The sequence below is a fragment of the Schistocerca piceifrons genome, chromosome 3 (assembly GCF_021461385.2).
Source record: "Schistocerca piceifrons isolate TAMUIC-IGC-003096 chromosome 3, iqSchPice1.1, whole genome shotgun sequence".
NCBI lineage: Eukaryota > Metazoa > Arthropoda > Insecta > Orthoptera > Acrididae > Schistocerca > Schistocerca piceifrons.
This window is the reverse complement of record NC_060140.1, coordinates 930,618,865-930,690,953: the sequence shown is the minus strand read 5'-3', so window position 1 is coordinate 930,690,953 and position 72,089 is coordinate 930,618,865.

Genomic DNA, 72,089 nt, shown 5'->3' with positions numbered 1-72,089 from the left:
GATTTGTATCGCGTTTTTGTCTGTCTTTTCCTTAGAAACAAATCAAATGTTTGCTTTATGAAGTCTAAATAGTGCACAATACGAAAGTAGAGTTTGTGTAAAGTTTAATAAGCAGTTAAAATACTTATTTCGTCTAACAATAGAAAGTCTCTATCAGTTGTCTGCCGCCATCTTAAGAATTATTTCAGCGGCAAGTTCAAATTACGCAATTCTGCAGACATAAATGCCGAACGTAATACAAATGTGTAAAAATAAATGTGCACCGGTGGTTCCGAACTCATTTTAATGAAAATGATTCGAATCAGATTGGTTCTTTAAAAACAGTGCTCATAGCACGATCGTTATAACAAACTTTTCTAGCTGATGTATAGAGCCGAAATTAATTACGCACGAGTTGCGAAGAATATTGTTTCAGGTAACATACGTCAGTGTTGTGCGCGGCTGATATTCGGTGGTTTTAATGATCATTTTGCTGAAGATAACTGTTTCCATCATAATCCATAGTTGTATAGAATCCGTTGTATGAACTGTGATTTAGTGACACTTACACAACTTACAGACAACACGAGGTTAACTTGGAGTTCTTTAGCAACTTGATCAAATCTTCAGCCGGGAGAAAAATTATTTAGTAATTACTCAATGTAATAAAATAAGATTATCATTTCCATTTACAAATTAGTTAAATACCAAACCATTGAACAAGACAGCGAACGCCACACAGTGATGCATTTCACATATCATTAAGGACATTACTCACTGTATTAGACCAACTTTTCATTTGTTAAAAACATTTGGTTAACAGAACATCCGCAGCTGAGCGTTTTGACATCTGATAATAAATCGATTCAATGTTTAAGTTTCATAGGTGGTTGTTAAAAATACTCGCAACATGTAGATTAGGTCATAACACAGTACTCGTATCTTTCTTCCTAATCTATCTGCTTCCTAGATTCCAAAATTCGTCCACTTCTTGAAGACACTCTTGTCGTAGTTTTAACATTTCGCCCACCAGCACTTAGCACAGTAGGTACCGAATAGCGATTCCGGCCTCGTCAGCTGTAACAGGCCATTTGCTGCCGGCCCCTACGCCAGAAGCAGGTGACGCTGGCCCTAATGATGCAGACGTGTGTCAGGTTGCCGGTGCCTCACTTTCTCCGCCGTAACGAGTCCCGAGCCGCGCGTCCCACGTCGCAGGCGGCTCTTTGAAAGCAGACACGGAAGTGACGGGGCGCCTCCCCGGGCTCCACGAAGCGCCGTGCGTACGCGGCACAGTAGGGCCCCATAGGCTCAAGACACACGCACCGCGTCACGAGATTTTATCAAGTCACCCACATACCTGTCGATAGCCGATAGAAAAACCCCAGGCATGTAACTACCTGAAGAGCTACCGGTAAGAGTTTAAAATCGCCATTAGATGGCGGAAGCTGCGTACAGAGGACTTTATACAAAGAAGAGAACCCCTTGGAGAGAGATTACAAGGTGAAAGTTTATTTTAAATTTTCTCAACAACGATGCCCTGTAGATAGCATTAGGAAACTACTGCGAAAGCAAAGAGAGCTTCACTCCAAGTTTAAACGCAGCCAAAACCTCTCAGACAAACAGAAGCTAAACGATGTCAAAGTTAGCGTAAGAAGGGCTGTGCGTGAAGCGTTCAGTGAATTCGAAAGCAAAATTCTATGTACCGACTTGACAGAAAATCCTAGGAAGTTCTGGTCTTACGTTAAATCAGTAAGTGGCTCGAAACAGCATATCCAGACACTCCGGGATGATGATGGCATTGAAACAGAGGATGACACGCGTAAAGCTGAAATACTAAACACCTTTTTCCAAAGCTGTTTCACAGAGGAAGACCGCACTGCAGTTCCTTCTCTAAATCCTCGCACAAACGAAAAAATGGCTGACATCGAAATAAGTGTCCAAGGAATAGAAAAGCAACTGAAATCACTCAACAGAGGAAAGTCCACTGGACCTAACGGGATACCAATGCCGTTCTAGACAGAATACGCGAAAGAACTTGCCCCCCTTCTAACAGCCGTGTACCGCAAGTCTCTAGAGGAACGGAATGTTCCAAATGATTGGAAAAGAGCACAGGTAGTCCCAATTTTCTAGAAAGGTCGTCGAGCAGATGCGCAAAACTATAGACCTATATCTCTGACGTCAATCTGTTGTACAACTTTAGAACATGTTTTTTGCTCGCGTATCATGTCATTTCTGGAAACCCAGAATCTACTCTGTAGGAATCACCATGGATTCCGAAAACAGCGATCGTGTGAGACGCAACTCGCTTTATTTGTTCATGAGACCCAGAAAATATTAGATAGAGGCTCCCAGGTAGATGCCATTTTCCTTGGCTTCCGGTGGGCGTTCGATACAGTCCCGCACTGTCGCCTGATAAACAAAGAAAGAGCCTATGGAATATCAGACCAGCTGCGTGGCTGGATTGAAGAGTTATTAGCAAACAGAACACAGCATGTTGTTCTCAATGGAGAGACGTCTACAGACGTTAGAGTAACCTCTGGCGTGCCACAAGGGAGTGTTATGGACCATTACTTTCGCAATATATATATATAAATGACTTAGTAGATAGTGTCGGAAGTTCCATGCGGCTTTTCGCGGATGATGCTGTAGTATACAGAGAAGTTGCAGCATTAGAAAATTGTAGCGAAATGCAGGAACATCTGCAGTGGATAGGCATTTGGTGCAGGGAGTGGCAACTGACCCATAACATAGACAAATGTAATGTATTGTGAATACATAGAAAGAAGGATCCCTTATTGTATGATTATATGATAGCGGAACAAACACTGGTAGCAGTTACTTCTGTAAAATATCTGGGAGTATGCGTACGGAACGATCTGAAGTGGAATGATCATATAAAATTAATTGTTGGTAAGGCGTGTGCCAGGTTGAGATTCATTGGGAGAGTCCTTAGAAAATGTAGTCCATTAACACAGGAGGTGGCTTACAAAACACTCGTTCGATCTATACTTGAGTATTGCTCATCAGTGTGGGATCCGTACCAGGTCGGGTTGACGGAGGAGATAGAGAAAATCCAAAGAAGAGCGGCGCGTTTTGCCACAGGGTTATTTGGTAAGCGTGATAGCGTTACTGAGATGTTTAGCAAACTCAAGTGGCAGACTCTGCAAGAGAGGCGCCTGGATCGCGGTGTAGATTGCTCGCCAGGTTTCGAGAGGGTGCGTTTCTGGATGAGGTATCGAATATATTGCTTCCCCCTACTTATACCTCCGGAGGAAATCTCGAATGTAAAATTAGATAGATCTGAGCACGCACGGAGGGTTTCCGGCAGTCGTTCTTCCCGCGTACCATACGCGACTGGAACAGGAAAGAGAGGTAATGGCAGTGGGACGTAAAGTGCCCTCCGCCACACACCGTTGGGTGGCTTGCGGAGTATAAATGTAGATGTAGATGTAAATAAAAATAAAGGGAAGAGAATTTCAGCTCTTCAAGGTAATGAATTCAAATTGGAAGGTAAGTTTTGTGACGAACTTACAGTGGTACCCGTGATGTAACCACCTCTTCCATTTTGTTCCTTCACTCTTGTCTCTTAAAACTGGAACATCATGAATGTTGTGTGAAACAGTCGTCAAACTGACATAAAGTACACAACATGCATGAATGTACAAATGGTCAGCTTTTCAACATGACCACACCAAACAGGAGCGAGTAACGACGTCTACATTCCACATACAAAACAGTAACTCCACTTTTATCCATTAGAAGTGGTTCGTCTGTGCGGTGTGGTAGAGTGAGCGTGAAATTCATGTGTTGAGATACGCTTGTAGGAAAGACAGCGGATGAAGTAGTGTTGAATGCGGTTATGCCCATATAAGGAATTGTAAAATGTGTAGGAATGCAGGGTCGTGACGACGTTAAGGGCGAGACTTTATGACAGGTATCCATTGTCAACACCACTGCTGTGAACATAAACCAGTGGTGATCTCAGGAGCAGCGGTTTAGCGGTTTGTGGTATTGAGACAGAAATGACGCGCGAGAATGCTCGCGTCGGTCAGGGTTTACATATGGCAGACCAATTTTGCTGGCCCGTTTAAATAGGCGTATCTTTCCATTTTTTGTGTTAAGAAATTCATCAATGAAATTGGCTTCAAAAGCCCTAGAAATAACGCAATATCTTTACCACTCTCCATCCTATTAGAGGTAAGAAATACTCTTCATTAGTCATGTATAATTTAACTGCAATGTAAAAATAAGTTTTCTTCAGTAATTGAAAAAGATATTGAGCTTTTCCGCATAACAATGTATTCTCTAACTATTTTACAAAAAGTGTTTTTTGATGATGACGTATTTCTCAAACTAAGGAAAAATTAGGAAAAGAAAAAAAAGCTTTGCGGTTCGACAACGATGTCGTGATACTACTAGAGACAGCAAAGAACTTGGAAGAGTAGTTGAACGGAATGGATAGTGTCTGAAAATAGATTATAATATGAGCATCAACAACAACAGAACAAGAGTAACAGTAAGTTAGTTTAACGTTCCATGGATCATTTTTCACGATAAATCTTAATGATCTCAGATGAGTCGTTTTCCCTTAACATCGCAAATTAATTTGTCAGTATGGTTAAAATTCTCAAAGTTTCTTAATGTGTTTTCTCTTTTTTTTCAAAAAACAAAAAAAAGAAGGAGGAGGAGGTATACTGATGAAAGTTAGTAATTCGGAGTGTCCATCTTTTACATATTATAAATACCGGAATTCTTCACGGAACAGAAGGAGTTTCAAGGAGAAACTTCCTCAGTTTGTTTACGAATTTCGTTTCTCTGTCTAAAAATGGTTCAAATGGCTGTGAGCAGTATGGGACTTAACATCTACGGTCATCAGTCCCCTAGAACTTAGAACTACTTAAATCTAACTAACCTAAGGACATCATACAACACCCACTCATCACGAGGCAGAGAAAATCCCTGACCCCGGCGGGAATCGAACCCGGGAACCCGGGTGCGGGAAGCGAGAACGCTACCGCACGACCACGAGCTGCAGACGTTTCTCTGTCTGTCATACATTCTGTATCACTGAGAAAGTGATCAAAAATTTTTGTTGCAACATTTTTCACGCCTTATTGTAGTAAAGACAACCTTAATGTCTAGTAATTAATGTAATTTTTTCTTCTGAGATTGTAATTATGTACATCATTGGTCCTTTTGAACTGTAGTGGATTATTTATAACAAACGTCATGAGGGAATAAATATACTGTGGAGCAGTAATCACAATGCCCATCTCCTGAGACAAATGTCTACAAGATGATCGTGGGTGAGCACAACATACACTACTTGCCATTAAAATTGCTACACCAAGAAGAAATGCAGATGATAAGCGGGTATTCATTGGACAAATACATTATACTAGAACTGACATGTGGTTACATTTTCATGAAATTTGGGTGCATAGATCCTGAGAAATCAGTACCCAGAACTACCACCTCTGGCCGTAATAACGGCCTTGATACGCCTGGGCATTGAGTCAAACAGAGCTTGGATGGCGTGTACAGGTACAGCTGCCCATGCAGCTTCAACACGATACCACAGTTCATCAAGAGTACTGACTGGCGTATTGTGACGAGGCAGTTGTTCGGCCACCATTGACCAGAAGTTTCAATTGGTGAGAGATCTGGAGAATGTGCTGGCCAGGGCAGCAGTCGAACATTTTCTGTATCCAGAAAGGCCCGTACAGGACCTGCAACATGCGGCCGTGAATTATCCTGCTGAAATGTAGGGTTTCGTAGGGATCGAATGGAGGGTAGAGCCACGGGTCATAAGACACCTGAAATGTAACGTCCACTGTTCAAAGTGCCGTCAATGCGAACAAGAGGTGACCGAGACGTGTAACCAATGGCACCCCATACCATCACGCCGGGTGATACGCCAGTATGGCGATGACGAATACACGTTTCCAATGTGCGTGCACCGCGTTGTTGCCAAACACGGATGCGACCATCATGATGCTGTAAACAGAACCTGGATTCATCCAAGAAAATGACGTTTTGCCATTCGTACACCCAGGTTCGTTGCTGAGTGCACCATCGCAGGCGCTCCTGTCTGTCATGCAGCGTCAATGGTAACCGCACCCATGGTCTCCGAGCTGATAGTCCATGCTGCTGCGAACGTCGTCGAATTGTTCGTGCAGATGGTTGTTGTCTTGCAAACGTCCCCATGTGTTGACTCAGGGATCGGGACGTGGCTGCACGATCCGTTACAGCCATGCTGATAAGATGCCTGTCATCTCGACTGCTAGTGATACGATGCCGTTGGGATACAGCATGGCGTTCCGTATTACCCACCTGAATCGACCGATTCCATATTCTGCTAACAGTCATTGGATCTCGTCCAACGCGAGCAGCAATCTCGCGATATGACAAACCGCAATTGCAATAGGCTACAATCCGACCTTATATCAAAGTCGGAAACGTGATGGTACGCATTTCTCCTCCTTACACGAGACATCACAACGACGGTTCACCAGGAAACGCCGGTCAACTGCTGTTTGTGTATGAGAAATCGGTTGGAAACTTTCCTGATGTCAGCACGTTGTAGGTGTCGCCACCGGCGCCAACCGTGTGTGAATGCTCTGAAAAGCTAATCATTTGCATATTACAACATCTTGTTCCTGTCGGTTAAATTTCGCGTCTGTAGCACGTCATCTTCGTGGTGTAGCAGTTTTAATGGCCAGCAGTGTAGGTTTAGAAAAATAAAAATAAAATATCCGCATTTGACAAGATTCAAACTTTCATGCTTCTGCATGTTAGGTTTGTATTTCACGTGACACTATTGAATGCAAAAATTTGCAGGCTATGTCAACTTATTGATTTGCCTCTCCCCAAGATTTTCATTGATTCAAAATGCAACTGTGGGTTTTAGGAGCTCGAAAATGTTCTTTTTTCAGTTTAAATTCCCATCAGTATGGACAGTTAAGACTTTTGAGGTTTCCACCGTATTCATTATTTCCTCGTCTTGTAATTGGTGTAGTACCCCGACATATGCAGCACTGAATATGTTGCGTCTTTTTCAAGCTTTGAGTGAGACCATTCGCAGAAAACGAGTCACTGTGATTTTTAAAAACATTGTTTACCATTCCTTCTGTTTCCGTATGTATTGATTACAATACTTGTGTCAGCTGCAAAAGGAACTAATTCTGCTTGTTGTATATTAGACAGTAGATTGCTTACTTATATGAGGAACAATAATGGACCTAAGACTGTGTCTTGCAGAACCTCCTACGTAATTTTTCCCGGTCTGAATTTTGTCCCCGGACTATGTTAGCTAGCTATTCCATCAGTCCCATAAAACTTCAATTTGTCTATGAGAGTACTGTGATCCACGCAATCAAATGCCACAGATAGAATCAGACGGCGCTGTGAGTTTATATTAAATCAGGTGCACAAAGAATTAGATTAGGAAACGAGATGCTATAAATAGTAAATGTGTTTTGTTGTTTCGGCAGAAAAATAAATGGTATAGCTGAATTTGGGAAGATACAAAATGCAATAGACTGTCAGTGTGTGTCGCCTGGCCACCAAGAGCTGTCGTAAAACGATTTGATTCACGGATCCAGTTATATGGCTCCTTCCGCGTATAGCGATTTTACGTCTACCACGAGTGGGGCCCGAAGATAGCAACAATGTAATGTCGAAGCTGGTAGCACATAGAAGTTCATAAAATAAAATAAGTTTCTACAATACATACGGCTGTTGGTAAATCATTGCATCAAGAAGTTCATGTCAGCCGTCGTCCCACGATCCATAATGGATCAACGAAGATTAAGATAAATATTCGTCTTGTTGCTACTTCCTCCAATGATTTTAGAAATGCTAATGCAATGTTATCTTCTCTTCTGTTTTATTCGATAATAAGTCTTCCAAAGCTCTTATACACTCCTGGAAATTGAAATAAGAACGCCGTGAATTCATTGTCCCAGGAAGGGGAAACTTTATTGACACATTCCTGGGGTCAGATACATCACATGATCACACTGACAGAACCACAGGCACATAGACACAGGCAACAGAGCATGCACAATGTCGGCACTAGTACAGTGTATATCCACCTTTCGCAGCAATGCAGGCTGCTATTCTCCCATGGAGACGATCGTAGAGATGCTGGATGTAGTCCTGTGGAACGGCTTGCCATGCCATTTCCACCTGGCGCCTCAGTTGGACCAGCGTTCGTGCTGGACGTGCAGACCGCGTGAGACGACGCTTCATCCAGTCCCAAACATGCTCAATGGGGGACAGATCCGGAGATCTTGCTGGCCAGGGTAGTTGACTTACACCTTCTAGAGCACGTTGGGTGGCACGGGATTCATGCGGACGTGCATTGTCCTGTTGGAACAGCAAGTTCCCTTGCCGGTCTAGGAATGGTAGAACGATGGGTTCGATGACGGTTTGGATGTACCGTGCACTATTCAGTGTCCCCTCGACGATCACCAGTGGTGTACGGCCAGTGTAGGAGATCGCTCCCCACACCATGATGCCGGGTGTTGGCCCTGTGTGCCTCGGTCGTATGCAGTCCTGATTGTGGCGCTCACCTGCACGGCGCCAAACACGCATACGATCATCATTGGCACCAAGGCAGAAGCGACTCTCATCGCTGAAGACGACACGTCTCCATTCGTCCCTCCATTCACGCCTGTCGCGACACCACTGGAGGCGGGCTGCACGATGTTGGGGCGTGAGCGGAAGACGGCCTAACGGTGTGCGGGACCGTAGCCCAGCTTCATGGAGACGGTTGCGAATGGTCCTCGCCGATACCCCAGGAGCAACAGTGTCCCTAATTTGCTGGGAAGTGGCGGTGCAGTCCCCTACGGCACTGCGTAGGATCCTACGGTCTTGGCGTGCATCCGTGCGTCGCTGCGGTCCGGTCCCAGGTCGACGGGCACGTGCACCTTCCGCTGACACTGACGGCGGCGGTGCACAAATGCTGCGCAGCTAGCGCCATTCGACGGCCAACACCGCGGTTCCTGGTGTGTCCGCTGTGCCGTGCGTGTGATCATTGCTTGTACAGCCCTCTCGCAGTGTCCGGAGCAAGTATGGTGGGTCTGACACACCGGTGTCAATGTGTTCTTTTTTCCATTTCCAGGAGTGTTTATTCTGATTTTAATGCTGGATGCCCTATCTCTTCTGTATTAACTCTTGTTTCTTCTTGTGTCAAGTCATCACAAAATTAATCCCCCTCACAGAGGCCTTCAGTATTCTCTTTCCACCTATCTGCTCTAACCTCTGAATTTAATAGTGAGATTCCCGTAGCACTCTTAATGTTACCACCCTTGCTTTTAGTTTCACAGAAGATTATTTTGAGTTTCCTATACGCTAAGTCAGCCCTGCCCTTCCGACAATCATTTCTTTTCGGTCTTCCCACGTTATTCATGAAAGCATTTCACCTTAGCTTTTATGCACTTCATATTTATTTCATTCCTAACTGAGAACTGTATTTCTGAATTTCCCTGCAAATTTTTGTACTTCCTTCTTTCATCTACATCTACATCTACATCTATACTCCGCGAGCCACCTTACGGTGTGTGGCGGAGGGTACTTATTGTACCACTATCTGATCCCCCCTTCCCTGTTCCATTCACGAATTGTGCGTGGGAAGAACGACTGCTTGTAAGTCTCCGTATTTGCTCTAATTTCTCGGATCTTTTCGTTGTGATCATTACGCGAGATATATGTGGGCGGTAGTAATATGTTGCCCATCTCTTCCCGGAATGTGCTCTCTCGTAATTTCGATAATAAACCTCTCCGTATTGCGTAACGCCTTTCTTGAAGTGTCCGCCACTGGAGCTTGTTCAGCATCTCCGTAACGCTCTCGCGCTGACTAAATGTCCCCATGACGAATCGCGCTGCTTTTCGCTGGATCATGTCTATCTCTTCTATTAATCCAACCTGGTAAGGGTCCCATACTGATGAGCAGTACTCAAGAATCGGACGAACAAGCGTTTTGTAAGCTACTTCTTTCGTCGATGAGTCACATTTTCTTAGAATTCTTCCTATGAATCTCAACCTGGCGCCTGCTTCTCCCACTATTTGTTTTATGTGATCATTCCACTTCAGATCGCTCCGGATAGTAACTCCTAAGTATTTTACGGTCGTTACCGCTTCCAATGATTTACCACCTATGGCAAAATCGTACTGGAATGGATTTCTGCCCCTATGTATGCGCATTATATTACATTTATCTACGTTTAGGGAAAGCTGCCAGCTGTCGCACCATGCATTAATCCTCTGCAGGTCCTCCTGGAGTACGTACGAGTCTTCTGATGTTGCTACTTTCTTGTAGACAACCGTGTCATCTGCAAATAGCCTCACGGAGCTACCGATGTTGTCAACTAAGTCATTTATGTATATTGTAAACAATAAAGGTCCTATCACGCTTCCCTGCGGTACTCCCGAAATTACCTCTACATCTGCAGATTTTGAACCGTTAAGAATGACATGTTGTGTTCTTTCTTCTAGGAAATCCTGAATCCAATCACAAACCTGGTCCGATATTCCGTAAGCTCGTATTTTTTTCACTAAACGTAAGTGCGGAACCGTATCAAATGCCTTCCTGAAGTCCAGGAATACGGCATCAATCTGCTCGCCAGTGTCTACGGCACTGTGAATTTCTTGGGCAAATAGGGCGAGCTGAGTTTCACATGATCTCTGTTTGCGGAATCCATGTTGGTTATGATGAAGGAGATTTGTATTATCTAAGAACGTCATAATACGAGAACACAAAACATGTTCCATTATTCTACAACAGATTGACGTAAGCGAAATAGGCCTATAATTATTCGCATCTGATTTATGACCCTTCTTGAAAATGGGAACGACCTGCGCTTTCTTCCAGTCGCTAGGTACTTTACGTTCTTCCAGCGATCTACGATAAATTGCTGATAGAAAGGGGGCAAGTTCTTTAGCATAATCACTGTAGAATCTTAAGGGTATCTCGTCTGGTCCGGATGCTTTTCCGCTACTAAGTGATAGCAGTTGTTTTTCAATTCCGATATCGTTTATTTCAATATTTTCCATTTTGGCGTCCGTGCGACGGCTGAAGTCAGGGACCGTGTTACGATTTTCCGCAGTGAAACAGTTTCGGAACACTGAATTCAGTATTTCTGCCTTTCTTCGGTCGTCCTCTGTTTCGGTGCCATCGTGGTCAACGAGTGACTGAATAGGGGATTTAGATCCGCTTACCGATTTTACATATGACCAAAACTTTTTAGGGTTCTTGTTTAGATTGTTTGCCAATGTTTTATGTTCGAATTCGTTGAATGCTTCTCTCATTGCTCTCTTTACGCTCTTTTTCGCTTCGTTCAGCTTTTCCTTATCAGCTATGATTCGACTACTCTTAAACCTATGATGAAGCTTTCTTTGTTTCCGTAGTACCTTTCGTACATGATTGTTATACCACGGTGGATCTTTCCCCTCGCTTTGGACCTTAGTCGGTACGAACTTATCTAAGGCGTACTGGACGATGTTTCTGAATTTTTTCCATTTTTGTTCCACATCCTCTTCCTCAGAAATGAACGTTTGATGGTGGTCACTCAGATATTCTGCGATTTGTGCCCTATCACTCTTGTTAAGCAAATATATTTTCCTTCCTTTCTTGGCATTTCTTATTACACTTGTAGTCATTGATGCAACCACTGACTTATGATCACTGATACCCTCTTCTACATTCACGGAGTCGAAAAGTTCCGGTCTATTTGTTGCTATGAGGTCTAAAACGTTAGCTTCACGAGTTGGTTCTCTAACTATCTGCTCGAAGTAATTCTCGGACAAGGCAGTCAGGATAATGTCACAAGAGTCTCTGTCCCTGGCTCCAGTTCTGATTGTGTGACTATCCCATTCTATACCTGGTAGATTGAAGCCTCCCCCTATTACAATAGTATGATCACGAAACTTCTTCACGACGTTCTGCAGGTTCTCTCTGAGGCGCTCAACTACTACGGTTGCTGATGCAGGTGGTCTATAGAAGCATCCGACTATCATATCTGACCCACCTTTGATACTTAACTTAACCCAGATTATTTCACATTCGCATTCGCTAATAACTTCACTGGATATTATTGAATTCTTTACTGCTATAAATACTCCTCCACCATTGGCGTTTATCCTATCCTTGCGGTATATATTCCATTCTGTGTCTAGGATTTCGTTACTGTTCACTTCCGGTTTTAACCAACTTTCCGTTCCTAATACTATATGCGCACTATTTCCTTCAATAAGAGATACTAATTCAGGAACCTTGCCCTGGATACTCCTGCAGTTTACCAATATTACGTTAACTTTTCCTGTTTTTGGTCTCTGAGGACGGACGTTCTTTATCAACGATGATAATGTCCTCTCTGGTAAGCCGTCAGGTATTTTATCGTTTCGCCCAAGGGGGGGGTCCCTCTAACCTAAAAAACCCCCGTGTGCACGCCACACGTACTCTGCTACCCTAGTAGCTGCTTCCGGTGTGTAGTGCACGCCTGACCTGTCTAGGGAGGCCCCACAGTTCTCCACCCAATAACGGAGGTCGATGAATTTGCAACCATTATACTCGCAGAGTCGTCTGAGCCTCTGGTTTAGACCCTCCACACGGCTCCAAACCAGAGGACCGCGATCGACTCTGGGCACTATGCTGCAGATATTAAGCTCAGCTTGCACTCCGCGTGCGATGCTGGTTGATTAGATTAGATTAGATTAGATTAGATTAATACTAGTTCCATGGATCATGAATACGATATTTCGTAATGATGTGGAACGAGTCGAATTTTCCAATACATGACATAATTAGGTTAATTTAACAAAATACTTAAGTTAATATAACAACTTTTTTTTGTGTTTTTTTATTTTTTTTTTTATTTTTTTTTATTTTTTTAATATTTTTTTTCTTAATTTATATCTAAAAATTCCTCTATGGAGTAGAAGGAGTTGTCATTCAGAAATTCTTTTAATTTCTTCTTAAATACTTGTTGGTTATCTGTCAGACTTTTGATACTATTTGGTAAGTGACCAAAGACTTTAGTGCCAGTATAATTCACCCCTTTCTGTGCCAAAGTTAGATTTAATCTTGAATAGTGAAGATCGTCCTTTCTCCTAGTATTGTAGTTATGCACACTGCTATTACTTTTGAATTGGGTTTGGTTGTTAATAACAAATTTCATAAGAGAGTATATATACTGAGAGGCTACTGTGAATATCCCTAGATCCTTAAATAAAAGTCTGCAGGATGATCTTGGGTGGACTCCAGCTATTATTCTGATTACACGCTTCTGTGCAATAAATACTTTATTCCTCAGTGATGAATTACCCCAAAATATGATGCCATATGAAAGCAATGAGTGAAAATAGGCGTAGTAAGCTAATTTACTAAGATGTTTATCACCAAAATTTGCAATGACCCTTATTGCATAAGTAGCTTAACTCAAACGTTTCAGCAGATCATCAATGTGTTTCTTCCAATTTAATCTCTCATCAATGGACATACCTAAAAATTTGGAATATTCTACCTTAGCTATATGCTTCTGATTAAGGTCTATATTTATTAATGGCGTCATACCATTCACTGTACGGAACTGTATGTACTGTGTCTTATCAAAATTCAGTGAGAGTCCGTTTACAAGGAACCACTTAGTAATTTTCTGAAAGACAGTATTGACAATTTCATCAGTTAATTCTTGTTTCTCAGGTGTGATTACTATACTTGTATCATCAGCAAAGAGAACTAACTTTGCCTCTTCATGAATATAGAATGGCAAGTCATTAATATATAATAAGAACAACAAAGGACCCAAGACTGACCCTTGTGGAACCCCATTCTTGATAGTTCCCCAGTTTGAGGAATGTGCTGATCTTTGCATGTTACGAGAACTACTTATTTCAACTTTCTGCACTCTTCCAGTTAGGTACGAATTAAACCATTTGTGCACTGTCCCACTCATGCCACGATACTTGAGCTTGTCTAGCAGAATTTCATGATTTACACAATCAAAAGCCTTTGAGAGATCACAAAAAATCCCAATGGGAGGTGTTCGGTTATTCAGATCATTCAAAATTTGACTGGTGAAAGCATATATGGCGTTTTCTGTTGAAAAACCTTTCTGGAAACCAAACTGACATTTTGTTAGTACTTCATTTTTACAGATATGTGAAGCTACTCTTGAATACATTACTTTCTCAAAAATTTTGGATAAAGCTGTTAGAAGGGAGATTGGACGGTAATTGTTGACATCAGATCTATCCCCCTTTTTATGCAAAGGTATAACAATAGCATATTTCAGTCTATCAGGGAAAATGCCCTGTTCCAGAGAGCTATTACACAGGTAGCTGAGAATCTTACTTATCTGTTGAGAACAAGCCTTTAGTATTTTGCTGGAAATTCCATCAATTCCATGTGAGTTTTTGTTTTTAAGCAAGTTTATTATTTTCCTAATTTCAGAGGGAGAAGTGGGTGAGATTTCAATTGTATCAAATTGCATAGGTATGGCCTCTTCCATTAACAGCCTAGCATCTTCTAATGAACACCTGGATCCTACTATATCCACAACATTTAGAAAATGATTATTAAAAATATTTTCAACTTCTGACTTTTTGTTTGTAAAGTTTTCATTCAATTTGATGGTAATACTGTCTTCCTCTGCTCTTGGTTGACATGTTTCTCTTTTAATAATATTCCAAATTGTTTTAATTTTATTATCAGAGTTGCTGATTTCAGACATGATACACATACTCCTGGATTTTTTAATAACTTTTCTTAATATAACACAGTAGTTTTTATAATTTTTGATAGTTTCTGGGTCACTACTCTTTCTTGCTGTCAGATACATTTCCCTTTTCCAGTTACAAGATATTTTTATACCCTTAGTAAGCCATGGTTTGTTACAAGGTTTCTTGCGAGTATATTTAACTATTTTCTTGGGGAAGCAGTTTTCAAATGCATTTACAAAAATGTCATGAAATAAATTATATTTTAAATTGGCATCAGGTTCACGGTACACCTCATCCCAGTCTAACTGCTGTAGGCTTCCCCTGAAATTTGCAATTGTTAAATCGTTGACTGAACGTACTACTTTGGAGGACTGTTTAGTATTGCTGAATGGAGCTATGTCATATATTGTAACTAGCTGTGCACCATGATCAGAAAGACCATTCTCAACAGGCTGAGCATTTATCTGGTTAAACTTATCTTGGTCTATAAAGAAGTTATCTATCAGTGAGCTGCTATCCTTTATCAATAACGGGTGTCAAATTGAAAGAACCGAGTAATACTTCAAGGTCATTTTTCCTATTACCCTCTTTCAGAGAATCTACATTGAAGTCCCCACAAATAATAATTTGCTTCCCCCTGTCTGACAGGTAGCACAACAAGGAGTCCAAATTTTTCAGAAATAGATGAAAATTTCCTGATGGGGACCTATATACAGTTACAATTATAAATGTGCCTTTATTTAATTTAAGCTCACTGGCACATGCTTCTATATGTTTCTCTACACAAAACTTTTTGTTTCTATACTTTTTGCACAATGATAACTTTTGACATATATGGCAACTCCTCCTTTCTCCATATTTTCTCTCATTACATGTGCAGAGAGCTTATAACCACTTACATTTACCTTATCCATATCAGTAACAATGTGATGCTCAGACAGGCATAGTATATCTATTTCATTCTCAGCTTCTAAATCTTCTAAACAAACCAGAAGCTCATCTACTTTATTCTTTAAACTCCCAATATTTTGATGAAATATACTTACATTATTTTTAATTATACTTTTATGAGAACCTTTCCTTATTCTAACATTTGCAGTACTCTCCTGTCTGAGTTTCTCATTGTGCTTAGGTCTAGATCCTATACCAGTGGTCACATGGTGTTCAGAGAGGCAGATTATGTCAACTGGGTTGGGTGACTTTAATTCATCAATGGAATTACCTAGGACTGAGATACAACTTGGTGGAGATAAAATTTCTGGTGATTGGTGAAAATTTATAATTGATAGCTGTGATTGGTGATCCAATGTGCTAGAATTGTGCTGTTTAATTTCTTTCCTAAACTGAAGATTTGTTTCAATCCTGACCTCTCGTAGAACTTGACATCTTTCTGTCTTTCTGTCTTACCTATCCAACACCTGTAACCACTGGTATTTTACCATTCATGGCAGTGCCTCCCCCCCTTAAATTTCCTGCTATTACCCCAGCCAGTTTCCCCTTCCCTTTCCTGTTGAGATGTAGGCCGTGCCTGGTATAGTCCCACCTACTAAGATAATCAACAGGAACCACACCAATATGAGCCCCCGCACCCGATCCAAGCAGCCGTTCCAACTCCAAATTAACTCTCCCAACAGAAGAGTTCAAATGAGGCCGGTCATGGCGTCTCAGGACAGATACAAATTCAACATTGGTGTGTCTCGATGCTGACGCAATCTTTACCAGGTCACACTCTATACTGTACCCAGGATCTCTGTCGATGCTGTTCCCTGGCCCTCCCACAATAACCACGGTGTCTTCCCTGGTAAATCCTTTACAGAGTGAACCTAAATCCTCTGTCACCTGATCCAGCCTAGCACTTGGTTTGAAAAAATTTGTGACCTGGTATTCTGGTCCTAATTCCTCCTGCAGAAGTTGGCATACACCTCTGGCATGAGAACTGCCTAACAACAAAACTTTCTTCCTTTTCGATGACTTTCCTACATTCTTTTTCAATTTCCTATTGAAAGTTTGTTGTGTCCTGTCTACACCTATCTCTGCTTGAGGCTCATCAGTTTCTAACTGAAGCAACAGGTCAAACTTATTTTTGACATTCACCACAAAACTGTCAGACTTAGTTCTAGGCCTATTCCTTCTGCTACCTGTTGCCACTTCCCACCTCTCTTTGCCCTTCTCCCTCCTTAACCTGTCCAGATCTTCCCTAGCCTGATCTAGCTCAGCCTGAAGGGCAGCAATTTTCCCCTCCTGTTCCACTATCTTCCTATCTCTGCTGCAAATCCTACATAACCACTGATGAGCCTGATCCACTTTCCCAACACCCACGCCACTGCAGTCCCCCCAGTGAAAAAAACTACTGCATCCATCACACCAAACCCCGGAACTAACAATTCTACGGCAAGTCAGGCACTTCTCACTCATGGCAAAAATAATACTTTAGCTAGAATAAATCAATTAAATTACCGAAAATCAAAAAAGACGTTACAAGAATTAAGCCTATTCACAAATGTATATAAGCAAGTTTCTGATTTAAAATTCCGCTGTTTTTCTGAGATCTGTATTAAAACAACGAAGGTATACGCTATTTATTATATATTTCACTCGATGGAATGAAAAAAGGACAATTAAACGAGATACTTTAACTTTGATTCTCCAAAAACGTTACGAGAATTAGGCCTATAAACAAATGTATATAGGCAAGGCAGTGGTTTTCACTGCCTTCTGCGCCCTGATTATCAGTGATGATTCTTCAGCCTTTATGATCAGTTTCCCACCCCAAGAGCAAGAGAGTGGCTTGAACCTCTGTCCACTCCTCCACTTCCTTGACAAGGTCGTTGAATGATTGAGGATGACTGACTGAGAGGAAGGCTCGTGAGCCTTGTGTGATTCATACTTCAAGTTGGTCCAGTATCAGTGTGGTCTCGAGCCACAGAATCGCTTCGTCTACTCTAGTGTCAAAGCTCAGCACCCAGCATCGACGGACTGCGGCCGTGTAATGCCCCCCCCCCCTTCTCAACCACCAACTGTCACTTCGACAGACCCGCCGAGACAGCCGCCTTATCAGCAATGGGTCCAAGTGCCGTCTCTTCGCAGAATGGCTCCCTCTGACGTAGGGGTCTTCCGCAGGAAGCGTAGATAAACTGGAGTCTGCCGCGCACAGGTGTAGCGGGCGACACGCTCCGCTCCTTGGTTGACACTCTGCCGACGTCGTTTCCGGCGTCGACTTGCTTTCGCCACACGGTGGGTATTATGCAGCAAGTCTCCACCATTGCTATTACTACTGGGTAGATTCTGAACAGAAGTTCTCACAGTATGTTGGTACATATCTACTTTTAGTAGTTGTGACAGACTAAATGATAACAGAAGAATGCTGGTTGAAATGCCACGCATTCTTCTCTCTTATATTTTATTTTTCTCGTCGTTTTAATTTTCTTAGTCTTCTCAAGTTGTTGACGATCAGTTTGGCTTTAGGAAAGGTAAAGGCTCCAGAGGGGGCAGTTCTGACGTTGTGGTTGTGAATGGAAGCAAGACTAAAGAAAAATTAAGACACGTTCATTGGATTTGTTGCCCTGGAAAAAAGCGTTCGACAATGAAGAATAGGGCAAAGTGGTCGAAATTCTAAGAAAAATAGGGGTAAGCTATAGGTAAGGACGGGTAATGTACAAAATTTACAAGAACCAATAGATAACAATAGCAGTGGAAGACCAAGAACGAACTGCTCGGATTAAAAAGAGTGTAAGACAGGGCTTTAGTCTTTGGCTCCTATTGTTTAATATATACATCGAAGAAGCAATGACGGAAATAAAAGGAAGGTTCAAGAATGGAATTGAAATTCAAGGTGAAAGGATACCAATGATAGGATTTGCTGATGACATTGCTACCCTCAGTGAAACTGAAGAAGAATTACAGCATCTGCTGAATGGAATGAACAGTCTAATGAGCCCAGAATATGGACTGAGAGTAAATCGAAGGAAGACGAAAGTAACGAGAAGTAGCAGAAACGAGAAAACTGAGAAACTTAGTATCGTAATTGGTGATCACGAAGTAGATGAAATTAAAGAATTCAGGTCTTTAGCAGCATAATAACTCATGACGAACAGAGCAAGGACGTAATGAATGACATACTAGCACTGGAAAAACGGTCGTTCCTGGCCAAGAGAAGTCTGCTAGTAGCAAACATAGGCCTTAATTGGAGGGAGAAATTTCTGAGATTGTAAGTTCCGAATACAGCATTGCATTGTAGTGAAAAATGAACTTTGGGAAACACGGAAAAGAAGAAAATCAAATCATATGAGATGTGGTGCTACATATCAGTCTTGAAAATTAGGTAGACTGATAAGGTAAGGAATGAGGATGCATCCGGAGAATTAGCGAGGAAAGGATTACATGGAAAACACTGACAAAACAGAGGGACAGGATAATAGGGCATCTGTTAAGATATCACCGGTTAAATTCCGTGGTACTAGAGAGAGCTGTAAAGGGTAAAAACTGTAGAGGAAGACAGAGATTCTATTAAATACAGCAAATAATTGAAGATGTATGTTGCAAGTGCTACTCCGAGATGAAAAAGTTGGCACAGGATAGGAATTCGTGGCGGGCTGCATCAACCCAGTAATAAGATTGATGATAAAAAAGCTTTCCTCGTAAGTGTTGCCGGGTTACGAATTAATTTTCATTAGACAGCTTTAGGCACTCCATCCTGGTTTCACCCACTGCGATAATGCAATAAAAATATCAAACACATGGACATAAGTATTATATGAGCCTCATCTCTGTCTCTCTGCCTCTGTCTGTCTCTCTCTCTCTTGTTTTTTGAATCAGTTCTTTCCCAAAAAACGAAGTACAAGCACAATAAATTCATTCTTCAGATCATAGATGAGAGAATGCAGATTACGCACTGTTTATCTCTTTTTATCGTCTAAGTAAGTACAAAATACAATTTTTTAGTAACAAAAAAAAATCAAAGCATAATCAAGCGAAGAGCAATGTATAACTGTATTCAATAGAGAAAATATATATCTCACCAACTTCCTGTTTCTAAACATGCCATTTTGTTTGTGCTGTCAGAGCCGATGACCATATGAAATAAAATCAAGCAATCACCTGAAAGACCTTGACTGCGTGCTTTGCAAAGTGAAATTGAGAGAAGACATTTCAGACGGTTTCGAGATCATGACGGGTGTTACGCAAGGAGAGAGCTTCTCGCGTGCTTTTCATCTCTATGCTGCAGAAATTCAGCCGCCTAAGGCGTTAAAGTGGTGTGAGAAATGCCTGAAAATCGACCGACCTTTCGAAATGATCCTGTAATATTTTTCGACTCCACAGGTACAGACACAAATCAAATCAGGGACTCAAAGCGCAACCGGACGAAGTACACGTGCATATTTTCTTTCTGTAAACGGAGTTTATAATCAAAATCAAGATATCGCTCAGAAAACTATATATATTTATATCTATCGCCCCCCTTTCCTATCCCAAACCTGTCCTCACCATTTCCTTTTCCTGTCATTCCCTGGTATATGTACAAAAGGGCAGAAAGACCTCTATAGGCGTGGAGAAGCCAATCTTTCTACGGGAGAAAACCCCGAATGAAAAATCCTGGTCCTCCAGGTTGGGGGTTGGCGACGGGCTACCAACCCGTCCTGGAAAAAATAATCACCGGTACTAGCATCACAGAAGAGCCTCGGATAGGACTGATCTCTGTAAAACGACCTAAGCAAGAACAAGGACTACGGAAGGAAATACAACTAGGGACCTGGAATGTCAGAAGCCTATACCAACCTGGGGCAGCAAAATATGTAGTAAGGGAGGCAGATAAGTATCAAATTGATCTATTGGCCCTGCAAGAAACAAGGTGGACAGAAACCGGAGCTACAGAAATGGAAAACTATGTCATATTCCCTGGAGCCTCAGAAACAAACCACTCACTAGGAACTGGTTTTGCAGTGAAGAAATCACTCTGTACCAATCTCATAGATATTAAATCAATCAACCCCAGAATCTCACTCCTAACCATAGACACGGGAAAACACAAACTCACATATATAAATTGTCATGCCCCAACCGAAGAAAGCGATGACAGCAAAAAAGATATTTTCTACGAGGAATTAGAAACGGTTTTAGACAATGTACCAAGTGAACATTACAAAATTATCCTTGAAGATTTTAATGCGAAAATGGGGAAAGAAGCAGCCTTCATGGGGACCATCGGAAAGCACAATTTACATGATGTGAGCAGTGATAACGGCACTAGGCTGGTTAGCTTTGCGACTGAAAAAGGCTTGTTTATAAGTAGTACTGATTTCGACAGGAAGAGAATATATAAAGGAACCTGTGTGTCTCCAGATGGGAAAACAGTGAACCAAATTGACCACCTAATTGTAGAGAAGAGAATAAAGAAGTGGATACAAAATGTTAGAACGGCAAGAGGTGCGGAATGTGGATCAGACCACTTCCTTGTCAGAGGAAGGATGAAAACAATATGGAGAGCCAGGAAGCACAAAAGAATGCAAAGAGTCACTCGATATGACCATGAGAGTCTGACCGAAGATTATATAAGAAGAACTTTCAAGATAGCACTAACAAACCGTTTTGAGGCTTTGAATGAAGAGGAAGGAGATACTGTGGTAGATCAGAACTGGAAGGCGATTGCAGAGACCATTAAAGAAACAGCCCAAGAAGTAGTCCCAAAGCGAACTAGGGGAAAAGAGTGTGGTGCAATGAGGAGTGTGAGGGAGCTATTAGGGAGAGACAAAGGGCCAAACTACTGTGGATACAAAGCAATATGCAAGAAGATGAAAAATCGAAGTTTGAGAAACACGACGGCAGACCTAAGCCACATTGAGGAAAGCAAAGAGAAAATATGTTAAAAGTATCATGGAGGAAGCTGAACAAGACTTTCATGGAAATAGGTATAAAGAACTTTATAGAAAAGTGAAAAGTTTTAAAGGAGGGACATACCATCAACACAGATTCATGAAAGATGCCAATGGAAGAATGTTAACAGAAGATCAAAAAATTGGAAGAAGATGGATGGAATACTTCAGAGAATTACTAAACTCTGATGAACCAACCGAACTACTTGAGTTTGATGAACCAGTAACAGTAGACCCAGAATATCCTCCACCCACCATTGAAGAGATAAGGAACCAGATTAAAACCCTTAAGAATGGTAAAAGTCCAGGTGAGGACGGTATTCCTGCTGAACTTCTCAAGGCTGGAGACGAAATCCTCTGTTTCAAAATTCACAAGCTAATCGACCAAATTTGGGTAAAACATGAAATACCAGAGGAATGGAAGGTAGCTGTGATATGCCCCATATATAAAAAGAAAGACAAATCCGTATGTGACAACTACAGGGGCATAGCGCTACTCAACACGTGTTATAAGATCTTCTCCAACTGCCTATTAGAACGAATAAAACCTATAGCAACAGACATAATTGGAGAATACCAAGGAGGTTTCCAGGCAGGGCGATCAACCACGGACCAGATTTTTGTCCTAAAACAGGTCTGTGAAGAAATGTACGAATACGGACGAGAGATACATCTCCTGTTTGTAGACTTCAAGAAGGCTTACGACAGTATACATAGACCTAGCCTGATTAGAACTATGACAGAGTTTGGTATACCAAAGAAGTTGGTCAAACTGGTAGAGGTATGCCTAAATGACACAAAACTTAAGGTTAAGGTAGGCAATCAAATGACAGAAAGCAATCAAATGACAGGATTACGCCAATGAGATGGGCTATCACCTGTCCTCTTCAACCTGGCACTTGAGAAGGTAATGCGGGATTTCAAGAAAGAAAACATCAAGGGCATTCAAATTGGTAATGAACACATTACATATCTGGCCTATGCAGACGACATTGCACTATTAGCATGCACACAAGAAGATCTGAAGAGAAGTATCCAGACCTTGGAGTTATTGGCACCTAGGATCGCTCTACAAATTAGCTCTGAAAAGACAGAGTATATGACCATTTGAAGAAAGATCCAGAACTCTCAAGATTTAATTGTGAACAACACCAGGTATAAACATGTGAAAGAGTTCAAATACATTGATCATTTTTTACAGAAGTAACATCAACTGAAGCAGGGATAAAAGCACGACTGCAGGCGGGAAACAGATGCTATCACTCTCTAGACCCTATATTAAAATGGAGAAGTGTCTCGCAACAACTAAAGCTACGGTTGTATAAGACATTAATAATGCCAGTAGTACTTTATGGTTCTCAAACCTGGAGCATTCGAAAACAAGACCTTAGGCGACTGCTAACATTTGAAAGGAAAGTCCTCAGGAAAGTATTTGGACCAGTCAGAGATCAGACTACTGGAGAATGGAGAAGACGCCATAACACGGAATTAGAAGATCTGTACAAGGAGCCTAACATCTTGGGAGTGATGAGAAGCAAAAGACTGCAATGGGCTGGACATGTTGTTAGAATGGAGGCAACAAGATGGCCCAAAATCACAATGGACTGGATCCCGTCAGGCAGCAGACCAGTGGGAAGACCTAGAAAGAGGTGGATCGATGGAGTGAGAGAAGACCTGTTGCAGCTGGGAGTCACGGAAAACTGGAGACAGATAGCAGAAGACAGAGACGGATGGACAGCTCTAACTGTGGTGGCGCGCGGTCCTCTGGGCCTGATCGCGTGAAGAAGAAGATATATTGGGAGAGAGTTAGCTGGAAGAGAGCGGATAGACCAGAACTTTACTAAGAGAGGAATATTCATATCTTGGTTCAAAATGGCTCTGAGCACTATGCGACTTAACTTCTGAAGTCATCAGTCGCCTAGAACTTAGAACTAATTTAACCTAACTAACCTAAGGACATCACACACATCCATGCCCGAGGCAGGATTCGAACCTGCGACCGTAGCGGTCGCTCGGCTCCAGACTGTAGCGCCTAGAACCGCCCGGCCACTCCGGCCGGCTCTTGGTTCAAAGAAACGGGAGTGATATACCAACCAACTGTGTTGCGCATTCATTCGACACGAGTCTTCGTACACAGCAATATGTCTCAAGAATAGGAATAGTTTCAAGGTAAAGTTAGAACAGAAAGATCTTAAGGAACATCTTAGACTTGAGCACAGAGGTTGGTTAATACAAAAAACGGCAAAGAACGGACTATACTTGCATGCAAAAAAGATGGCGTGCTCCCTGCGATAAAGGAGAACTGGTTTTTACAGTCGCTTAACACGAATGTACCCCAATCGCTATGGGTTTTGATGACACGCAGCACCTGAGCCACTGATAACTACACTTTAACAGGAAATGCTCACAGCCAGAAAGCACAGTGTGGTGCAAACGTGTGAAGCAAGCAGGCATCCATGTCAAGAAGACAAATTCGTGCTTCCTACTGCCAACTAAGCGAGTTTGCAAAGGGTCAAATCGAGGGTTCCTAGTGGCGGGATTGTCCTTACGGAGAATTGTCAAACAAGTTACAAGTGCTATGTTACTTGGGCAATGATGTTGATATTAGCAGTCACATGGACCTTCTCACACCCGTAGACGTGGTCCTGGACGTCTTCGCAGCACACACGCCCACCAGGTGTACATATCTGGCTGAAACAGTACATAACAATAAAAATTACGTGATATAGGTTGTGTTTTGTTCATAAAATAGCCATCTACGTTGCAGAGAAATTTTCATTGTACCATACAAAGTAACTTTTTGTCACTGCTGAAGTTTATTACTGGCAAACTTCCAGACACGACCTGCACATCTAGAAGAAATTATATCACGTTGACATGCGTGTAGAAACACTATATTTCTAATGTTGGCTGTTTGCTATAAAATTTTTAGGCCTTTGAAACATTTTACATTATTTTGTACACACATCAAAAAAAGTTTTGAATCACCCGAGTTCCAAGAATTCTGAAGATAGAGGTTGACTGTGGATATTGTATCACAGACACACTCCCCTTGACTGTTTAGAGATGTCACTAAACCCGCCCAAAGATGTAAACAACCATGCATGAGCAGCGCCTATTAGAAAGAGGGGGTCCGACAGCCGATCAATTCGCCATTCCACCAGCAACGAGGTACACGGATCGTGTTATCTATAGTTAAACCAAGCCTAGACGGTCAATACGGCGGTTCGATTGCATCCGCCTTATTACTTTGTGCAAGGAAGGGCTCTCGGCAAGGGAAGTGTCCAAGCATCTCGGAGTGAACCAAAGCAATGTTGTTCGGACATGGAGGAGATACAGAGAGACAGGAACTGTCGATGACATGCCTCGCTCAGGCCGCGCAAGAGCTACTACTGCACTGGATGACGCTACCTGCAGATTACACCTAAAAGGAACCCTGACAGCAACGCCACCATGTTGAATAATTCTTTTCGTGCAGCCACAGGACGTTGCGCTACGACTCAAACTGTGCGCAGTAGGCTGCATGACGCGGAACTTCCCTCCCGACGTCCATGGCGAGGTCAATCTTTGCAACCACGACACCATGCAGCGCGGTACAGTTGGGCCCAACAACATGCCGAATGGATCTCTCAGGATCGGCATCACGTTCTCTTCACCGGTGAGTGTCGCATATGTCTTCAATCAGACAATCGTCGGAGACGTGTTTCGAGGCAACCCGGTCTGGCTGAACGCCTTAGACGCACTGTCCAGGGAGTGCAGCAAAGTGAAGATTCCCTGGGATGGCGTTATGTGGGGACGACGTACGCCTCTGGCGGTCATGGAAGGCACCGTAACGCCTGTACGATACGTGAATGCCATCCTCCGACCGATAGTGCAACCATATCGGCATCATACGGCGAGGCATTCGTTTTCATGGACGACAATTGGCACCCCATCGTGTACATCTTGTGAATGACTTACTTCAGCATAATTACATCGCTCGACTAGAGTAGTCAGCATGTTATCCAGACATGAACCCTATCGGACATACTGGGGATAGATTGAAAAGGGCTTTTATGGATGACGTGAACCACCAACCATTCTGAGAGAATCTACGTCGAATCGTCGTTGAGCAGTGGATAGTATGCTACGACGAATACAGTCATGCATCAATGCAAGAGGACGTGATACTGGGTATTAGAGATACCGGTATGTACAGCAATCTGGACCACCACCTCTGAAGGTCACGCTGTATGGTGGTCCAACATGCAATGTGTGGTTTTCATGACCAACAAAAGGGCGGAAATAATGTTTATGTTGAGCTCTGTTCCAATTTTCTGTGCAGGTTCCGGACCTCTCGGAACCGAAGTGATGCAAAACTTTTTTTGATTTGCGTATTACAATTTAAATGTAGTCGATGATGATAATGTTAATGTTGTTATGATATAATGGCTACGGCGGTGGCACATGAAAAAAATTGTCATTTTGCGATTACAATGAAAATGGGATACTGTGAAACCGTGGGTAGAAATTAATTGTCATTAAGCGGGAAGTTGTGTAGAGGAATAAAAATGGAAGGGAATGGAGGGAAGGCGTGATGTGGAGGGTTCTGACTAGAGCTGGGAATAAGCTCAGCAGAAGTCTTTATCAAGGTGGTGTATTTTTTGTTGTTACAGATAGTTTGTGTTACAATGAAATGGAAATAAATCGTTGCTGTGAATTAGTATGGATAGTGTTTATACTTGACAACCAGAATAAATTAATACAATGCTGAAAAAAATAGTACATCCTTTTAGAGATTCCCGATTCACTCAAGATTTGTTGCCGCCACAGTGAATACGGAGTACAGGAAATGACTACATTTTTAGCGATCAATAGCACAAGCGGTTCTGAGGTACAAGATATCGAGCGATGTTGAAACACCCATATTAGTACGTGATGTAGCCTTCATGGTCGGCGATGCAGACGCTCTCGCTGGCATCCAGTCGATAGTACAGATGTCGAACACTGTCCTGGGGTACTTTATGCCACACCTGCTCGGCCTGTTGACGTTGTTCTGTAAGAGTTCTTGGCTGACGAGTCCAACAAATCACTTCTCGTCCCCACCATATTCCACACGCGCCCCATTCGAGACAAGTTCGGAAATCGTGCTGGCCAGGGAACTTGCCGCACATCTTGCAGAGCACATTGAATTTCACGAGCAGTGTGTGGCTGAGCATTATTCTATTGGAACAACAAATCTGTTACGTCTGCCACAGACGGCCCCTGCCAGGCAGACTACACTCAAGACACCCCTTTGTACCATATAACATACACAAGCACTTGCAGGTGCAACCAAGAGGAAAACAGTTCTTCAAAACAAACGTGCTAGAGACTAATGGGAATCTGCAGAGATCGCCTCACAGATACAGGGAAAGTTAGAGTACTCCGCCGGCCACTGCCGACTTCATAAGGCCAGCGCAGCAGCAGTACAGCCAGTTCCTCGCCGAGCTAGGACCAGCTCCGACGGACCTCACCGACGTTCTTGATGAATGGTCGTCTACAAGTTATTTGTTTTTGTGTGTATAGTGATTGTTCGAGAAGTGTAGTTCAGTTTAAATAAACGACATTACACTGAGTGTTCTACAATACTGAGTATTCTTCAAAATCACCTTTCTATTGCAAGAACGGCAAAAGAACGGGTCTAACAACATTCTACATGTATCGAGATCCTCCACCCCAGAAACACCAAAGACAAGCGAGAGTTGTTGCTTATCGCACCCTAGACCATAATGTGCGTATAGGCAGAATCGCTGAAGATCATGGCTTTCCATTCCATCTTCCAAGTGATCCTCTAACGACACCAGTCGTCCCGCGCACATCGATGCAGTAGCGTGAGTGGAAGATGTGTGCTTGCCTGTAGTCCCACTACTAATAACCAAATGGCAACAGTTAATGTTGACACATCTGGGCTTACAAACCCTCTTATCTGCGCTGTGGTAGCTGTACGACCTGCCACTGTTGCCCTTGCAAAACGACGATCCTGGTGGGCATCTGTGCTGCGAGGACGTCCAGGACCTCGTCTGCGCGTGTGGGAATGTTCATCCGACTCCTAATATCAGCATCGGTGCCCAAGTGACGTAGCATGTCCAACTTGTTTGACAATCCTCCGAAAGGACCATCCCGCCACTTGGAAGGCCTCGATTTGACCCCTAGCAAACTCGCTTAGTTGGCAGTAGGGAGCACGAATGTGTCTCCTTGGTGTGAATGCCTGCTTGCTTCACACTTTGGCACCTAACTGAGCCTTCTGGCTGTGCGGATTTCCTGTTAAACTGCAGACACAGATAGCGTTCTGGAAGCTATGCCACTACGCTATTTACTGACGTTGAAGCCATTATCACCACAGCTCCTATCCCCCAGGTGGCATATGCCGTCATCGGATGAAAATCGACGTGGTCTTTCCAGGTGTATTATTTTTTCCCGGTAGTGTACTTGCTTCCTTTTAAAGATCACCAGCGCAGATAATGCAGTAGCTGAACAATTCAAAGAAAACCTGAGTCTCATTTCAAATAGGTATCGCACTCATACAATTATTCTTGGTGGTGACTTCAATCTACCTTCGTTATGCTGGCGAAAATACGTGATTAAAGTCGCTCGCAGTCAAAAACGTCGTCCGAAATCTGAATGCTTTCTCCGAAAATTGTTTTCAACACTTAGTTGAAGAAGCGTATTTGATCACTTAGTAGCAAAAAATCCTGAGCGAACTGGGAGCATCATGACGGATGTAAGTAATAGAACCCAGAACGTTGTCCTCGATGGTGAGTGCTCGTCAGAGGTGAGGGTATTATCTGGAATGCCCCACGGAAGTGTGGTAGGTCCGCTGTTGTTTTCTATCTATGTAAATGATCTTTTGGATAGGGTGGATAGCAAAGTGCGGCTGTTTGCTGATGATGCTGTGGTGTACGGGAAGGTGTCGTCGTTGAGTGACTGTAGGAGGATACAAGATGATTTGGACAGGATTTGTGATTGATGTAAAGAATGGCAGCTAACTCTAAATACAGATAAATGTAAATTAATGCAGATGAATAGGAAAAAGAATCCCGTAATGTTTGAATACTCCATTAGTAGTGTAGCGCTTGACACAGTCACGTCGATTAAATATTTGGGCGTAACATTGCAGAGCGATGTGAAGTGGGACAAGCATGTAATGGCAGTTGTGGGGAAGGCAGATGATCGACTTCGGTTCATTGGAAGAATTTTGGGAAGATGTGGTTCATCTGTAAAGGAGAACGCTTATAAAACACTAATACGGCCTATTCTTGAGTACTGCTCGAGTCTTTGGGATCCCTGTCAGGTCGGGTTGAGGGAGGACATAGAAGCAGTTCAGAGGCGGAGGGTACCTCGTACGACAACTAGTATCTTCTCTCCCTGTTCCACTCCCAAACAGACGCAGTCAGTACCTTCACTGCGATATAGCGATGGCAATGTTCCTGATCACAGTGCCACTGAAGTGGTTTTCCGAAATTCCTTCACCAAAGAAGATGAAGTACATATTACAGAATTCGAATACTGAACGAATGCCAACATGAGTAACTCAGACGTAGACATCATCTGTGTAGACAAGCAGCTTAAATCACTTAATAAATGCAAGGCTTCCAGTCTAAGTTGCATACCAGTTTGGTTCCTTTCGTACACTGGTGGCCATTAAAATTGCTACACCACGAAGATGACATGCTACAGAAGTGAAATTTAACCGACAGAAAGGAGATGCTGTGATATGCAAATGATTAGCTTTTCAGAGCATTCACACAAGGTTGGCGCCGATGGCGACACTTACAACGTGCTGACATGAGGAAAGCTTCCAACCGATTTCTCATACACAAACAGCAGTTGACAGGCGTTGCCTGGTGAAACGTTGTTGTGATGCCTGGTGTAAGGAGGAGAAATGCGTACCATCACGTTTCCAACTTCGATAAAGGTCGGATATAAACCTATCGCGACATTGGTCGAGATCCAATGGCTGTTAGCAGAATATGGAATCGGTGGGTTCAGGAGGGTAATACGGAACGCCGTGCTGGATCCCAACGGCCTCGTATCACTAGCAGTCGAGATGACAGGCATCTTATCCGCATGGCTGTAACGGATCGTGCAGCCACATCTCGATCCCTGAGTCAACAGATGGGGACGTTTGCAAGATAACAACCATCTGCACGAATAGTTCGATGACGTTTGCAGCGGTATGGACTATCAGCTCGGAGACCATGGCTGCGGTTACCCTTGACGCTGCATCACAGACAGGAGCGCCTGCGATTATGTACTCATGAGGAACCTGAGTGCATGAATGGCAAAACGTCATTTTTTCGGCTGAATCCAGGTTCTGTTTACAGCATCACGATCGTCGCACCCGTCTTTGGCGACATCGCGGTGAACGAACATTGGAAGCGTGTATTCGTCATCGCCATACTGGCGTATCACCAGGCATGATGGTATGGGATGCCATTGGTTACACGTCTCGGTCACCTCTTGTTCGCATTGACGGAACTTTGAACAGTGGACGTTACATTTTAGATGTGTTACAACCCGTGGCTCTACCCTTCATTCCATCACTGCGAAACCCTACATTTCAGCAGGATAATGTACGATCGCATGTTGCAGGTCCTGTACGGGCCTTTCTGGATACAGTAAATGTTCGACTGCTGCCCTGGCCAGCACATTCTCCAGATCTCTCACCAATTGAAAACGTCTGGTCAATGGTGGTCGAGCAACTGCCTCGTCACAATACGCCAGTCACTACTCTTGATGAACTGTGGTATCGTGTTGAAGCTGCGTGGGCAGCTGTACCTGTACACGCCATCCAAGCTCTGTTTGACTCAATGCCCAGGCGTATCAAGGCCGTTATTACGGCCAGAGGTGGTTGTTCTGGGTACTGATTTCGCAGGATCTATGCACCCAAAATGCGTGAAAATGTAATCACATGTCAGTTCTAGTATAATATATTTGTCCAATGAATACCCGTCTGTCATCTGCATTTCTTCTTGGTGTAACAATTTTAATGGCCAGTAGTGTAGTTTCGGAGATAATAAATCCATTAAAAAGTAATTAACCAACACTTAAGAAAGCAGACTCAGATAGGAACAATAACAGTTTATATTTCTTTTGTCACTTGAAAGCACTAATAGCACTCTCAACGCGACCAGCGCGAGCAGCAATGTCGCGATACGATAAACCGCAATCGCGATAGGCTACAATCCGACCTTTGTCAAAGTCGGAAACGTGATTGTACGCATTTCTCCTCCTTACACGAGGCATCACAACAACGTTTCACCAGGCAACGCCGGTCAACTGCTGTTTGTGTATGAGAAATCGGTTTGAAACTTTCCTCATGTGAGCACGTTGTAGGTTTCGCCACGGGTGACAACCTTGCGTGAATGCTCTGAAAAGCTAATCATTTGCATATCGCAGCATCTTCTTCCTGTGGGCTACATTTCGCGTCTGCAGCACGTCATCTTCGTGGTGTAGGAATTTTAATGGCCAGTTGTGTATTATACGTAGCGGTATCAAATTTTGACATAATCTTCGTCTGAATAACAAAAGGCATGTACCAGATTTGGAATAAAACACATAATATTTAACATAGTTATTTAGTTTCTCGGGTGAGGTGAATAAGTGATTTTAGTACGCGCCATAGACAGCATTCTCACGGTGCGCTTTGGCGACAGGTGTGGCTATGACGCGTACAGCAGGCCACATGCCGGCCGCCGCCGAATGCTACAACCATACTGCAGGCTTCCAAAACAGCTTGCCATAACGTAACAAACTTAGTGCAAAAATCTGCAGTCGCGTAATAGCTGCGACGCTGTGAGCTGTATGACATATTGCATTCTACTGCTGGTACATGCCCTCACGCTGAGGAAAAAGATACACAACATATAGGAGCGATCATGGACCCAAGGATAGATGCATACTTAGGTTGACCCATTGTGACTTCCAGAGTTACAAAATCATCCAACACCCAACTGATGATTGTTGCAGGGCCATACACACCAACTGCTGTCTGTCTAATGGGGCATAAAACGTGACTCCCATAAAAGCCACTTGTCACCACCCAGCGGACGTCAAGTTGCAGTAATAATTCCAGCCTTCATTGACAATGAATAGCATGAGTGGATAAATCAGGCTCCTATCGTGGAGGTCCGTGCGCAAGAGCGTTGACTGAATGGTCGTCGAGGAGTCATTGTCAGTAGCCCCTTGGTTTATCTGAGTGGGCAGTTGCTCAACAGTTGCACGTGTGTTCACCCGTGGGCGTATCCACAGTCATCGGTCACCCCTGCCATCTATATGCCATGCTGCTCAAAGCTTTGCCATGCACAGTGTAATTTAGCCACGGCGGCATGCGAACAGTTTACAGTCTTAGGCGATTTCTAAATGCTTCCACCATTGGCCCGAAACCCAAGGCTCATGCACTATTTGGATGTGAAATAAATAGCTCCGTTTCCTTATCCGCTTTCTCGTTCACCGCCCCCCCCCCCCCCCCGTCCCTCTCCCCATCTCCTCCCCCCCCCCCCCCGATACGCTTTATATGCCCTCCGCTGCTGGTGATGCCACCTGCCGTCTGCCAGTAATTGTTGGAAATTCACATCGAGCATAGGCGTTGGTTACATTAATTTGGTTGCGCCGTGTATTACGAAGTTTGTCCAGAAAGTAAGTTCCGATCGGTCACGAAATGGGAACCACAGCGAAAACCAGAAACGTTTTATTTGCGACAGTTAAGTTCACTTTCCACCTACTTCTCTACATGGCTGCCGCTCCAACTTCGAGTGTTCTCGTAGTGTTGTATCAACTTTCCAATATCCTCGTCATAGAAAGCAGCCACCTGTGCTCTCGCCCAGTTGTCTGAACTGGTCTGCAGCTCGTTGTATGTGGAAAAATTTTGTCTTCATGGGTTGCAGTAGGTACTGGGAGATGAAGAAGCTTGCACAGGATAGAGTAGCATGGAGAGCTGCATCAAATCAGTCTCAGGACTGAAGACCACAACAACAACAGCCAGCGGTTCTTGTGAGCGGAGATGAGACTCAGGAGGAGCCAATTACAGACTCTATAGTGGGTGATCAAACGCTTCTCATCAGAAACGCTGCAGGAACGTCTTCATTTCCCCTGTAGTGTGCGGCCGACAATTGGCATGTAGAAGGAACTGCTCGACAGTTGTGTTATGTGGGCTGCATGACACAGGCGAAATCTCTAACCAGGCTCTCATACATGGTGGGAGACGCTATTCCCTGCGCATCTTTACTTTCTCACTATTCACTCAAAACTGAAAAGAGCGACGCGACACGATCGACGGACATACTAGAGACACTATCCAATACTTCTGTGCAAAGATTTTCCGGATTTTCACAGTGGTTTCCATTTCGCGACCGATCAGAACCTACTTTCTGGACAGCCAGATAACGTGGAGGAGTGACTGGCTGCCGCCAGCCATGATAACAGTCTGCTTGCCCACTCCGCGTAACTTGATATCCTCGGGTGGTTGATTAGCATCTATGCAAGGCGTCTCAATGTAGTTCCGTCAGACGTGGTGCCCTCTTAAAGTGGTCGTCGCTATCGACACTCTCGAACAGCTGCAGCTGTTGATTATGCAACCGGTGATACTGCGTCGTTCCATGGGATGTCCTCTAGCGAGCGCCGGAGTACGTAACAATTCCTCTCAAGTAGAGTAAGAAAATATGTTCTATGGACAAAGGTCTGGTAACGCTTTATTTCCATGTTAGAGCTCAGTATCTACGACTCTTCAACACATTAATCACGGAAAACACACACGTATCAGCACAGTATGAAAAACTTTTCTAAAAGGAATGTTCGAAACACCCTCCGTTAACAGGCATACATGGATCAGACCGCCGTCTCATAGAGTCCCTGATGTGATGATGTACCACGGAAAACTGCATAATGTTTCACAGCCTTCCACATAAAGGCACGAGGAATCTGTACGTCTTGTACCGGGGTTCTGTACACAGGAGCCGTCAAATAGCCTACAAATAAAAATCTTGTGAATTTAGATTAGGTGAGGATGGAGGCCAAGAAAACTGTCCACCTCTATATATCCATCCGTCACGGACTCTCGTACTTAGAGACCTACACTGAATTACTAAGAGCTGCATCGTACATGAAATACACGTTTCGTTGCTCTCGTAAAGGCACATGTTCTAGCATAATACGTAGAGTATTGTCTAAAAAACCAATTCTTCATTGATCCTGGGTGGAAGAATACGAATTCCTAACAGCCACCAAGAATGCCGGCCCAGACACTAACAGAAAGCCTTTGTTGACGAGGTGATTGCACAATTTCGTAAGGATTCTGGACAGCCTATACAAGTATGTTCTGTTAGTGAAAAATTACTATCTGATCGCGTCGAAACGGAGCCTCTTCCGTGTACAGTACATTTGTACTAAATTCAAGATTGGCACATTGTTGAATGAACCGTTCGCAGAAGAGTACCCGTTGAGGAAAATCAGCGGCTGATAAAGCCTGCACATACTCCACATGGTACGGATACAGCAGACTCTTATGTAGCACTCTACAGACAATCATGTGGTCAACATTACCTATTGTAGCTAACTGCCTTCCTCTAACACTAGGGTTCCCAGCTGTACGAAGAAGTTTCTCCTCCAAGTAGGGCGCCCTCGTCCTTCTAGACCTCTCCCAGTCGCAAGTAGTAGACTTGAAAGCCACATGCTCCTTAAGTCCCATGCTTCAACAGTCCTCCTTTCGGGGCACCGTCGTTATGGAAATCTGTCTATGCAAACTTTCAGCGCCAAGACCATAACCATCTGCTAATCCTCATAGGAAAAGGGCATCTGCCAAGACCGCATTCGAGTACACATCTACGACACTGTACCGGAAATCAAGACCGTGATGAACACTAAACAGCTGATGCTACGTGCGTGATGATTGTATACCTATGACGTTCGTCGCATGTCAACACAAGTTAGTCACATGTCAACACAAGCGATGAAATGAATCACATGTCAACACTACCTTTTTTTATTAGAAACAAAAACTTGCGGTGAACCAAGAATTAAAACTTATCGCACATTCTTACCAAACGTAATCAAGAGGGTTTTTGAACATACCATGTAAGAAAACTTTTCATGTATGACTTGTACGTTCTGTTTCCATGACTACTGCGATTATGAAGAGATGTATAAAGTCAACTGTAACATGGAAACAAAGCGTTTCTCTGAGTGTGAGAAATGTTTCCTTAATGTTTTGCCTTACCTTCTTTTTACACCCCGTACAAAACGACAAGACTCAATCAATACTTCCATTGCGGTAATATTACCGCTGACAGGACCAGTAAAGCGGAGTCACTAAACAGTTTTCTGAAATTCCTTCACGAAAGAACGTGCAGTAACTTACAAGCAGAAACCCTCGCTGTAACGAAGCAACGTAAGTCACTTAATAGACGCAAGTCGTCAGGTCTACTTTGTATACCAATTACGTTCCTTTCGGAGTATGCTGACGTAACAGCTCCATATTCAGCAATCAAATGCAACTGCTAGCTCGCTGAAAGATCCATACGTAAAGGATGGAAAATTTCACAAGTAAAACCAAAATATAAAAAAGGAAACCGAAGTAATCCACTGATTTGTAGACCCACATAACTGACAGCGATTTGCAGCAGAATTTTGGATCACAGTGTTCTAATATTATGAAACACCTTGAAGAAAACTATCTGTTGACGCATAGCACGGATTTAGAATAAAAGCTTTCTGTCAAACACAATTGGCTCTTTATTCACACTAAATAATGAGTGCTATCGGAAGGATATCTCAAATTGATTCCATATTTAGAGATTTCGAGAAGGCTTTTGACGTCATTCCTCACAAGCGGCTTCCAGTCAGATTGAATACCTACGGAGTATCGGCGCAGTTGTGGTACTGATTCCGTAATCTCCAGTCAGAGAAGTCACAGTTTCTAGTATTCACGGAAAGTCGTCTAGCGAAACAAATGAGATGCATCGCATCGCGCAAGGAAGTGTTATAGGCCTTCTGCTGTTCCCAGTCTATGTAAACGATTTAGAAGACAATTTGAGCAGCCTTGTTAGGTTGTTTGCAGGTGGTGCTGTGGTTTACCGTCTCGTAAAGTCATCAGAAGACCAAGGCAAATTGAAAAATGATGCAGGCGAGATATATGTATGGTGCGGAAGGTGGTAATTGACCTTAAAATCAAAAAGTATGAGGTCCTCGTTAAATTTCGGGCACACAATAAATCACACTCATTTAAATGTCGTCGAGCCAACTAAATACGCAGAGATTACAATGACGAACAACTTAAACTGGAACTTTCAAACATAAAATTCTGTGCGAAAGACAAAACGAAGGTTGCGTTTTAACGACGGAACATTTAGAGGATACAACAAATCTACTAAAGAGACTGCATACAGTATCCTTGTCCGTCCCCGTCTGGAGTATTGTTAATCGTTGTGTAATCCTTACCAGATAGGATTGACAGTGGAAATCGGAAAATTTCAATGAAACGACAGTTGATTTCGTATTCTTGCGAGAAGGCGGAGAGAGTGTCATGGACATGATACGCTAGTTTGGATGGTAGTCACTAAAACAAAGGCATGTTTCATAGCGGCAAGAGCGTTTCGCAGACTTTCAATCATTGACTTTCTCCTGTGAATACGAAAATATGTTGTTGATTCCCGCCTACACAGGCACCATAATGAAAAATAAAAGAAATCAGAACTTACGCGGAAAAATTAAGATGTCCGTTATATCCGCGTTCTGTCAGAATGTGGAACGGTAGAGAAATGTAAAAGTGTTTGATAAACGCTCTGCCAATCACATGTGTTAACTGGAGAGTAGTCTTATGTTTGTTCTGTTTACGAGTTCTGCATCATAATGTTTATCATGAATATGATCTATGCAACAAATACTGTAACTAACGGGAACGCATTTTCGGACACCAAATTCAGTATTTCGGTCTGCTGTTTGATATCTTTCGTTCGGTACGTACTTAAATGGTCACTGAGCGAAGAGTAAATGATTTAGAATTGCATACTAACTTTATGTACGACCAAAACATCTTAGGATTTTTAGTCTAATCGGTTTCCAAAATTTTACGTTAGATTGCAGAATACGAGGAAAAGTTGGAGAAGATTTCATTTACGAGTGACCTACGTCTACATACATACTACGCAAATCACTGTACGGCGGATGTCGGGGGATATGCAGTACGACTACTACACAGACATTTCCTTTCATGTTCCACTTGAGCAAGGGAAAAGTTATGTATGTATGCCTCCGCACAAGCCCTACTATCTCGTATCTTACCTTCGTGGTCCTTACGCGAAATGTATATTCGCGGCAGCATGAACATTCTGCAGTCACTTTCAAACTCCGATTCTCTAAATTTTCTCAGTAGCGTTCCTGGTAAAGAACGGCACCTTCCCTCCAGGGATTCCCATTTCGTATTCCGAAGCATCTCTGTAACACTTGCGTGGTGTTCGAATCTGTTGTTGTTGTGGTCTTCAGTCCAGAGACTGGTTTGATGCAGCTCTCCATGCTACTCTGTCCTGTGCAAGCTTCTTCATCTCCCAGTACCTACTGCAACTTACATCCTTCTGAATCTGCTTAGTTTATTCATCTCTTGGTCTCCCTCTATGATTTTTCCCCTCCACACTGTCCTCCAATGCTAAATTTGTGATCCTTTGATGCCCCAGAACATGTCCTACCAACCGGTCCGTTCTTCTTGTCAAGATGTGCCACAAACTCCTCATCTCCCCAATTCTATTCAATACCTCCTCATTAGCTATGTGATCTACCCATCTAATCTTCAGCATTCTTCTGTAGCACCACATTACGAAAGCTTCTATTCTCTTCTTGTCCAAACTATTTATCGTCCATGTTTCACTTCCATACATGGCCACACTCCATACAAATACTTTCAGAAACGACTTCCTGACACTTAAATCTATACTCGATGTTAACAAATTTCTCTTCTTCAGAAACGCTTTTCTTGCCATTGCCAGTCTACATTTTATATCCTCTCTACTTCGGCCATCATCAGCTATTTTGCTCCCCAAATAGCAAAACTCCTTTACTACTTTAAGTGCCTCATTTCCTAATCTAATTCCCTCGGCATCACTTAGTTCGACTACATTCCATTATCCTCGTTTTGCTTTTGTTGATGTTCATCTTATACCCTCCTTCCAAGACACTGTTCATTCCGTTCAACTGCTCTTCCAAGTCCCTTGCTGTCTCTGACAGAATTACAATGTCATCAGCGAACCTCAAAGTTTTTATTTCTTCTCCATGGATTTTAATACCTACTCCGAATTTTTCTTTTGTTTCCTTTACTGATTGCTCAATATGCAGATTGAATAACATCGGGGAGAGGCTACAACCCTGTCTCACTCCCTTCACAACCGCTGCTTCCCATTCATGTCCCTCGACTCTTATAACTGCCGTCTGGTTTCTGTACAAATTGTAAATAGCCTTTCGTTCCCTGTATTTTACCCTGCCACCTTCAGAATTTGAAAGAGAGTATTCCAGTCAACATTGTCAAAAGCTTTCTCTAAGTCTACAAATGCTAGAGACGTAGGTTTGCTTTTTCTCAATCTTTCTTCTAAGATAAGTCGTAAGGTCATTATTGCCTCACGTGTTCCAATATTTCTACGGAATCCAAACTGATCTTCCCCGAGGTTGGCTTCTACTAGTTTTTCCATTCGTCTGTAAAGAATTCGCGTTAGTATTTTGCAACTGTGGCTTATTAAACTGATAGTTCGGTAATTTTCACATCTGTCAACACCTGCCTTCTTTGGGATTTGAATTATTATATTCTTCTTAAAGCCTGAGGGTACTTCGCCTGTTCGAATCTACCGGTAACAAATCTAGCAACAGCTTCTGAATTGCTTCGATCTCTTCCTTCAATCTGGCCTGGTGCGGATGCCATACACTCAGCAGTACTCAAGAATATGTCGAACTGGCGTCCTACATGCGGCCTGCTTTGAAGATGAACCACATTTTCCGTAAATTCTCTCAATAAATCTAAGTCGACCATTCGTCTTCCCTACCACAATCCTCACATGCCAATTCCGTTTCATATCGTTGTGCTACGTTACGCCCAGATAATTAAACGACTTGAGTGTGTCAGACAGGACACTAGTAATACTGTACCTGAACGTTACAGGTTTGTTCTTCCTACCCGTTTCGCATTAACTTACTTTTTTCCGACATTTAGAGCTAGCTGCTATTCATATTGCCAGCTAGAAATGTTGTCTAAATCCTCTTGTACCCTCCTACAGTCACTCGACTTTGACACTTCCCATACACAACGGCACCATCAGCAAACTGCAGCTGATTTGCTGCACGCCCGGCCTACCATTTTTTTTTTGTTTTTATGTATATAGAAAATAATAGTGCTCCTATCACTCTTCCCTGGGGCTCTCTTGACGATACCCTTGTCTCTCAAGAACACTCGCCGTCGAGGACAACGTACCGGTTTTTTTTTTTTTAATTTAAAATGTCTTTAAGACATTCACATAGCTGGGAATCTATTCCATATCCTTGTACCTTCGTTAACCATCTGCAGTGGGATACCGTGTAAAATGCTTTTCAGAAATCTAGAAATATGGAATCTTTCTGTTGTCCTCCATCCATCGTACGCAGTATATCATGTGAGAAAAAGGCAAGCTCAGTTTCGCACGAGCAATACTTTTATAAAACCTCGCTGATTCGTGGACATATGTTCCTCGGTATCAAGACAATTTATGATGTTCGAACTAAGGCTACGTTCGAGAATTCTGCAGCAAACCGATGATAAGAAAATTACCCTATGATTTTGTGGGTCGGTTCTTTTACCCTACTTATATATAGGAGTCACCTGCCCTTTTTCCCTGTCGCTTGAGGCTAAGCAAGGTACCAGTGCGACAAATGGATTTCATCAGGACCATGCGACTTATTTGTTTGAAACTCTTTCAGTTGTTCCTTTGCGCCATAGTTCAAAAAATGGTTCAAATGGCTCTGAGCACTATGGGACTCAACATCTTAGGTCATAAGTCTCCTAGAACTTAGAACTACTTAAACCTAACTAACCTAAGGACATCACACACACCCATGCCCGAGGCAGGATTCGAACCTGCGACCGTAGCACTCCCGCGGTTCCGGACTGCAGCGCCAGAACCGCTAGACCACCACGGCCGGCTGCGCCATAGTTGCTTACTACTATTTCATCCATACTGGAGTCTGCACGATGGTCAAACGACGGTATGTTCATACGATTCTCCTCCGTGAACAACTTCTGAAATGTGAAATTTAAACCTTCGGCTTTCGTTTTGCTATCTTCAGCTGTCACTCCAGATTGGTCAAGGTGTGACTGGATGGAAGTATTAGACATGCGATTTTACAAAGTGCCATCATTTTCTCGGGTTCTCGGGCAGATCTTTCGATAAGGTATGACAGCGGTAGTTGCATGCTTCGCACGTAGATCTTTCCAAAGACGTACGAATTTCTGCTAACCTTTTTCAGGCCGCGTTTGGGATTCTCTTTCGAACCGAGAGTGCAAAAGCCTTCGCTTCCTCAGACTTTCCCGAATTTCGTTGTTAGATGGGTCTTTTCCGTCCTTAAACTACTTACCAGGCACATACTTATCCAGACCACGATCTACAATCTGTTTAAACTTTGCCCATAATACCACTATGTCCATCATTCTGGAACTAAGTGAGGTAAAATCATTTGTGTGTTAGATGCTAACAACTGCTTACCCGCTCTTTCTGGCAGAAACATTCCCCCCAGCCTTCTTGACTAATTTATTAACTTTCGTGAGCATAGTCGCGATGATGACACAATGATCACTAATCGCCGTCCCTGTAGTGACACCGGCGGTAAGTCCGGTCTCTTTGTAACTACAAGGTCTGAGGACTTTCCATTGCGTATCAACTGCCGAACTAGCTATTCAATACAATTTTGGGAAAATCTGATTAAAAGTACTTGTCAAAACTGTTTGTTTGTACCCCATACAATGAATACATAGACGTTCCACTCTATATTCGGTACGTTACATTTCCTCCAAGTAGAATTACATGATCTCGGTATTTACGCGCTACTGACCGTAGACTTCTTTGAATGACACTAGATGTACCGCAGCGGAATCGGGTGGCCGGTAAAAACATCCAACAGTTAGATTGATTTCTCTAGACATATTATACACGACAAGATAACTTCATTGTCGCACTCGGCTTCAACTTTAATCTCAACAGGGACAATTCCTTTATCAACTGGAATGAACACTGCCTCTCCTTTGGCGTATAATTTGTCTTTCCGATACACGTTTCATGAGTCGCTAAACATCTGAGAGCTTTCTACTTGCGGTTTCGGCCAGCTCCTTTTTGCGAGTGCTATCCTGCCTTTGACGTCCTCCTTGATCCGTCCGTCACTGGTTATTTTGCTGCCTAGGTAGCAGAATTCCTTAACTTCGTCTACTCCGTGACCACTAATCCCGATGTGTCGTTTCTCGATGTTCTCATTTCTGCTTCTTCTCATTACTTTCCTCTTTCTTCGATTTACTCTCAGTCCATATTCTGTACTCATTACACTGTTCATTCCATTCAGCAGATCATGTAATTCTTCTTCACTTTCAATCAGGATAGCAACGTGATCAGCGAATAGTATCATTGACATCCTTTCACCTTGAATTTCAATTTCCCTTGTGAACCTTTCTTTGATTTCCATCATTGTTCCTTCGATGTACAGATTGCGCTGTAGGAGCGAAAGACTACATCCTTGTCTTACTCCCTTTTTAATCCGAGCACTTCGTTCTTGATCGTCAACTCTTATTATTCTCTCTTGGCTTTCGTACATACTGTATATTGCCCATATCTCCCTATAGCTTACCCATACTTTTCTCAGAATTTCGAACACCTTGTACCATTTTAAATTGTCGAACGCTTTTTCTAAGTGATCAAATCCTACATCTACATCTACATTTATACTCCGCAAGCCACCCAACGGTGTGTGGCGGAGGGCACTTTAAGTGCCACTGTCATTACCTCCCTTTCCTGTTCCACTTGCGTATGGTTCGCGGCAAGAACGACTGCCGGAGAGCCTCCGTGCGCGCTCGAATCTCTCTAATTTTACATTCGTGATCTCCTCGGGAGGTATAAGTAGGGGGAAGCAATATATTCGATACCTCATCCAGAAACGCACCCTCTCGAAAGCTTGACAGCAAGCTACACCGCTATGCAGAGCGCCTCTGTTGCAGAGTCTGCTACTTGAGTTTGCTAAACATCTCCGTAACGCTATCACGCTTACCAAATAACCCTGTGACGAAATGCGCCGCTCTTCTTTGGATCTTCTCTATCTCCTCCGTCAACCCGACCTGGTACGGATCCCACACTGATGAGCAATACTCAAGTATAGGTCGAGCGAGTGTTTTGTAAGCCACCTCCTTTGTTAATGGACTACATTTTCTAAGGACTCTCCCAATGAATCTCAACCTGGCACCCGCCTTACCAACAATTAATTTTATGTGATGATTCCACTTCAAATCGTTCCGTACGCATAGTCCCAGATATTTTACAGAAGTAACTGCTACCATTGTTTGTTCCGCTATCATATAATCATACAATAAAGGATCCTTCTTTCTATGTATTCGCAATACATTACACTTGTCTGTGTTAAGGGTCAGTTGCCACTCCCTGCACCAAGTGCCTATCCGCTGCAGATCTTCCTGCATTTCGCTGCAATTTTCTAATGCTGCAACTTCTCTGTATACTACAGCATCATCCGCGAAAAGCCGCATGGAACTTTCGACGCTATCTACTAGGTCATTTATATATGTTGTGAAAAGCAATGGTCCCATAACACTCCCCTTTGGCACGCCAGAGGTTACTTTAACGTCTGTAGACGTCTCTCCATTGAGAACAACATGTTGTGTTCTGTTTGCTAAAACCTCTTCAATCCAGCCACACAGCTGGTCTGATGTTCCGTAGGCTCTTACTTTGTTTATCAGGCGACAGTGCGCAACTGTATCGAACGCCTTCCGGAAGTCAAGGAAGTCAAGGTAAATGTGAACGTGTCCTGATTTATCTTTAGTCTTGCTTCATTATTAACCGCAAACTCTAATGGTTCAAATGGCTCTGAGCACTATGGGACAACTGCTGAGGTCATTAGTCCCCTAGAACTTAGAACTAGTTAAACCTAACTAACCTAAGGACATCACAAACATCCATGCCCGAGGCAGAATTCGAACCTGCGACCGTAGCGGTCTTGCGGTTCCAGACTGCAGCGCCTTAAACCGCACGGCCACTTCGGCCGGCTAACCGCAAACTCTCTGGTGCCTTTAATTTTCCTAAAGCCAAACTGGTCGTCATCTAAGACATCCTCAGTTTTCTTTTCCATTCGTCTGTATATTATTCTTGTATGCAACTGGGATGCATGAGCTGTTAAGCTGATTGTGCGATAACTCTCGCACTTGTCAGCTCTAGAAGTCTTCTTAATTATGTGGATGATATTTTTGGGAAAGTCAGATGGTATGTCGCCAGACCCATATATTCTACACACCTATGGAAGAGCCCTTCTCTCAAAGGTTTTAGAAATTCTGATGGAATGTTATCTATCCCTTCTACCTTATTTGATCTTAAGTCCTCCAAAGCTGGAGTTATGTGTCACCAAATGCGGAACACACAGGCTACGAATTCCCGTAAATTTCGGGTCAGCGAGTTGTTGGTACGGAGTTGGCGTCCGATAGCGTCTAGAGCCTAAACTACTGTTCGTTAGTTTTGGTACACAACACAAATGACGTGGTACACGGAAGGATTACTTGTGGTACTGGTAGCATTGGTAGGGAAAGAAACATAAATGAATGTGTGAGACAGAACCTGGCAGTCGACGGCTTCTCTTTTTTAATTAGAACCGCACACCACTCAGTGTTAGCCTGTTGTGTATTTTATGCCCATAAATACTATAAATTGCATTTTACAATTAATAGAAATCAGTTTATCACATAAACTCTACATTTTTATGTAACCAAAGCAATTTTTTGATGTAGGCACAGTTTACAAGTACAAACATAAAAATATATGTACTTATTGTTGTTATTTTGTACTCAATGGAACGTTTTTCGTCATGATCAAACGCAAGAGTTTCTGGGTTATTACTGATAAATGCAGAATTTGTTGGAGGACAACATAAACATGTTTTATATAAGTTCGAAGAAGTATTGAAGCGCTGTTTGATGTATCTTTGTTTCGCGTTTTTCTTTTCATTTTTACTTTTTTGCTGACGAAATTCTGTTCTTTAGCGCTATATGATAATTCTGTATCGTTTTCTTTATTTTTACTGCGACATCCCTCTGCTTCACATTATAGACCAACAATTTTCGAAAAAGACCTGAATTAAACATTCAAAGTTTCAGTTTTGCTATAAATATCGTTTATTCTTAAGCCACAGACAGGGGGATAACTAGGCAGAGCAAAAACGTACCGTAGCTTACCCCCTACTTAATACATGCTCACTCACTTTGTAGATGGTTCGTCGCTTCCGGTTTTTAGGGGAACCAAGTACGACAGTGACCGCAGTTATGTAAAGAAATCGATTGTTGCGGGGTAACGCCCGATAGATGCGCAACTACTGTACAGGTAACATGGGTACGAACTTAGCTGTCCAAACATACTAGGAAAACTACCGTTACCTTCACTAACTTCTTATAGTCTAGAGCAGCCTAGGGTAGTTTTACAACTCTAATAGCGCCCCATATGAGTTCTGTTGTTTTCAGATCAGGGGAATCTGGTAGCCAAGACTTCAACGAGAGTACACTATCATGCTCCTCAAACCAGTGTAGCACGATTCTGGTCTTATAACAGGCACACTTATACTGCTGGAAGAGGCCACTGCCTTCGGGGCATATATAGACTATGAGCGGGACGCAGGCGGTCAACAATAAAATTCACGCAGTCCACAGATATCATGGTACCCATTAAAACCCAGGTAAATGTCCCCCACTGCGTGATATTGCCTCAACGGCCTGCGCCCGTGGCACGACGCATGTTTCGAGTAGCTGTTCGCCTCCATGTCGGCGTATTCACTCAAGACCATGGACATGATTACTGCAGTTGACGATTTCGCTGGGTCAACATGGTAACACGTTGGGTTGTCTGCTACGGAGCCTAATGTTCAACAACGTGAGCTGAACGGTGTACTACGAAACACCTGTATCTGCACCAGCATTATACTCTGTCGGCCAAAGATCACCGCCTATCCTGCTTTACAGAACAAGTAAGCCTCCAACCTCCACGTCTTTGACGAGACATGGACCTTCAACACCTTGTCGCCTATTCTTGGTGTCAGACTTCTTCAACCATTTTGCTATACCTGTTCACGACAGTAGCAAGCTACAGCGGACCAGCTTCGCCGTTTCAGAGATGCTTATAACAACCTGTCCTTCGGCAAAGTGTCTTAGGTCACAGGATTTCTTCATTTGTGAGCCATATCGTCGCTAGAATAATTCTCAATTCGTCCCTGCTCTAGTTATATTTTTTTTCCTTGCCGCGTCACGTGCGCACAACAACGCCAAAAATGGTTCAAATGGTTCTGAGCGCTATGGGACTTAAACTTCGGAGGTCATCAGTCCCCTAGAACTTAGAACTACTCAAACCTAACTAACCTAAGGACATCACACACATCCATGCCCGAGGCAGGATTCGAACCAGCGACCGTAGCGGTCGCGCGTTTCCAGACTGTAGCGCCTAGAACCGCTCAGCCACACCGGCCGGCGCACAACAACTCCACCAAACGGCAGTGATCATAATGTTTTCGCTCATGAGAGTATAATTATCGTGTTTCTGTAACAGCTTATTTCGTTACAAGTAAAAACGAAAACCAAACACTCGTATATCCGATTTCTGTAAAACTACGAATTTTCGACATGTATATGATGTGTGTGTGTGTGTGTGTGTGTGTGTGTGTGTGTGTGTGTGTGTGTGTGTGTGTGTGTCTGAAGTCCTTAATTGCAGATTTTCTTATCAGACCATGTTTCATGGACACAGTGTATTAAAAAGGACTTTCTTATCGTAAACGCAAGCGCAGTGACATAAATGAAAAACGGATATATCTAAATATGTGACCTATAGTTGTAAGATTTGCAACTGAGTCATGAAGAAAATTATTCTCGTCTGGAGCAAGTGGATAGTATAACCCACAGTCTCAAACGACTCTGCGACGGTATTTGCTGCGAAATTCTCGATCTGCGCTATCGGGTTGAGAATTGTAGGGTTCCCCAGGGCAGCGGAGCACATATAATGCAGTGAGCATGTGTGGTTTCTTTAGGTTAGAGAAACTCGCCCTTAGGATCAGAGATGAATTGCGAGTAATGTTCTTAAAGAATGCGTTTCCTCGCAAATGGGATATAGAAAAAGTTAGTATGATATTTTTCAACTGCAGGAGCATTCAACAGATAATCCAAGAATTAGTATCACTTACTGAAGGTTATAACGCCCAGATTGCATTAGGAACAAAATTTTGGTTCAAAACGGAGGTAATTAGCAACGAAATCTTATGTTAAGATTGGGACATTTATCATAAGAATAGGTTAATCCCCAATGGTGGTGTATTTATTATTATAATACAGAATTCAATAATATCTCAAGAGTTTATTACGGATTCCGAATGTGAATTAATTTGCGTTCTGTTAAGCGTCAAAGGTCAGTCAGAACTGGTAATGGTATAGCCGGCCGAGGTGGCCGAGCGGTTCTAGGCGCTACGGTCTGAAACCGCGCGACCGTTACGGTCGCAGGTTCGAATCCTGCCTCGGGCATGGATGTGTGTGATGTCCTTAGGTTAGTTAGGTTTAAGTAGTTTTAAGTTCTAGGGGACCGATGACTTCAGAAATTAAGTCCCATAGTGCTCAGATACATCTGAACCATTTTTTTTTTTAATGGGATACTTTTAAGACAGGCTAGGTCAGAAGCTGTACGGCAGAGCGCTTGAAAGAGAACTTGCAGAATATCTTTAGTAATTTCCTGATAATGTCGTCGTAGCTGGGAATGACTTCAGCTTGTGACGTATAGATTGATACAGTCATCCTATCAACTCTGGTACCAGAGAGAGGGATTCATGTGACGTTATTCTGAATGTCTTGCCCGAAAATTACTTCGAGCAGATAATCAGAGAACAGACTCGTGAAGGTAACGTCTTAGACATCCTAGCAACAAACAGACTTAAACCTATCGAGTCAGTTAACACAGTGAAAGGAATTAGTTACCACAAGACTATGATAGCAAGTATGACTGTGGTTTCACAAAGAATATTAAGAAATGTAGGAAAATATTTTGGCAACATCAAATATTGCTTGCTGAAGGCGAATATATGGAGAACAAATAGAAAAAATTCAAAAGCATCGTTAAATATGCCTTAGATATCTACGTCCCGAGAAATGTCTTAGGGAATGGTGAAGACCACCGTTGTTTAATGCCCGTGTCACAAAACTGCTACGTAAACAAAGAGGGCTTCATCACACATTCAAGAGAAGCCAAAACCTGATAAACAAAATTTTAAGGAAGCAAAAATGGACATAAGGAAACGTTCAGTGACTTTGAAAAGTCAGCCGATCTGAGTAAAACGCTAAGAGGTTTTGGTCTGACGTAAAATCAGCAGGCTGTTCGAAATGCCCTATTCATTCACACAGTGACCACATTGGCATCGAAACGCAAGATAAAAGAGAGAATGGCGAAATACTGCATTCGGTCTTTCGAAACTGATTCACTGCGGAAGGAAGTAACACTGTGCCCACTTACAGCCATCGTACGAGCGTCGAAATGGCAGGTATTGAGATGGTCGATCGCGGAATAGAAAAGCTACTATAGTCATTTAGAAGCGGAAAGGCATCAGGACCAGCTTATATGCCTATAAGATTCTACAAAGAGTATGGGGAAAACTTTCTTCCTTCCTAGCAGCAGTCTACCGTAGTACGCTGGAGCAACGAAGTGTACCTAGCGACTGTAGAAAAGCGCAAGTTTCAAGAAGGGTCGTAGGGCAGATGCACATAATTATACGCCTACTAGCTATACCCGGTGAATTTCGATCCGCCTCTAAGAATCTTTACATGCTATAGCTGACCCGGCAAACGTTTTGCCATCTAAATTATCTCTAGTCTATAAGAATAATGTATACGTGTAACGCAATGTATACGTGTAACACAATGGCCGTTGTTGGCGGGAGGTCGTGACACAAACAATAATAATGGCCGAAAACTGTGTAGGGAGTGAGAAAAGGCTTAGGGGGAAGTCAGGCAGTATCGGCCACTATTAGTTCTGGCGTTTCTACGGTAGGTTGCGCGGATTTAACAATTGCAGCTGATACACGGCTCGTCCATGAGCATACAAACAAAGCGGCAATTTCGTGTCGAAACGTGTTCGCCAGCATTACGAATAAGGCCAAGCGCACACGTATCGATTGTTATCTTACGTAAAAATATTGTACGATTAAATTCTTTTAGAGGAAAAAGGAGAGCATAGGAACTTATTTGTTCCACTAAAAGAATTTAATCGTACGATATATTTCCTTACGATAAAAATCGATGCGTGTGCGCTAGGCCTAAATGTCAGTTTGACGAATGACGCGTGCTACCTAGTTAAACTTCTCGGTCTAGTTACGTCGATTCAAAGAGGGATATTTTAGTGGTTGCTTTTGGTACGTTTTCTTCAATTACCTATCTATTGAATAGTGAAAGACTATCACCGGCAGACACATGGCGGGGATCAAGTGATAACTGATCAGTTATCGACCGAGGTTGAAACTTATTAAATTACTAAAACCGCTATTAAAATAGGGGTTGGTGGTAGAAGGGTGAAAATTTAGGGTTGTGTGTATTTTTAATGCCACTTCATAAAAAATAAAAATAAAATTTCTGTCCAAAAAATAAGAAAAAACTTTTGGGGCGGACCACCGTTATCACGTGGAGGTATGAAAAATACATTACGACCGATTCTCAGACCTACCGAATGTACATATAAAATTTCATCAGGAACGATCGAGCTGTTTCGGAGGAGTATGGCAACTAACACTGTGACACGAGAATTTTATATATATATATATATATATATATATATATATATATATATATATATATATATATATATATATACAGCTTTACTGTATGATTACATGATGATGGCGTCCTCTTGGGTAAAATATTCCGGAGGTAAAATAGTCCCCCATTCGGATCTCCGGGCGGGGACTACTCAAGAGGATGTCGTTATCAGGAGAAAGAAAACTGGCGTTCTACGGATCGGAGCGTGGAATGTCAGATCCCTTAATCGGGCAGGTAGGTTAGAAAATTTAAAAAGGGAAATGGATAGGTTGAAGTTAGATATAGTGGGAATTAGTGAAGTTCGGTGGCAGGAGGAACAAGACTTCTGGTCAGGTGACTACAGGGTTATAAACACAAAATCAAATAGGGGTAATGCAGGAGTAGGTTTAATAATGAATAGGAAAATAGGAATGCGGATAAGCTACTACAAACAGCATAGTGAACGCATTATTGTGGCCAAGATAGATACGAAGCCCACACCTACTACAGTAGTACAAGTTTATATGCCAACTAGCTCTGCAGATGACGAAGAAATTGAAGAAATGTATGATGAAATAAAAGAAATTATTCAGATTGTGAAGGGAGACGAAAATTTAATAGTCATGGGTGACTGGAATTCGAGTGTAGGAAAAGGGAGAGAAGGAAACATAGTAGGTGAATATGGATTGGGGGACAGAAATGAAAGAGGAAGCCGCCTGGTAGAATTTTGCACAGAGCACAACATAATCATAACTAACACTTGGTTTAAGAATCATGAAAGAAGGTTGTATACATGGAAGAACCCTGGAGATACTAAAAGGTATCAGATAGATTATATAATGGTAAGACAGAGATTTAGGAACCAGGTTTTAAATTGTAAGACATTTCCAGGGGCAGATGTGGACTCTGACCACAATCTATTGGTTATGACCTGTAGATTAAAACTGAAGAAACTGCAAAAAGGTGGGAATTTAAGGAGATGGGACCTGGATAAACTAAAAGAACCAGAGGTTGTACAGAGATTCAGGGAGAGCATAAGGGAGCAATTGACAGGAATGGGGGAAATAAATACAGTAGAAGAAGAATGGGTAGCTTTGAGGGATGAGGTAGTGAAGGCAGCAGAGGATCAAGTAGGTAAAAAGACGAGGGCTAGTAGAAATCCTTGGGTAACAGAAGAAATATTGAATTTAATTGATGAAAGGAGAAAATATAAAAATGCAGTAAGTGAAACAGGCAAAAAGGAATACAAACGTCTCAAAAATGAGATCGACAGGAAGTGCAAAATGGCTAAGCAGGGATGGCTAGAGGACAAATGTAAGGATGTAGAGGCCTATCTCACTAGGGGTAAGATAGATACCGCCTACAGGAAAATTAAAGAGACCTTTGGAGATAAGAGATCGACTTGTATGAATATCAAGAGCTCAGACGGAAACCCAGTTCTAAGCAAAGAAGGGAAAGCAGAAAGGTGGAAGGAGTATATAGAGGGTCTATACAAGGGCGATGTACTTGAGGACAATATTATGGAAATGGAAGAGGATGTAGATGAAGATGAAATGGGAGATACGATACTGCGTGAAGAGTTTGACAGAGCACTGAAAGACCTGAGTCGAAACAAGGCCCCCGGAGTAGACAATATTCCATTGGAACTACTGACGGCCGTGGGAGAGCCAGTCCTGACAAAACTCTACCATCTGGTGAGCAAGATGTATGAAACAGGCGAAATACCCTCAGACTTCAAGAAGAATATAATAATTCCAATCCCAAAGAAAGCAGGTGTTGACAGATGTGAAAATTACCGAACTATCAGCTTAATAAGTCACAGCTGCAAAATACTAACACGAATTCTTTACAGACGAATGGAAAAACTAGTAGAAGCCAACCTCGGGGAAGATCAGTTTGGATTCCGTAGAAATACTGGAACACGTGAGGCAATACTGACCTTACGACTTATCTTAGAAGAAAGATTAAGGAAAGGCAAACCTACGTTTCTAGCATTTGTAGACTTAGAGAAAGCTTTTGACAATGTTGACTGGAATACTCTCTTTCACTTTCTAAAGGTGGCAGGGGTAAAATACAGGGAGCGAAAGGCTATTTACAATTTGTACAGAAACCAAATGGCAGTTATAAGAGTCGAGGGACATGAAAGGGAAGCAGTGGTTGGGAAGGGAGTAAGACAGGGTTGTAGCCTCTCCCCGATGTTGTTCAATCTGTATATTGAGCAAGCAGTAAAGGAAACAAAAGAAAAATTCGGAGTAGGTATTAAAATTCATGGAGAAGAAATAAAAACTTTGAGGTTCGCCGATGACATTGTAATTCTGTCAGATACAGCAAAGGCTTTGGAAGAGCAGTTGAATGGAATGGACAGTGTCTTGAAAGGAGGATATAAGATGAACATCAACAAAAGCAAAACAAGGATAATGGAATGTAGTCTAATTAAGTCGGGTGATGCTGAGGGAATTAGATTAGGAAATGAGGCACTTAAAGTAGTAAAGGAGTTTTGCTATTTGGGGAGCAAAATAACTGATGATGGTCGAAGTAGAGAGGATATAAAATGTAGGCTGGCAATGGCAAGGAAAGCGTTTCTGAAGAAGAGAAATTTGTTAACATCCAGTATTGATTTAAGTGTCAGGAAATCATTTCTGAAAGTATTCGTATGGAGTGTAGCCATGTATGGAAGTGAAACATGGACGATAAATAGTTTGGACAAGAAGAGAATAGAAGCTTTCGAAATGTGGTGCTACAGAAGAATGCTGAAGATTAGATGGGTAGATCACATAACTAATGAGGAAGTATTGAATAGGATTGGGGAGAAGAGAAGTTTGTGGCACAACTTGACCAGAAGAAGGGATCGGTTGGTAGGACATGTTCTGAGGCATCAAGGGATCACCAATTTAGTATTGGAGGGCAGCGTGGAGGGTAAAAATCGTAGAGGGAGACCAAGAGATGAATACACTAAGCAGATTCAGAAGGATGTAGGTTGCAGTAGGTACTGGGAGATGAAAAAGCTTGCACACGATAGAGTAGCATGGAGAGCTGCATCAAACCAGTCTCAGGACTGAAGACCACAACAACAACAACAACATATATACAACTACAGGGGCATATCCTTGTTACCAGTGACACACAAAATACTTTCTAAAGTACTTTTAAATAGAATAGAGGAACAAGCAGGACCTAATATAGGAGATTATCAGGCAGGATTTAGAAAAGGTAGGTCATGTGCAGAACAGATTCTTAATTTAAAAACAATTTTGAGAGTGAGAGCTATACAAAATAAAAATACAGTAGTTACTTTCGTAGACTTCAAGAAGGCTTACGACTCAGTTGACAGACAGACACTATTCCAGATACTTTATGAATCAGGGATAGATGAAAACACCAGAAGACTTGTTGAACAAACGCTCACAGATACAACATCAAGAATTAAGTTTCAAGGCGAAATTTCTGAACCATTCAAAATCAAAACAGGAGTTCGACAAGGTGACGGACTGTCCCCAATTCTCTTTAACTTGGTTTTAGATAAAGTAGTAAAAACATGGGAAAACACATTAAAAAACAGAGGCACAAAGGGTATAAGCATGGGCCAAGGAAAGAACAAATTTGAAGTAAAATGTTTAGCCTTTGCGGATGATATGGCATTGATAACTGAAAACCGAACAGACGCAACAGTTATGCTTGATATGTTACACGAGATTGCTGAAAAGACTGGGCTAAAAGTATCCTACGAAAAAACCGAGTATATAGAACACAAACATAATACAGAAAAGTTTATGAAAACAAAGTATGGAAAAATTAAAAGAGTTGATAGATTCAAATACCTGGGGGAGTGGATCCAAGCCAATGGACTGGATAACACAACAAATAAAGAAAGAATAAAAAAGTCGGAATTTGCATATAAATTAACACAAAACTACTACAATAAGAAATCAATATCCACACAAGCAAATATTAAACATTATAATTCAGTTACTAGGAATAAGCAACATATGGATCAGAGTGCCTAACATTGAATAAGAAAGGCGAATTAAGAGAACTAGAAAAAAGAGAGAGAAAAATATTAAGAAAAATTCTAGGTCCTGAGAAAAACAAGGAAAACAGGTGGATTAAAAGGAGAAATGAAGACCTATACAAAAATACAGTAAAGATCACAGATACAATGAGGAAGAGACGGCTAAAATTTTATGGACATTTAAAAAAATGGAAGAAACACGAATTACAAAGAAAATTTTTAATTACGTTAGTAAGCTGAAAAACACCGTAGGATGGATAGAAACAGTAAAGAAAGACTCCAACAAAATAGGTGTTACAGAAGAAATAATACGTGACAGGAATAACTTTAGGCTACTTATAGAAAACGCAAACTATGAAGAAGATGCGCCAAAACCTCGAGCCAACAGAGTGTGGACAGATGAGCAGAGACGAGCAGTTGGCGAGAAAATGAAGAAGTACTGGGAAGAACGGAAGAAAAAGAAACACCATAAGTCTTAAGTTGTATGCGGTCCATAGCTGGCAAAATTCATAATATATATATATATATATATATATATATATATATATATATATATATATATATAAGGATATCACTGAAGCTGATCTGTTGTAGAATTATGGTACATGTTTTGTGCTCACGCTTTATGACGTTCTCGGAGAACGAAAATCTCCTCTGTAAAAATTAGCATGAATTTCGCAAACAGAGATCTTGGGACACTCGGCTCGCTCTGTTCCTCCATGAGATTCATAGAGCTGTTGACGGCGGTCCTCAGGTTGGTGCCGTTTCTTTTAACTTCAGGAAAGCATTTGACACCGTCTCGCACTGCTGTTTCGTGAAAACAATGCAAGCTTACAGAGAATCTGACAAGATTAGCGACTATATTCAAGACTTCCTATCACATAGAACACAACACGTAGCTCTTAACGGCGCAAAGTCGACTGATGTAAATCTAATTTCCGGAGTACCAGAACTAAGTGTGACGGACCGTTGCTGTGTTACTGTGTTTCCAGTTGAAAGCGTCGGAAGATATTTAAGACAGTTTGCAGATGAGGCGTTAGTCTATAAGAAAGTAGCAAAGCCAGAGGGCAGTATCAGTTTGCAGAATGACATGCAGAGGTCTGATTAATGGTGGAGGCTTTGGCAGTTGACCCTGAACCTAAATAAATGAGGATGTTGCGCGTACGTAGGAAAAGAAATCCACTACTGTACAAATATATTATTGATGACAAATTGCTGGAAACGGTATCTATCGGTAAAATATCTAGAAGTAACTATGCAGAGCGACTTTAAGTTGAATGACCACATAAAAAAATTGTAGAAGCAGTTTTCAGACTGAGATTCGTCGGAAGAATATTAAGGAAATGTATCTCATCCATGAAGAAAGTGGCTCACAGGGCGATTTTGACCGATTCTTGAGTACCGTTCATCAATCTGGGATCCTCGCCAAGTAGGACTGATACGAGGGTTGGTTCAAATGGCTCTGAGCACTATGGGACTTAACAGCTGTGGTCATCAGTCCCCTAGAGCTTAGAACTACTTAAACCTAACTAACCTAAGGACATCACACACATTCATGCTGAGGCAGGATTCCAACCTGCGACCGTAGCAGTCGCACGGTTCCGGACCGCACGCCTAGACTGATACGAGGGGTAAGTCAATTATTATCAGCAATTTAGTTATTTTTTGTTTATTTTGGTAGTACTGTCTTTTTACGTTGATGACGCATGCTTTGTTTATTTGTTGTTATATCTTTGCAACTTTCAAGCTGCTAGTTTAGTTTTGTTATCGCTGCCGTGATATTAATCATGAGCGGTCGACTGTCTATTTGCACCAGAGAAGAGCAACGTTCAGTGATCCGCTTTTTGTGGTCGGAAGGCGTATCAGGGGAAAAAAATTCATCGAAGACTTTCGGTACAGTACGGGAACAGTGTTTTGCCACAAGGAATGTGTACGAATGAACTGAAAAATACCGAAATGGTCGCACAAGTATTACGTACGATGAAGAAGCCGGACGACTGTTTACCGCCACAAATAAAGAAACCATTGAGCGTTCACGCGAAATGATTCTTTTCGACAGACGATTAATTATTGACAAAGTGGTACATCGTCTGCAAATTAGTCACGGTTCGGCCTACGAAATCATCCACAACAGACTTGGGTTTCATAAAGTTTGTGCAAGATGGGTCCCAAAACAACTCACACAGTTACATAAACAAACGCGCTTGGACATCTGCAAAAAACATTTGGATCGCTATGGTAACGAAGGGACAGGATCATTACTGGTGACGAAACATGGATCCATCATTACGAGCCAGAGAGAGTAAACGGCAGAGTATGGAATGGAAACATCCAAATTCGCCGTGCAAGAAAAATTTCAAGACCCAACCGTCCGCACGGAAACTGATGCTTAGGGATTTTTGGGACGCACAAGATCCAGTACTGGAATATCATGGGGAATGAGGCACAACAATAAACAGTATACGTTACAGTGAGATGCTCACTGCCAGGCTAAAGCCTGCAATTCGAAGCAAACGTCGAGGATTGCTGTCAAAAGGTGTTGTGTTGTTGCACGACAATGCCCGTCCGCATACTGCTGACCACACTGCTGAAACGCTCCAGAAACTCATCCTCTATGTAATTCCAATCTTGCCCCTTCTGACTATGACTTGTTTGGTCCACTCAAAGAGTCATTAAGGGGCCGTCGATTTGCCTCGGACGAAGCAGTGAAAGACGCGCTGCATTCCTGGCTCGTAGATCAACCGAGAATCTTGAGGATGCTTGTACAACGATGGACCAAGTGTGTTGAAATGCAAGGAGACTTTGTCGAAAAATGATATTCTTGTGAGGTTCCTATTTGGTTACGATAAAATTGTACAACTACGAGGGCAGTTCAATAAGTAATGCAACACTTTCTTTTTTTCTCAACCAATTTTGGTTGAAAAAACCGGAAATTTCTTGTGGAATATTTTCAAACATTCCCGCTTCGTCTCGTATAGTTTCATTGACTTCCGACAGGTGGCAGCGCTGTACGGAGCTGTTAAAATGGCGTCTGTAACGGATGTGCGTTGCAAACAACCGGCAGTGATCGAGTTTCTTTTGGCGGAAAACCAGGGCATCTCAGATATTCATAGGCGCTTGCAGAATGTCTACGGTGATCTGGCAGTGGACAAAAGCACGGTGAGTCGTTGGGCAAAGCGTGTGTCATCATCGCCGCAAGGTCAAGCAAGACTGTCTGATCTCCCGCGTGCGGGCCGGCCGTGCACAGCTGTGACTCCTGCTATGGCGGAGCGTGCGAACACACTCGTTCGAGATGATCGACGGATCACCATCAAACAACTCAGTGCTCAACTTGACATCTCTGTTGGTAGTGCTGTCACAGTTGTTCACCAGTTGGGATATTCAAAGGTTTCTTCCCGCTGGGTCCTTCGTCGTCTAACCGAACACCATAAAAAGCAAAGGAGAACCATCTGTGCGGAATTGCTTGCTCGTCATGTGGCTGAGGGTGACAATTTCTTGTCAAAGATTGTTACAGGCGATGAAACATGGGTTCATCGCTTCGAACCTGAAACAAAACGGCAATCAATGGAGTGGCGCCACACCCACTCCCCTACCAAGAAAAAGTTTAAAGCCATACCCTCAGCCGGTAAAGTCATGGTTATAGTCTTCTGGGACGCTGAAGGGGTTATTCTGTTCGATGTCCTTCCCCATGGTCAAACGATCAACTCCGAAGTGTATTGTGCTACTCTTCAGAAATTGAAGAAACGACTTCAGCGTGTTCGTAGGCACAAAAATCTGAACGAACTTCTCCTTCTTCATGACAACGCAAGACCTCACACAAGTCTTCGCACCCGAGAGGAGCTCACAAAACTTCAGTGGACTGTTCTTCCTCATGCACCCTACAGCCCCGATCTCGCACCGTCGGATTTCCATATGTTTGGCCCAATGAAGGACGCAATCCGTGGGAGGCACTACGCGGATGATGAAGAAGTTATTGATGCAGTACGACGTTGGCTCCGACATCGACCAGTGGAATGGTACCGTGCAGGCATACAGGCCCTCAATTCAAGGTGGCGTAAGGCCGTAGCATTGAATGGAGATTACGTTGAGAAATAGTGTTGTGTAGCTAAAAGATTGGGGAACAACCTGGTGTATTTCAATGCTGAATAAAACAACCCCTGTTTCAGAAAAAAAATGTGTTGCATTACTTATTGAACTGCCCTCTTACTTTGCGGATAATAATTAAGTTACATTCGTGGAAGAGACAGAGAAAAGCGGTGCGTTTCGTCACAGGATCGCTTAGTCGGCGCGAGAGCGTGGGAGAGATGCTGAACAACCTCCAGTGGTAGACGTTAGAAGAGAGGCGTCATTCGTCACGGACAGGTTTACTATTCATATTTCGGGAGAGAACTGTCCGGGGAGAGTAGGTTAACATGTTACTTCCTCCACGAGAAACGACACGACGACAAAATTCGAGAAATTGGAGCTATTACAGAAGCTTACTGACAATCATTTTTCCCACGCGTCATTCGCGAGTGGAACATTGAAAGAGGCATCAGTTAGTGGTACCACAAGTACACTCCGCCACACACCGTTAGGTAGCTTACGGAGTATGATGTAGGTGACGAATGGCAGTAACGCAACATTCCGACGACGAGGTTATTAAACAGAGACTGTATTCTCGAATTGAGGAAGGAAAGTGACCTTTTACTTTTCAAAGGATCCAACGTGGTAGTTGCCTCATACATACATAAATGACGGACATCGGGACGGGGCGCTGCCTCTCCACGAGAGAGCGGAAATTAACTTTATATTCCTTTTGCCACTACATATGTCCTCCCAGATTAATTATTGGAATTAATTTCGTAAATTAATTCATGAACCCGATAACTAAAATCTCTTTAGTGAGGCTTCTTCAAATCCAGAGTCCTTCAACGAACTACTCAATATAACTAGATCTACAACTTTGCTTCCGCCGTTTTTTCTCGACGTTCGGGGCTTTATTGTGAAAAACTTAGCAAATAATTATGATTCATAGTCTTTGCCATCGTTGGCCACTACATTTTCCCATCTTTCGGATAGCATACGAATCCCGTGGCGGAAGAACTGGGCGTCTTTTGTGGGGACCCCTGAATCGATTCAAATTTGCACTTGTTCATATGATCGGAAGTGCTGGTCAGCCAGACTGCATGCCACTGATCGAAAAAGGTGGTAGTCAGAGAGAGCAACGTATGGATAATACGGCGGGAGGGACAGGAATTCTCATTTCAACGTTTCCATGTATATTTTGACGGGTTTTGCGACATGGGGTCGAGCACTGACCTGCTGCAAAATTACCTTTACGCGTCTGTCGCTGTATTGTGGCCGTTTGTGTTTCAGTGCTGGGATCGAACGCTTCAATTGCTTTCGATAATGATTTTCTGTGACCGTCATCGTCTATTTCAGTAGCTACGAAAACGTTCTGTCTTCCACCGCCATGCCCGTCTTCGACATCAAAATGACCGTTCTTGAGGCGTTGAAAACATTCTCTGCACGTTCTTCCATTAACAGTTCCCTCACCATTGGTCTTACTCAGCATTTTAAAAGCCACAGCCCCAGATTTCTTCATGTTAAAGCAGAAAATTAAAACTTCCCGCAAATGGCGATAAATGGGTACGCAGGTTGACGTACTTAATCGAGAATAACCTTATGATGCAATCACAAATCGACCAGTATTTTTATGGCATTATGTTTACAGGTGCCTAAGGTTATTGTATTACACCTACGACCAACCAGCTGAGCCCCACTTGCCTCTACTGCCGTCTATTGCAAAACGGCGGAAGCAAAGTTGTAGACCTAAAAATATTACTTTTGTCTGTTTATTACATCACGTAGATAGAGAATTCTTCCCTTTGCTGTGTCCTCTTATGATACGTTTCTGTACACACAATGTTTCGTAAATCAGGGTGACAAGAATTCCTTTAGAGTTTCGAACCATTATCCTTTGTGTGAGTTCAGATGCTGTTGCTGTAGTCACTTCTCGGCTCTGTATTTCGTAACCGTTTGGAAATTTGTTACTTTGAACTGTAACTTCCTGTAGAACAAATTCTTGGTAAATTTGCGATTCTCTCTACGACGTGGTGGGTAGTCAGCACCAAGTCGTCTTATCAGGAAGCCACAATTAGTGCCGATTTTATGAGACACGAATGCTCTCTCATATGGGGTCGAAATTTATGGCTATTTCAGTCACCATAGAGGCGTTTTATTGCTAACTGTGGGAAACCAGAGCCTTCGTGGCGAGTATGTGTAAAATGCGACCGTGTCTGGAGGGCCTTCTTATAATACTATCTCTACATTAAGCAGAGCGTAACTTCTATTGTTAATTCAATTTTTTTGAATAGGCAGTCTAAATGAAAAACGTAATTCGTGACGTTTGCTTAGATATTTCCCTTGATCCTGAATGCTTTGTCTTGGGGCGAACAATGTGCTTTGTCTTAAGTCATTACAGTATAAACTTTGTTACGTACCAATAATGCACTTGCATTTTTCTCCTGTTGTGTTGTGTTAAGTTGTATGCTATTGAAGACTTGTCGGCACTTGTCGTCATGCGCCTCCTACGTCCGCAGTTTCGATTCCTGTTTGTGAAAACGACCCATCTGTCTAAAGATTAACCTATGATTCCAACCGAACATTTAGTAACAGAATACACAGACTAAATTACAAAAGACCTTACACTTAGCAACCAGGTGGTCAGGACCAAGTACGTCCACTGCGTAATTACTGGGTATCTTTCAGCATTACGTTAACCTGTAAATAAATGGCGCAGACTCGCAAGATAATGCTATATCTACATTTACTTACATACCCCGCAAGCCACCATATGGTGCATGGCAGAGGATACATCGTAACACTACGAGTCATTTCTTTCCTGTTCCACTCGCAAATGAAGTGAAGGGAAAAACCTGTTCATGTTCTTCCGTTCGAACCCTTATTCCTGTTATCTAGTTTCACCGACCTTACGCGAGATGTATGTTGGTGACTGTAAGATTTTTCTGAATTCTGTCGCAAATGCCGTTTCACTAAACTTTCTTAATAATCGTTCACGAAAAGAACGCCTTCTTCTCTCTAGGGATTCCTTCTAATCGTGTACTGATCGAACCTGCCGATAACAAATCTAACAGCACGCCTCTGAATTGCTTAGAAGTCCTCCGACCTGGTGGGGATCCAAAACTCTCGAGCAGTACCCGAGAACGGGTCGAACAAGTTTTTCGTTTCCTGTCCCCTTTCTAGAAGAGCTACACTTTCCCAAAATTCTCCCAATAACCCGAAGTCGACATTTCGTCTTCGCTACAGCCGACCTTGTACTCGTTTCATTCAACGTCGCTTTACAGCGATAAGCCTATGTATTTCACCGATGTGACTTGAGTCAAGCAGCACACAATTAATAATGTATTCTAAAACCACAGGATTGTTTTTCCTACTCATCCGCATTAACTTACAAATTTTACACATTTAGGGTAAGCTGCCATTTATCAAACCAAATAGAAATTCTATTCAAGTCATCTTGTACCCCGCTACAGTCACTAGGAGACACTTTCTGCGATACCCCTCTTGACGATTGGTCGCAGACTGTACTCAACTCGACAGTCAGTTATCTTAGTCAAATAAAGCCAACGTTGTAACCTAACCCTTTTGATCGCCCTATTGGATTGCGACATAAATGACCGTCATCGCGTATGCCTTATGACATTTTACAGTGAGTAAGGCCGTCGTTACCGAAGGGAAATAATGCCGGTTACTAGAAGGAAAGTGTACAATAGACCCTTTTGAAAGAAGAATCTATTTTAAACCTAATCTACATACTGGTAACAATTTTGAAATGGGTGGAATTTAGTGCAACTGCTCACAAACCACACGTAATATGATCACAAAAAATACTGATTACAAAAAACAAAAAAGTTTGGCAACGAATATCGAGAATCCAACGAAAGATAATGGCCAAGAGAATTAGGCAAGTAATCACTGGCGTGGTAATAGAAGGTTGTGATGCTTTTCCACAGCGCAGAAGTTCACGAGAAAATAAATGAATCAGAAAACAATGAGTTTGCAGTTACTTATTCTGAAATACTAAATTTTAAAGATAAAGTTAAATTAAGTTGCTGGTTAAATTAATGACTAGTTGTAGCTGAAACTTTGTTACATATAAAAAGACTTTCAGTAATATCAGTGCAATGTAATGCAAAATTTGGAAAAAGGCAAGCAACTTACTTTTCCTTACTGAAAAATTGAACTGAATTTACTTTAAGCAAATGAGCAACTGAATTTCCTTTTAACATAAGACCAATAAAGTACGTAGCAAGCCAGCAGAAGTCACTCGCTAAGCTAAATGCACAATCAATGAAATTGAGCACTTTAATTTGTGCTGTACCTTCAGTTCTTATTTTTGCCAGTGAAATTTTACGTTACTTTAAGTGAGTGAAATTAATACTCGAAACTAAAAATGGTTCAAATGGCTCTGAGCACTATGGGACTCAACTGCTGAGGTCACTAGTCCCCTAGAACTTAGAACTAGTTAAACCTAACTAACCTAAGGACATCACAAACATCCATGCCCGAGGCAGGATTCGAACCTGCGACCGTAGCGGTCTTGCGGTTCCAAACTGCAGCGCCTTTAACCGCACGGCCACTTCGGCTGGCTAATACTCGAAACTGAAAATTCGTTAAGCCTCTGTTGTGGAATACAAGAATGAACAGTTACTGAAGTAGAAAAATTGAGACTGAATCTGGTCACTAGCAGACAAACAGGGGTGAAAACTAGCTCGCGTCCGTAGTGGAATACTGCACATGCACCCCTGGTGAGCTAGAACGAATAGGCAGCTAGACCAGATATCGGATTTCTTGGCTACGGACATGCAGACAAATCAAATTCAAAAAGCTTGAAAAAATGGAACTTTTCAGAACCAACTGGTTAAAAGACTTCGCCCTTCAATCAGAGTATGCCATTTGAACATAGAAGGTACTAGCCGACCTCAAAGCTATCTAAACTCCTTGTAGATAATGATATTCACATAGTTCTAATCTAGCAAACACATGCTCTCACTATGGAAGACCTGCGTAGAAGCGGTAGGATCCATGGATACGATCTTATGGGTGCTAGAGGGTGTTTCAAAAATGACCGGTATATTTGAAACAGCAATAAAAACTAAACGAGCAGCGATAGAATTACACCGTTTGTTGCAATATGCTTGGGACAACAGTACATTTTCAGGCGGACAAACTTTCGAAATTACAGTAGTTACAATTTTCAACAACAGATGGCGCTGCAAGTGATGTGAAGGATATAGAAGACAACACAGTTTGTGGGTGCGCCATTCTGTACGTCGTCTTTCTGCTGTAAGCGTGTGCTGTTCACAACGTGCAAGTGTGCTGTAGACATCATGGTTTATTCCTTAGAACAGAGGATTTTTCTGGTGTTGCAATTCCACCGCCTAGAACACAGTGTTGTTGCAACAAGACGAAGTTTTCAACGGAGGTTTAAAGTAACCAAAGGACCGAAAAGCGATACAATATAGGATCTGTTTGAAAAATTTCAACGGACTGGGAACGTGACGGATGAACGTGCTGGAAAGGTAGGGCGACCGCGTACGGCAACCACAGAGGGCAACGCGCAGCTAGTGCAGCAGGTGATCCGACAGCGGCCTCAGGTTTCCGTTCGCCGTGTTGCAGCTGCGGTCCAAATGACGCCAACGTCCACGTATCGTCTCATGCGCCAGAGTTTACACCTCTGTCCATACAAAATTCAAACGCGGCAACCCCTCAGCGCCGCTACCATTGCTGCACGAGAGACATTCGCTAACGATATAGTGCACAGGATTGATGACGGCGATATGCATGTGGGCAGCATTTGGTTTACTGACGAAGCTTATTTTTACCTGGGCGGCTTCGTCAATAAACAGAACTGGCGCATATGGGGAACCGAAAAGCCCAATGTTGCAGTCCCATCGTCCCTGCACCCTCAAAAAGTACTGGTCTGGGCCGCCATTTCTTCCAAAGGAATCATTGGCCCATTTTTCAGATCCGAAACGATTACTGCATCACGCTATCTGGACATTCTTCGTGAATTTGTGGCGGTACAAACTGCCTTAGACGACACTGCGAACACCTCGTGGTTTATGCAAGATGGTGCCCGGCCACATCGCACGGCCGACGTCTTTAATTTCCTGAATGAATATTTCGATGATCGTGTGATTGCTTTGGGCTATCCGAAACATACAGGAGGTGGCGTGGATTGGCCTCCCTATTCACCAGACATGAACCCCTGTGACTTCTTTCTGTGGGGACACTTGAAAGACCAGGTGTACCGCCAGAATCCAGAAACAATTGAACAGCTGAAGCAGTACATCTCATCTGCATGTGAAGCCATTCCGCCAGACACGTTGTCAAAGGTTTCGGGTAATTTCATTCAGAGACTACGCCATATTATTGCTACGCATGGTGGATATGTGGAAAATATCGTACTATAGAGTTTCCCAGACCGCAGCGCCATCTGTTGTTGAAAATTGTAACTACTGTAATTTCGAAAGTTTGTCTGCCTGAAAATGTACTGTTGTCCCAAGCATATTGCAACAAACGGTGTATTTCTATCGCTGCTCGTTTAGTTTTTATTGCCGTTTCAAATATACCGGTCATTTTTGAAACACCCTGTACGTATCACAGTGTGTATGGTTTTGCCAGCTATATAAGGAGCAATATCGAGCATGCTCGTCTCATTTCGACAAATACACGAAATGAGATGCATTATGTGCCTACGCAAGTGGAGGAGACCATTATCAGTAATATTCACAAGTCACCAAATGTGCCATGGCCACTGGATGTTCTGCCAATTACTGACCACCCATCGGTTTGTGCTGGAGATTTGAATAGTCACCACTAGGAGACGAGGTACTGGCGGAATTAAAGCTGTGAGGACGGGGCGTAAGCTGTGCTTGGGTACCTCAGATGGTAGATCACTTGCCCGAGTTCGAGTCTCGGTCTGGCACACAGTTTTAATCTGGCAGGAAGTTTTAACAGTCACCGTGATGTCACTGGAACTATGCGTGTGACAATGGGTGTGGTATTGCACTCAACGACTGGGCTGCAAATGAAAATCTATACCTGGTTGACGATGCCACGGATTTGAGAACTTTCAGATCGGCCGCTTGGCGAAGAGTTTACAACCTGGATCTCTGCTATGTGCCCAGTGCCTATATCCAGAGAGGTCATACCTAATTTCCGACACCGCCAGCACAGGCCAGTAAACCTCGATATGGGGCTCTCTGTCCCAATAGCGAGCTCTGTACCACGACCCAAATGGAATTTCCGCAGGGCTGATTGGCGAAAGTTTGTTGCCCAGCTAGATAAATATATCTGTTTTATTACATCAGAACCTAAAAACTATCCACGATTCGTTGGAGCTGTTTTTACTGCTACTAAGGAGTTTATGCAGCGTGGGTACAGAAAGTAATATATACCAGGTTGGAATGAACATTGTGAACAACTTTATGAACAGTGTAGCGAAACTGGCGACAGAGATTTGCACAAGATCTCCTCCAAAATCTTGACACTGCTAGAAGAGTACGACGGTGTGAGATGGTAGAAAATGTAAACTTCAGACAGTCGAGTAGAAAAGCATGGAGCTTTCTGTGTAAGTTTGGCGGAGCCTCTAGTAAACCCGGGCAGAAACCTGGTATTTCAGGCAACCAAATTGCTAACCATGTAGTTGAAACATCTAGATCATCCCGTGACAAACAATATACTTCTAAAATAAAACAAGAATCACCTCTCTAAGATCTGAGTGTCCAAACGATTCCAATTTCTCTTCACTATTTACAGTGACTGAATTGGACGAGGCCTTGACACATACTAAACGTGGTAAGGCACCTGGTCTGGATAATACATGTCCAGAATTTCTGACGAACATGGGTATTGTTGGAAAAAATGGCTGGTCCGCTTCATCCCCAACATCCTAGATAGTGGATACTGCCTAACGGGCTTAAGATAACAAAAATAGTGGCCATTTTGAAACCAGGTAAACCAGCTGACCATCCGCAAAGTTTCAGAGCAGTTTCCCTTCTGAGCTGTATTTACAAACTCTAGGAGAGGCTCATTTATAGTAGAATTAGCGCCTTCATTCTAGAACATATCCCAGCTGAGAAAGCGGGTTTCAGACACAGAGAAGCTGCTGCGACTAGATACTAGCCCTAACATCATCTGTCGCGCTCGTAGACCTAACCGCGGCATGTGACACAGTTTGAAGAGAAGGGATGATATACAAATAACTAAAAACAATCCAATGCCGAAAAACTGTGACTTTCATCAACTCCATGATAAACAACAGATATTTCCGTGTTTACTTGGGAGAAAATGTGAGCAAGGAGAGGAAATTACGTAATGGTCTACCACAGGGCTCCATCTTTGCCCCTCTATTATTCAACCTGTATATCTCGAATCTCTCCAATACCAGGTCAACGAAATTGTGCTACGCGGGCGATATCGCTCTTACTTGTAGAACCAAGGATCTTGGACGAGCGGAGACAATTCTCACAGAAGATCTAGTCATTATGAGCGCCTATTTTATAAAGTGACGGCTTAAACTCAGTACAAGTAAAACTGAAGTATGTACACTCCATCTGACAAACAAGCTAATGCGGAGCTCAGAGTGAAACTTAACGGAAACACTTTTTACCATAACAAGTACCCAAATACCTTGGTGTCACCCTAGCCCAGACCCTTTCTTACAGAAAACATCTTGAAAATACTGCTGACAAGATAAAAACTCGTAACTATATTATTCAAAAATTATGTGGGGTGACATGGGGAGCTTCAGCAGATACCCTGCGCGCATCATCCATTGCGCTGCTCTTTTCAGCAGCCGAGTATTGCGTCCCAGTCTGGCTAAACAGCTGCCACACAACATGCAGTTGTGCTAGGCGTTTCCTCTGCGGTCCGTGCAGCATCTGGCGCTTTGTCCTTGGTGTGCGCCGACCAATAACAACGGCTGTTGCATTTTCTTCTTGCAGCAGCTGTTCCGAACGCTGTCCAGGTCATCCTCCAATGACCTTGTATCGGATAGTGTTTGGTTTCGCCTGTATTACCGGCTGCAATGTTCAACCACTAGCGACAATACGTGAGAAAAGCCTGGGACACTGTCTGCCGAGATAACCTCTGACACTGGTAGTATCGTTTCTATGGACGACTTGTAACACCATTATCGATTGTAAGTAGTTTATACAGTGTAATTATGTGTATGTAACTTTGAAGTGATTGTTCTGTACTAGTCAAGATCTTTGAATTCTCAAAGCTAAAGTGGAAGTTTATGATGTATATATTGTAAAGATTTAATAATGTTTAAAAATAATGAAACTTCATAAAATATGTATGTTCGTAAAAATGAAATTACACTTTGAATACTGGTTCATACTTAGAGAAGTTGTATTATGTAAAGGAAAAGGTGTAGGGAACCTCCTCCCCGCTGCGGAAGGGGCTTGGCGCGCGGGAAAAGGTGGATTTGGCGGTCAATCTGGGCGGCAAGAGAGAGGGAGCACAGTACGCAGTAGAGTTGGGCAACACGATTCTTTTTCCCGATTCGATTCCTACGATTCAATCTCACATTGCGAATCGATTCCTACGATTCGTTCACGATTCTTTCACGATTCTTACGGAATGCAAAAAGTTCTACATCTTACTCACAGATGGCAGGACATGTCTTAAACTTTCATTGGGGTTAGAATCGATCTGTGTCATGATAAGATATGGCGGAAATAGTTTATTTATGAGTAAACATGCATATAACGTTACAAGTGTGATTCTCGATTTATACGTGTAATGCCTTAATTGATGAAAGGTCACGTTTGATTTGAATGCATCTATTGTTTTATTTCAGTATGCCAGGAAAGAGGAGTCGATTTGTGCGAAAGGTGGTGCAAAATTGCTTCATTTGTTCACACGCATCCTCCACTTGACTGCCATCTGGCGGTCGTAATCATTCGGCACGACTCGGCATGATTCTGAAGTTGCCTTCGAAGCATAGCGTACTAAAGCCCGGTCCACACGAAACGATCTGTCTGCGCAGACATTAGCACAGATGTCTGTACATGCAAAAGATCGCTGCAAATGTGGTGTGTTCACACGACACAAACCCCAGTCTACTACTCGCCCGCCATCTGTCGGTGTAGAAAAGAAATATCAGTGGCAAGCGACTACGCTCCCGGTAAACGTCAAAAACTTAATTCAGTTATTTTGAAATATAGAAATGGAGGACATTCTGTTGTGGTCTGTGTTCGCAACTTGTGTTGCAAAAAACATTCAGACCAACCGCAGGAAACAGAGAGGGCGGTCAAAATGGTGTAGACAGTGGCTGCTAAAGCGAAAGCAGTTTTCTCACTTACATTTACTGCGAGAGTTGCAGGGCGAACCTGTTTTGTTTTACATTACCTAGTGTTTCATTTCCTGGCACATTTACACTCCAATTTCATCTTCAATTGTATTCCTGCATGGCCTTGGCGTTTCTTGATCACTAAGAAAGCCAAGCAGATCAAAATACCATAACGTTGGCTGGCATACTTGCTCTACTCCTACACCAGATCTTCTAGATTTCTGAACTTTGGATAACTCTTTTCGGTAAACAGTTCGCTGACAGACTTAATTTACTTGACTTGCCTTCATGAACTCATCCTTCAGGACAGCACAAATAGCTTCACATGCGTTGGGTATTATTTCACTCAACGCTGTTTCGATATTGCAGTTGAAAATTTCAAATCCTTGTAGCTCCCTCCTGTTGCTAGGAATCTTAATGTTACGCCATCCGTTTATGAGGAGAAATTGCCCTTCTCATACAAGTATTTTTTTCTCATGATATGAGGGGTTACAAGCTTTAAGAGATTATTATAAGTTTCGACATCCATCTGCAAATAATTTCGCCAGTTCGCAACGAATTTTTTTTATTACCGTTTCTCTGTTTGCCGAGGCTCAACTGCCCGCAATTTTTCAATTAGAGCATTGTATGCTGCTGTCTTTTTGTTTCGGTCACTATATTCTTTACTTTTAATCTTCCGCAAACATGGGTGGTTTCTATATATTTCAATGAATTCACTTACAAACTCTCGAGAACACTGACGGGTATCAGCCATTTTAATGCCCTGTGCGCACAAATACAAACACTAGACTGAGCAAACAGTTGTTTCGCGCCAGATTTGCGGCGATCTCCTGTCCATACGCTCCGACTTGTCTGCGCAGATGTGGTTTGAACCCACAGATTTGAGAGGTTTCGCTCAAACCTCCAACTCCAACTTCTAGGTTTGCACACACCTCAGGTTGGTGCAAATCTTCTGTCCACACGCAACGATCTGTCTGCGCAGATGTGATGTGCGCAGACATTTGCGCAGACAGATCGTTGCGTGTGGACGGGCCTTAAGAATCGATGAATCGTTGGAACTTGGAATCGTCACGACTCGGAAACACGCAATCGTTCTTACGATTCTTTTGAACGACGATTCGTCCGTATCACGATTCGATTCTTACGATTCTTTATTTAGAGTCGTTCAAATGAACGACTCATTCACGAATCGCCACAACTCTAGTACGCAGTCAGTGGCCAGCAGTTGTACAGTCAACACCGTAGGTGCCAAGGGAGGCATTTTGAAGCCGATTTATGTGGAAATTGCCTCGGATGTGGTTTCGGCTGTAATATGGTGCTCTTGTACGAGGGCAGTTCAATAAGTAATGCAACACATTTTTTTTCTCGGCCAATTTTGGTTGAAAAAAACCGGAAATTTCTTGTGGAATATTTTCAAACATTCCCGCTTCGTCTCGTATAGTTTCATTGACTTCCGACAGGTGGCAGCGCTGTACGGAGCTGTTAAAATGGCGTCTGTAACGGATGTGCGTTGCAAACAACGGGCAGTGATCGAGTTTCTTTTGGCGGAAAACCAGGGCATGTCAGACATTCATAGGCGCTTGCAGAATGTCTACGGTGATCTGGCAGTGGACAAAAGCACGGTGAGTCGTTGGGCAAAGCGTGTGTCATCATCGCCGAAAGGTCAAGCAAGACTGTCTGATCTCCCGCGTGCGGGCCGGCCGTGCACTGCTGTGACTCCTGCAATGGCGGAGCGTGCGAACACACTCGTTCGAGATGATCGACGGATCACCATCAAACAACTCAGTGCTCAACTTGACATCTCTGTTGGTAGTGCTGTCACAATTGTTCAGCAGTTGGGATATTCAAAGGTTTGTTCCTGCTGGGTCCCTTGTTGTCTAACCGAACACCATAAAGAGCAAAGGAGCACCATCTGTGCGGAATTGCTTGCTCGTCATGTGGCTGAGGGTGACAATTTCTTGTCAAAGATTGTTACAGGCGACGAAACATGGGTTCATCACTTCGAACCTGAAACAAAACGGCAATCAATGGAATGGCGCCACACCCACTCCCCTACCAAGAAAAAGTTTAAAGCCATACCCTCAGCCGGTAAAGTCATGGTTACAGTCTTCTGGGACGCTGAAGGGGTTATTCTGTTCGATGTCCTTCCCCATGGTCAAACGATCAACTCTGAAGTGTATTGTGCTACTCTTCAGTAATTGAAGAAACGACTTCAGCGTGTTCGTAGGCACAAAAATCTGAACGAACTTCTCCTTCATGACAACGCAAGACCTCACACAAGTCTTCGCACCCAAGAGGAGCTCACAAAACTTCAGTGGACTGTTCCTCCTCATGCACCCTACAGCCCCGATCTCGCACCGTCGGATTTCCATATGTTTGGCCCAATGAAGGACGCAATCCGTGGGAGGCACTACGTGGATGATGAAGAAGTTATTGATGCAGTACGACGTTGGCTCCGACATCGACCAGTGGAATGGTACCGTGCAGGCATACAAGCCCTCATTTCAAGGTAGCGTAAGGCCGTAGCATTGAATGGAGATTACGTTGAAAAATAGTGTTGTGTAGCTAAAAGATTGGGGAATAACCTGGTGTATTTCAATGCTGAATAAAACAACCCCTGTTTCAGAAAAAAAAGTGTTGCATTACTTATTGAACTGCCCGCGTATTATGGAGTGGCTCTGAAATGATTAATTTGAAAAGAGCCTTGAACTGTAAGAGGTGAGACCAGATAACCGCAACGTGCTTGCCACCACTATTGCGCCACTGGTCCGCTAACTTCAGGAAATCACATTTGTATTTTAGTATGGACCAGTACATTTGTGTGTCTTTCTTTAATAATAAAAATATGTGTTTGAACCTTCAAATTGCCCTGATCATGAAACCTATACAGCGTCCTATCCTAAACGTGCTAAAGGTCTAGTATCCTGTTTCTGAATAATCAGTGATTTGTTTCTATATGTGAATGTGCCAAAGTTTCAATGCTAAAGTGTGTAAATGATGCTAGTTAAACGACCTGCTTCGCAGGTAATGAAAGAGGCATATAATTTGAACTTTCATGAAACTTAACTTTGTTCTGACTATTATTAGGACCTAATTTCTGAAGTTTTATTTGAAAATATTAATTGAGTAAATTGCTATATAGTGTTGAAAAATAAACAAATTCAAGTGGGGTTAGAAATGCACATTAGTATAATGCAATTGTCTCTGAAATAGTTACAGAATTTACCTATAGAGTAATTGACAGTTTATGGACCCCCACTATATTCTTTTCCACTATGAGAAAGCCAAACTAAGGATTTTGGCACAGTAACCTTTTTACAACGGTACAGACGGTGTTTAGAAAGGATAGATTGCATGCAACCGGTGGTGGAGTGTTCGTCGCTGTTAGTAGTAGTTTATCCTGTAGTGAAGTAGAAGTGGATAGTTCCTGTGAATTATTATGGGTGAAGGTTACACTCAACAACCGAGCTAGGTTAATAATTGGCTCCTTTTACCGACCTCCCGACTCAGCAGCATTAGTGGCAGAACAACTGAGAGAAAATTTGGAATACATTTCACATAAATTTTCTCAGCATGTTATAGTCTTAGGTGGAGATTTCAATTTACCAGATATAGACTGGGACACTCAGATGTTTAGGACGGGTGGTAGGGACAGAGCATCGAGTGACATTATACTGAGTGCACTATCCGAAAATTACCTCGAGCAATTAAACAGAGGGTCAACTGCGGTGGTCTAGCGGTTCTAGGCGCGCAGTCCGGAACCGCGCGACTGCTACGGTCGCAGGTTCGAATCCTGCCTCGGGCATGGATGTGTGTGATGTCCTTAGGTTAGTTAGGTTTAAGTAGTTCTAAGTTCTAGGGGACTGATGACCACAGATGTTAAGTCCCATAGTGCTCAGAGCCATTTGAACCAATTAAACAGAGAACCAACTCGTGGAGATAACATCTTGGACCTACTGATAACAAACAGACCCGAACTTTTCGACTCTGTATGTGCAGAACAGGGAATCAGTGATCATAAGGCCGTTGCAGCATCCCTGAATATGGAAGTTAATAGGAATATAAAAAAAGGGAGGAAGGTTTATCTGTTTAGCAAGAGTAATAGAATGCAGATTTCAGACTACCTAACAGATCGCCGGCCGCGGTGGTCTAGCGGTTCTAGGCGCTAAGTCCGGAGCCGCGCGGCTGCTACGGTTGCAGGTTCGAATCCTGCCTCGGGCATGTATGTGTGTGATGTCCTTAGGTTGGTTAGGTTTAAGTAGTTCTAAGTTCTAGGGGACTGATGACCACAGCTGTTAAGTCCCATAGTGCTCAGAGCCATTTGAACCTAACAGATCAAAACGAAAATTTCTGTTCCGACACTGACAATGTTGAGTGTTTATGGAAAAAGTTCAAGGCAATCGTAAAATGCGTTTTAGACAGGTACGTGCGCGGGTAAAACTGTGAGGGACGGGAAAAACCCACCGTGGTACAACAACAAAGTTAGGAAACTACTGCGAAAGCAAAGAGAGCTTCACTCCAAGTTTAAACGCAGCCAAAACCTCTCAGACAAACAGAAGCTAAACGATGTCAAAGTTGGTGTAAGGAGGGCTATGCGTGAATCGTTCAGTGAATTCGAAAGTAAAATTCTATGTACCGACTTGACAGAAAATCCTAGGATGTTCTGGTCTTACGTTAAATCAGTAAGTGGCTCGAAACAGCATATCCAGACACTCCGGGATGATGATGGCATTGAAACAGAGGATGACACGCGTAAAGCTGAAATACTAAACACCTTTTTCCAAAGCTGTTTCACAGAGGAAGACCGCACTGCAGTTCCTTCTCTAAATCCTCGCACAAACGAAAAAATGGCTGACATCGAAATAAGTGTCCAAGGAATAGAAAAGCAACTGGAATCACTCAACAGAGGAAAGTCCACTGGACCAGACGGGATACCAATTCGATTCTACACAGAGTACGCGAAAGAACTTGCCCCCCTTCTAACAGCCGTGTACCGCAAGTCTCTAGAGGAACGGAATGTTCAAAATGATTGGAAAAGAGCACAGGTAATCCCAGTCTTCAAGAAGGGTCGTCGAGCAGATGCGCAAAACTATAGACCTATATCTCTGA